Source organism: Phymastichus coffea, unplaced genomic scaffold (genome assembly GCF_024137745.1).
Source record: "Phymastichus coffea isolate CEN01 unplaced genomic scaffold, Cenicafe_Pcof_1.1 PCOF00009, whole genome shotgun sequence".
NCBI classification, from domain to species: domain Eukaryota; kingdom Metazoa; phylum Arthropoda; class Insecta; order Hymenoptera; family Eulophidae; genus Phymastichus; species Phymastichus coffea.
The window spans coordinates 2,116,983-2,189,071 of NW_026706820.1; the positions used below are offsets into that span (position 1 = coordinate 2,116,983).

The following is a 72,089-nucleotide window of genomic DNA, read 5'->3' on the forward strand; positions in this document are numbered from 1 at the left end:
GAGCCACCGCACACTTTGAGCCCGACCGTTCTGCGCAGTCGTCTGCCGCGATCGGGATGAGTGTTCCCAACGTCTTGCAACAGCCGATGGCGCCGGCAGCTGAGGAGTTGAGCCAGACCGTGGGGCTCGCCGCTTTTCCTTCACAAGAAGAGCAGGCGGTCACTCTGGTCGAGGCTCCACCACAGCTTCCTGGCGCCTCGAACGAGACGTTTGATAGTGCCAGTCTCAGGTCGCGAGGAGTGCTGATTCCTCCACCGTTACCGGTGGGTCCGGTTCCCTTTGAAACGTCGGGTTTGGTGAGTCTTAAAAAAGACAAGGCTCCATCCACGACTTAGTGTTTGACCGCTCCAGTACGGTACTGGACAGAGGCCGTACGCAAGTGTGCGTCTTACTGCATGACGTCTCTCGCAATACGCGAAGCGGCGGAGAGATCGCATGTGGCTTCCGCCACGGAGGGCCTATATCAGCCCACGGTTGATACAGATACCTGCTTAGGATCGTCACCTAGATTCGTCAAGGCCGAATTTCGGGAGAGTCACTAGGACGCGCACGAATTCACGAGGACTAGGAGTCGGTCGCGAAAGTACGGTATTGTGTTCCGCGGGTACCAACGGAGTGTTGGAGATCCTCGACGAAGACGGCGATGTAGCGAAGGAGATTTTACGAGTTCCTGAAGTGCCTCGAGTGGTGCCTCAGAGGCACGTGCATGAACCTTTGCCGTGGAAGCCTCTTCGGCTCCAGAGGTTCGATCCCGCCTATCAATTCGTAAGGACTGGTGGAACGGGAGGCGACGGCGGGCGCGGCTTGACTTGTCCTCCTGCAACATAGAATCGCCGTTGAACTCTAGGGACACGGAGCCGCCGGTATCGATTCGGATGGTTGCGGACGCTGCATTGATGGAAGCCGACCAGCGTTCCGTGGCCACTACGGGTCGACCGGCGAGTCAATCATTGACTCGAAGGCCTGGGCCCCGTGAGCACGTCGATGGACCTATGGAGGTGGAGGAGCCGCTGCTACATCCGTCGTCTCCTCTGGCCTCGTTGCCCGTTCTCCCCGTGCCGACAATTTGGCATGCCTCGACATCATCTGAGGCAACCCAGTTTATAAGGCGCGGGGAAAGGTCATCGATTGGGTCGGCCCCGGCGAGTGTGCCAGTTAGGGCTGGCGCTTTAAATGCAGGGTTCGGGCTCATGAGGGGGGCTTTTCTCCGAGGATTGGCGTCTGTGCCGTGGAATGATCAGTTAGACTTCTCGTAATTCAGGTGCTTTAATTGCCGGACGGGCTCCCACCGCAGGGCCGACTGCTCGGAGCCGGTCTTGAGTGAGCTGCTGCCAGCGTGCCGCCTGTCCCACAAGACAGACCGGCGCTACAGCAGGCTCCTCAAGGTCAGGGACCTGTGACAACGGGACAGACGGTTCCCCTGATCACCACTCCAGAGGTTACCCGAAAACCACGCCATCGATCGGGTAAGGCCTATCGAAAGAGGCTGGCACGCAAAAGCGCTCGTCAGCAGACGATCGACGCGGAGTGGCAGTCGCGAGAGGAATCCAGTTCGCTCTCCACGGGGGTCGCCCCGATGGATACGTCGGAGGCGCCCCCGGCGTTAGTGACTGCTACGGTTGGTCATCGGTTTAATGGTGCTGGCGCCCATACACCTGTAGACGAGGAGCTTAGGGCCCTCAAGCTCAAGTTCCTGGAGGTTAACCGTTAGTCGTCGAGCCTTAAAGTATGGTATTCTCATTAATAATCTAGCTGACTTTACAGGTGAATACGCGCGCAGGGCGTCTTGACGCGTTGTCGACCCGATGGTTGAGTTTATTTTCTTTTACGGTGCATGGACCACGCGTTTGCCCTTGTAATTAGCCCTTGTAAAATTTAGTCGTCGTCACTAAGCTAAGCTTCAGTTTTGTTCTTATGTTAACTTAGAATTAAGTTAATCATAAGCCTATTAAGTTATTGAATAAGTGATCTATTGTTGCGTCAGGCCAAGTCGTGAGTCTATGCCGAAAGAGTGAGAGAGACTTGAGGTTGGAGTAAGGCCTTGTTGTCCTGGGGAGAACTTCGGCCTTCGGAGGGGATATAATAGTGTAGGTTGGTCATGACCTACACCGTGCGTCCCTTCTCTCTCTCCGACATCGGCAAGGGCTCATGGCGGGCATCTGGTGCACGTATGATTCGTGCCTGATGCCAGTCTTTTGTTTCAGCATCGGTTTCTCTCTTCATCAAGAAATAAAGAGAGAGTAGCAGCAGTATTAGTGGGTAGGAGCGCGCAACAACTCTCGTCAGTCACCGAGAGAGAGAGAGAGAGAGAGAGAGAGAGAGAGAGAGAGAGAGAGAGTGCAGCTATAGTGCGGCTAGACGCGCGACACTGGCCACGCTTGGCGGTGCCGCGTGCCGCCGATCAGATAAGTGAGTGGGGAGGGCGTGAGAAGCAGTCTCTCACGCACTATTGCATCGTTTCTCGTGAGCATTAAGGAAGTGACCCCACGAATGAGAGCATACCAGCCTAATGTACCGGCACAGTATTCTCGAGAGCGGCCTTTGTCCACCAGTCACGCCATATCAGAGGAGGTCAACAGCCGGCAGAAAGAAGATCGACGTGCCAGCCCAGCGGACTTCGCCAATTACACAGGTCATATTCTCTCCTCTCATTTCTCTTCCTTAATCGGTTTAACCCTTTTTGGCTATTCGCGACTTGTGCGCTGTGCCAGGCTCTTGCGGGCCGGCACGGCTGAACTAGTAGTTAAGTTTTCTTTCTTTATTGTGTATCGAGTTGGTTATGAGATGGCAAGGCGCTCACGTGCCGGTCATCCCATTTAGTTGATATGAATTTATTGTGTATTAAGTTAAGGTTTGATAGATTGTTTTGTTCGTCATCGCTTAAGGTAGCGATTTTATAATAAATATATTTGGTTGGTAAAAGGTGAGAATATTTATTGCGATCGCCTTTCCTCTTTTGCCTTGCTAGGAGCAATATACCGCATCCCTTACTTCCCTCTCAAAGAATTAGGTAACAGCGGGAAAGGATTATCGGCCAAGGACGGCAGACGCTATTACAATTTTCGTCCGCAGAATTTTAGCGGACGATTGTTCGGTTTTTCACAACGTACATTAGAGGCAAACGTTTCTCACAACTCTGATCTGCCCGTCAGTATTTTCAAGGTGAACGCTATGAGAGTCCAGTATAACATAACCGCTAAAGCTTACTGGAACGGAAACACCGTTCACGATATTCACGAATTTTTTCCAGCAGTACCGCCTGAATATAAAATTATAGAAATTCCCTCTCACATGATTTATCTTCCAGTTATGAAAAAGTCTGTAGATTATTTACAATTACGCATTGTTGATCAAGATGGAAATTGAATTAATTTTCGTGGTGAAGTCATAACCATCAGATTACACCTCAAAAGCGTATGATGGGAATTGTTTACGATTCAAAGAGTGGTAGGAGCTATATAAGCACTGAAAAATGCAAACCCACCATCAGTCGTCGACTAAAATTAAAAACGTCAACACGGCGAACCCCAGTCGTCAATCGTCATCGGAAAGCGAAAGCTTTCGGTCACACATCGGGAAAAGCTTCGGGAATACGTCAAAGCATAAAGTTCCTAAAAAGTCTTGGGTTAAGAGTAGTTCCTGGTGGAAAATCAATTGCCTAACTTTTTTCTGCTGCTTTCAACGAAACAATGGAGAACATTCTGAAAATACAGTCACCTGTCGTCTTCGATGAACCTTTGTCTCATTATGAGATCCACGCTCATCAACCTTACACCAATTAATCGTTCAAAAATAGTGACGAGATTCGTATATCAATTCAACATTAAGACTTGATCCTTTTACCATCTCGCAACTCGTTAGTAGATAAGCAATGTATGTTCTGGGACACAAAGGAGCCGCCTGATGAATGTGTCACGGTAGTGACACCTTTAAATTTATGGTCAGACCCCATGCTGAGTGTTTAAAAGGCATTTGATATACCTTTGACACCTCCCGTGTGCCAGTAGGCCCCATGCTGAGTGTTCAAAGGGCATTTGATGTTCGTTTGACATCTCCCGCGTGCCGCCAATGTATAAGGGATATGTGTATGTTCTGGGACACAAAGAGGCCGCCCGATGAAGGTGTCGCGGTAGTGATACCTTTTAATTTAAGGTCAAATCCCATGTTGAGTGTTTAAAGGTCATTTGATGTTCGTTTGACACCTCCCGCGTGCCGCTAATGTATAAGGGATATGTGTATGTTCTGGGACACAAAGAGGCTGCCCGATGAAGGTGTCGCGGTAGTGATACCTTTTATTTTAAAGTGAGACCCCATGCTGAATGTTTAAAGGGCATTTGATGTTCGTTTGACATCTCCCGCGTGCCGCCAATGTATAAGGGATATGTGTATGTTCTGGGACACAAAGAGGCCGCCCGATGAAGGTGTCGCGGTAGTGATACCTTTTAATTTAAGGTCAAACCCCATGTTGAGTGTTTAAAGGTCATTTGATGTTCGTTTGACACCTCCCGCGTGCCGCTAATGTATAAGGGATATGTGTATGTTCTGGGACACAAAGAGGCTGCCCGATGAAGGTGTCGCGGTAGTGATACCTTTTATTTTAAAGTGAGACCCCATGCTGAGTGTTTAAAGGGCATTTGATGTTCGTTTGACAACTCCCGCGTGCCAGTGGGCCCCTTCGACAGAGTGCCTCCCCCCCCCCCTCACCCACCCACCCACCTTCAGAGGTTGTTAAGGTAGGATGCTGTAGAAGTCGGTAGGGTGTTTGGTAAACTATATGATGGTCTCTCACTCTCTCTATCCCTCTCTCTCGCTCTTCTTCGATAGTAGGGCGTTTATGCTGACTGACCGAGGACCCTCGTAGAGGGGGTAGTGTCTCTAGCTCGCTAGGCGCGTACACCGTATAGTGTGGATGCTGTTCTTTCTCTCTCTCTCTCTCTCTCTCTCTCTCTGGTGAGCGCCGCACGCACTTTACATCGGCTCCAGGTTTTTATAGTTTTACTAATATAATTTTGTTGCACCTCCGCGAGCAACTTGTTCCAGGTGATGTGTAGTCCAAGGGGCAGCTAGGCTTGAGATAGTTAGTGCATAATTTGCCCTGGAATTACACATTACCTCAATCTACAGTTGTCACATAACCTGTTCCATCTCAATCTGAATGTACGTGAGACTTCAGCAGCCACTGGTATCATCTGGCATCATTTCGCACTACATAGATTTTTCCTGCACATCGGATTTCTGCAACATCGGCTACTAAAGAACACATTGTCATCGCCTACGCACCGCTTTAGTGAGAGAGAAACATCAAAAATTTAATTTAATAATTATCGCCCCGTTATCCGGCTGTGCCCCTTATCAATTTCTCCTGTATCCGTCATCGTTGCCTCTTTGATTGAGTGATTTGTTTGTTGTTTCTGTTAGCTATCTGCTAATTTATTGTTAAGCGACCTATTTTAAATACTCATAATTCCGAGCGTCATTTATGTTCAGTTCCTCCGCTAATTAATATTCCCGCTAAATTTTCCAATTTTCCCGCGAAATTCGAAATATCTTGCATTTCATGTAACTGCGGGTAGGAGTCACGAAACTCGTTTACTCTTGTTCGCGCCAAATTTTCTATGTATCACATTAATACTATCTTGACCATTTCGACTACGTTAATTCGCTCTTACCTCTACAGTTTATTTACTTGTTGAGTTTAACGTAGTTCGACTCCCTCTTAATCCTCTAATCCTTAAGCCTGTAATCCCTTACGTTTTCTTAATGTCAATAAGAGACTGTGCCAAGTGTCACCTTCCATTACGACGACTCGACAGATCTCTTTTATGCGGCTCCTGCAATTCACTTTACCACCTTAACTGTATATCCCCAAATTCTAGGCCGATATCTGAAACTACTGAATTCATATGTTGTGCTGACTCGTCACCTTCCAACCAATTACCGATCGCCAATACAGCCGCGCTATTCGCCACGCCTACCGGACACTCTCCATCTATACTCGTCCGGGCCAAGAAACGCCTAGCCTCGCCTACTCAGCCGTTATTGTCGTCGGTAACCAAACACCTCTGTACTTCGCCTCTTCATTCGTCATCTGAGTCCTCTGTTCCTGCAACCAACGTTTTCGCTGCGAATCAGTACCACCTTCAATCGTCGTCGCACTCAATCTCACATGAAGGCGTAGATCGCTCCACTACCATGGCGGATGCACCTGAGTGGTTCAAACAAGAGGCCCAACTAAATGCCAGCAGACATCAAGAGATGCGCGATTTGTGGTCTCAATTGCGCATGGAGCACCAGGTCAGGGACGCTCTCTTTGCAGTAACAGATGAGCCGGAACTTCTCGTCCACGGTCTTCCCTCTGACTATCAAGGCACACTCTTCCAAGCAGCAACTTCACTGCTTGTTGCGCTCGGTTTTGGCGGAATGCACAATTTGCCGCAAATCATACATACGCGTGATTGTAGCCATTTTCTGTCACTTCACAAAGCTCTTTATCACTTCCCGGCGCTGCTCATCGGTCTACTCGCTCATTCGCTTTTCTTGTGGACTCTCCATCAATCAGGGATAGGATTCTGCGTTTCTCGCCGAAGTTAAAGGAGCACACCGCCCAGTCCATCTTTGGTACCGGTGGACCGACGAGAGTCTACGTTCGTCCAATATGGCCGAAACCGGTCTTTGAACTTCTCACAAAGGCGAGAAACGTTAGTGCTGAGCTTGGTTATGCCTGGCCAGTGGTCCGTAATCTGAGAGTGTTTTGCAGGCAGGCTCAGCGCTCCGAGCTGATCCCCATTTTAACTGAGGCTGACTTACGCGGGCTCGTGCCTCTCCAACGCGTGACACCGTCTGCCGTGAGGCCACCCACTCAGCATACTCATACTCACAGACGATTGTCCCCCTTACCCTCTTCGCCCCATCAAATTAATACCAACCAAATCTGACATACACTGAAATCCAACAACTTAGATGAGTCAAACTTATCTTTCACTGCTGCACACGTCAATATTAACGGATTAAATGTACCCTCTCATTTCTCTCTCCTTGAGGCTGAAGTCCAGACTGTCCCCTATGACCTTATAGCTATTTCCGAAACCAAACTCAGCGAATTTGTATCAGATGCTCACCTTGCTCTTCCGGATTACAATTTTGTACGACATGATCGTGTGGGCAAGGAGGGTGGAGGTGTTGGTTTTTATGCGCGGAACTCATTGATGATCAAAATACTAGCCGAGTCTGACCCAGTCTATGATAATACTCCTGAATTTATAATTGCCGACATTCAACAGAATCGACGTAACAGGCTACTTTTTGCCGTAGTTTATCGTCGTCCCTCAGCCTCCATCCCCACTTTCTTCTTTGACTCCATCTCTACTTTTCTTCCTTATTACAACGATATCCTAATCACAGGTGATTTCAACTGTGATCTCACCTCTGATCTTCCATATGTTCGTACTTTTCGTGATCACCTAGACTCTCTTGCCTTAAGGGTTGTTTCTACTGCACCTACACATCATCCTATCTCAACCACTGGGGAAATCACACACACAACCCTTGATTTATTTATCACCAACTACTCAACTAACATCTTACAGTTTGCTCAATCTAATTCACCCTTTGTTCCTTATCATGACTTAATCGCTGTCTCAATCTCAGCTACATACATCAAAAATACCATGAAAACTTTTTCCTCCCAACACATTAATCCCTCAGCCCTTAATTTGATAATCGACACTAATCTCTCAGTTTTCTCCTCCGGACCTTTACCGGGCCTCTCACACTCACTTGATCAGCTTGAATCCATCTATACTCTCAATGTACTTGCTGCTTTTGATCAGCTTGCCCCACCTCGCAAGATCACTATCCCATCCATGAAAAAGCCCTGGGTCTCTGGGGAGCTACGATCCAAGATGCGCACACGTGATCATCTTTTCCTTCGCTACAAAAAGACAGGTTCTATTGAAGTACTTTCCCAATACCGGTTGCTTCGTAATCAAATCTCAAATTCCCTAGATACTGCAAAGAATTCCTTCATTCATGACACCATCCACAATGCAAAGTCTATCACACATAAATGGGGAGCCCTCCGGGACATGGGTGTAGCTTCCAACCCTCTTCCTTCCCCACTACTCCTCTTTTCCCCTGACATTCTAAACGTTTACTACGTTTCAGTTGCCTCTCGTCACCCTGCTCTAACTAAACAAGCTTTCGATGACATAATTAATGCTCCTATATTCGAACCGATTCCCGCTCATTTTCCACAATCCTTCACCTTCTCTACTGTCTCCCAGCGTGAAGTTGAGTTCGAGGTCCTTGCCCTCCGCTCCAAAGGCAAAGGAAACGATGGCCTCTCCTCCCGAATGCTAAAACTTGGTCTTAGTTCTCTAGCTCTCTTCCTCACACTTATAATAAACCAATCCATCCTCACTTCAGTCTTTCCCTCAGCCTGGAAACGCACTATCATCTGCCCTCTCTCAAAAACTAAATCACCCCAGTCTCCCTCTGATATACGGCCGATAGCTCAGCTTTGCGAGTCCTCTAAGGTCCTGAAGCGCTTACTTCACAAGCAACTCTTGAACTATCTGGAGGCCAGCAATTTCTTTGACCCAAGACAGGCTGGATTTCGCGGGGGCACTCACTGAGACCGCTCTGATTGGTCTGTTGGAGGATGTCAGACGTGCTGTTGAGATGCGTCAGCTCACGATCCTTGTCTTGTTTGATTTCTCCAAAGCGTTTGACAGTATTCCCCATGACCTGCTTGTCCGGAAGCTGCGGGCCTGTAACCTGGCTGACTCAGCTCTTCGCTGGTTTTTCAGTTATCTGTCGGGTCGGTCGCAGGCTGTGGTTGATCGGGCGGGCTCATTGTCTGACTGGCTGCGTGTCTGTTCAGGAGTGCCCCAGGGCAGCGTTCTTGGACCTCTTCTATTTTCCATTTTCATTAATGATCTTCCCAAGGTACTGCATTTCTGTCAGCATATGATATATGCTGACGACACCCAAATTTATCACCATTGCTCTTCCTCTGAAATTATTCCAGCCCTCACCAAAGTTCAACTTGACGCCCAGGCAGTCGCGGACTGGGCTACCTCAAATGGTCTGCAACTAAATGTTTCCAAGACCCGTGTCATTGTTATCGGCAGTGAGCTTTATTTATCCTCCTTACATCTTGACTCCCTCCCCCAAATCTCCATCAATAATATCATCATTCCATTTTCCTCATCCGTAAAAAGCCTTGGACTCACGATATCCTCATCATTACAGTGGAAAACTCACATCAACAATACGCTCAAAAAGATCTACAGGAATCTAAATTCACTTAAGTTTTACATGAAGTCCCTTTCGATTTCCACCCGATCCTACCTAATCAAATCCCTCATCTTCCCTCACTTCACTTATGCTTCTATTGCTTTCCACAACCTGGATAAAACCAGACGGCTTGCTCTACAAGTTGCTCACAATGCTTGCGTCCGTTTTGCTACTGGTTACATCCCTTTCATCCCATCTTCTGACATTGAATCCCACGTCACCTTTCATAGACTACGTCTTGGATGGCTCTCCCTTGAATCTCACAGAAATATTTCACTAATCCTTCTTGCATACAAAACAGTTTGTCTTTCTCATCCCTCATACCTTACTACCTATTTCCAATCTCCAAACTATCTTTATATAAAACGTTCCTCTCGTAATCCACCTTCAGCTTTCTCATATCCAGCTCCACGTACTTCGACTTGGAACCTCTCTTTTACAGTTCGTTCCATGTACCTGCTAAATCAATTATCCATAACTGACTTTGACATTTCTAGATATAAGGGGCTTAAGTCATGGCTGTTCTCCCTCTTTACGGTCCTGGAACATCAGCACTTCATCCAGAGGGTCACGTCCGAATCTTTAACAAACCTCTCATCCCTTCGAAAATTACCCACAGTATCCCTTCCTTTCAACGTCTCAGCCTTCACTGACAGTCCAAATTACTTGCAGACACCTGGTTCCTACCTCTCCTATAATTTCCGTCCCTTTAACTCATAAATTCTGGAATATTGAATCTTCCTCCGTCTTCTGTCTAGATCTTATTTCTTCTTATCCCTCTTCTCCTCCCTCTATCCTTCCAACGTAGTTGTCACATGACTCGCATTAATTGTCGTTACCAACTAGATTTATCTGCCTCCTTGAGGTCATTTCTTTTTTGAGGCCCACCTATTCTTTTTGCTCACACGACTCTCTTCCCTCTTTCTTTTATGCGACTTATTTTCTTTTTCCTGTACTCTGCGACCTGTGTATCTCCAGTTTTGTATTGTTATTTATATTATTCTATCAGTGTGATATTATTGTCTCACACTCCGTCATTTCTTATTGCCTTTCTTATTGCGTTTTATCCTGTTATGTTTCTTGTTATAATGCCAATGTATAGCGTATGTTATCTAATGTGTTTTATTGTTTTATTATTATTGCGTATTTTCGGTTTATTAATGTTTGTTATTGCTTATTATTATTGTTATTTTATTGTTTTATTGTTTTATTACTGTAATAGCACTTTATTTTTTTTGAAGCCTACGGGGTTATACCCCATGGCTAAATAAAAATGATTTAATCTAATTTAATCTCTTTAATTTAAGGTGAGACCCCATGCTGAGTGTTTCAAGGGTATTTGATGTTCGTTTGGCACCTCCAGCGTGCCAGTGGGTCCCTTCCACAGAGCCCCCCCCCCACCTTTTTTGTTTTTTGTTTTTTTTATTTTTCAGAGTCGCATGCTTAAGTGTTTTCTCAGAATGCACTCTCTGACGGCGTTTTACCTCATGCTAAGGATTTAAGACGTAATTCTTGTACCTTTTTCTTTTGAAGTTACCTTGTATCTTAATTACAAATCGCATACTGAACAACTAAAACTAAATTTATTACCTCTTCCATTAAAAAACAATACCTTCGCTATTTTTGAATGGAGTTTCGAGAGTAGGAAACTTTCGGGAGGAACGAAATAAAAACATCTTCATTTTCAGAAAATCTTTCATTAGTAGACTAGGTCTACAAGAGAAGACTTCTTAAAAAGTGTGTAAAGTGATTAAAAAAAAAGTGTATCATGAATCCAATCGAAATTATAAGAACAATAAATGCCATGATTGTTTTCATGGCGAATGCAAGTAAAAGAAGCAACCTTTATATTAATATTATAATTTAATTTATATATCTTTTTTTAGACTCCTCCAAACCTGCTGGCGGGCATTCCGACAGCATCATTTTACCATCTACTACTAGCAATTTTATCAGTCGTGAGTAATTTTATTATATATTTATTTTTAATTATTATAGTCTTATATATTTTATTTTTCAGCTTCATTCAATCATGGTCGATCCTGCTCAAAAACTGAGGATTGGCCAGCTGCTGCAGGGAGTGATCAAGGTAAGAAATTTTACTTTTTATAATTTGCTTCATATAAATATATAAATATTTGTTTGTTTTTTAGTTGCAGCAGATATTGGAGTTTGCTGAGAGCTCAGCAAGACAGCGGGTTGATACCCAAAGAGCCGCTTTTCAAAGGGCTGCAGTCGAAAGGGCTGCAGCCGAAAAAGCTGCAGCTGAAAGGGCTGCAACCAAAAAAGTTGCAGCTGAAAGGGCTACAGTCAAGAAAGCTGCAGCCGAACAGGCTGCAATCGAAAAGGCTGCCGGCGAAAAGCCTGCAGCCGAAAAGCCTGCAGCCGAAAAACCTGCATCCGAAAAGGTGTTGGTGGAAACAGCGAGGAAAAGGAGGAATCCCTTTGCGTCGTTACCACCAAAAAAAAAATTTTTTAAGGTATTGTTATGTCGCGACTACGTAGCCGTGACGTATAGTTTTAGAATATGTATGATCATTCATTTATTAGAAATTATTATAGTGACAGGAACTTACCTGGGTTATTATTTCGAGTTAAATTGGCTGCTTAGCTCTATCTCGATGAAGTATATGTGAGATCGGTCGGTAATGATGCACGAACACTCGATTCAAGTAATTATTTATTTATTCAAAGACAGAAATGATTTCTCAAAAATAACAATAGGTAAATTGTACGTTATTCGGCCGTCGCGCGTCGTGAATCAGCTCGTACGAACTTTAACAAATTTTAATGCTATTGAGTAGTCGCGCGTCGCGAATCCGCTGCCGAAAAGTCGAGTCTCTGTTTTTATATTGACTCTTCGGCCCGTATTAATGTGTTGAGTAATCAGAAAATCAAAATGTCGGGCGCCCCAAATTTTCGGACTACTTATCTTTTAATTTCGCTGAGTTTGTATTTCGTAAAAATGCCGTTCGTCTTTTATACATTATTTCGTTTTCAATCGATTGCTGATGAAATCAAAATGAAGAAATATTTACGTCTCAGGACGTAACAGTATAATTTTTTAATAATCATATCATTAATTATAAACCTAAAATTTAAAAAATTATTATTTTTTTTTTCAGATATACGATGTTGCTCGAGAGCCCTTATGCAGTATTGAAAATGCCCTTCTAAGAGCAAAGTCTACAGCCGCTGACACCATCACCACCACTACTACCACCACCACTACCACCAATGCCATCGCTACCACTAACATCACCATCACCACCACCACCACTGCTGCCACCGTCACCACCACCACCACCAACAAGCGGAATATAAAACTTAAGAAAATAGAAACGGTGAATATGATGTATCCCGGAATGGTTCGAAGGCCAACACAACCTTCCAAACCATACGGTGTAAAAAAAAATTAAAAAAAAAACATTATGTAAATAAATAAATAAATAATTGTAATAATTAATATTATATAAATAAATAAAAAATAAATAAAATTACATAATAAAAAGTGTCTCTCTCTCTCTCTCGCTCTCCTCCGATAGTAGAGCGCTTCGTTAGTAAGCTTATGCTGGCTGAGTCTAGGCTCACGGAGAGGGGGTAGCGTCTCTAGCTGCTTGCTAGGAGCGTGCATAGTATAGCCCTTGGAGAAGGGGTAACGTCTCTTGCTACTTGCTAGGAGCGTGCGCCGTATAGCCCTTGGAGAGGGGGTAGCGTCTCTAGCTTGCTAGACGTATAAGCTGTATAGTGAGGATGCTGCTCTCTCTCTCTCTCGCTCTCCTTCGATAGTAGGGCATGTGGGCCCTTGGAGAGAGGGTAGCATATAGCTTGGTAAGCTATATGCTGCTCTCTCTCTCTCTCTCTCTTTCTCTAAGCAAGCGCTATAGTATTTTCATTAGATTTCGGGAACCTTTCAACCTCACAGTTAATTTTATTCGAATATTAATTAATAAAACTTATAGAATTTTCGTTTAATTATTAATTTATTGTTCATTCAACTATACATTGAATATAATACAGTCTATCTATAATCTTTATTTTCAGTAGTTGACATCGCTATATTGAAATATTGATTAAAATTTTTATATGTAATATTGTCAACTTCATCAATACCTTCCATTTCAGATTGCTTCCGTCTAGCTTTTATGCATAAAAACAATCTTTGTTTGTGCATCTGTAACGGCACATACAAAGTTAGCTGGTTTATTGTAATGATATGTACATGTTGTTTCTAATGGGTAAGGTAATGCGCTCATTGGTGGACATCTCATCTCGCTTTTAAGTTCTAAAATTTTTCTAAAAAAGGAAAAAAATTTTTAATTAATAATGATTTTAATTTCTAACAAAAAAAAATAAAAATACTTACTTTTCAGGTAAAATTTTTTGTAACCATTGTTTCTTTTTTAATGCTTTTACATAAATATTTCTAGAATTATTTAAATGATTGTTTAGTACACGTGCTAAATTTTTATATGAAATAAGACCGGATCTCCATCATAAATCATGACACGTTTCTAAGAAATGATTCACTTTTCGACACTTGAAAAGAAGTTGAAACCAATGGTTCGAAGAAAAACACAGTTGGAACAGTATCTACATATAATGGTAGATATGCGAGTTCCTTACAAATAAAAGTCTTATTTAAAATTTGAAAGCCTTGAAAATCTATTACGAAATCCATTTAAAAAGATGCTGAAGTTAATGTGAACTCTACTAGTTCCCAAAACCGCTATGAGAGTAGAGGCACGTGTTTGTTCTATATAGGGTGTCAAAAAAGTTCCGGGACACCCCAGTAAGTCCTGAGATATAACTATTTCCGAGGAGATTAAGGTAATTCCTGTAGTAACTTTGAACGAGGAATCCAGTGGTGACCTTGGTTTTGACCTTGAGCTTGACCTTCAAGGTCATTTCAAGGTCAACTTTTTTTTCAAATGGGAACCCCTATTTTTGATAACGGTAATCGAAAGAGCTAAACGTCCAAAACGGTATTTTTAAATTTTTTTTCATGACCTTGAGAAGGTCGATGTAAGGTCAAATACTTGAAAAACTGCATAAAAGCGTTTTTTTAATTTTTAAGATATCGAAATATAACCTCTGCAAAATTTGTTCAGAACAGAGTGGGCCACTCAATGCACTTAAAATCTTTGACCTTTAACCTCATTTTGAAGGTCATTTCAAGGTCGAAGTGTTTTTTGTAATGGAAACCCCTCTTTTTGACCCCGGATTCGTACATAGCGCGAAATACGACGTTTGGATAAGGTATTATGTTGAATTTCGATTGATCAACGACGTTCATCGCTAAGGTCATGTGAAATTTAGATCCAATATTATTCGCGAAACATTTACAAAATGTTTTGGGCTAAATTTATTAAATTCTACTGGGAGCATGTTACAGTGACCTTATCTTTGACCTTCAAGATCATTTTAAGGTTATTTCAAAATGAGGTTAAAGGTCAAAGGTTTTTGGTGCATTGGGTGGCCCACTCTGTTCTGAACAAATTTTGTAGAGGTCATTTTTCGATATCTTAAAAATTAAAATAAACGCTTTTAGGCAGTTTTTCAAGCATTTGACCTTGAATCGACCTTCTCAAGGCCATGAAAAAAAATTTTAAAATATCGTTTTGGACGTAAAATTTCCCGCTCTTTCGATTTTTGTTGTCAAAAATAGGGGTTCCCATATGAAAAAAAAAGTTGACCTTGAAATGACTTTGAAGGTCAAGCTCAAGGTCAAAACCGAGGTCACTACTGGATTCCTCGTTCAAAGTTACTACAAGAATGACCTTAATCTCCTCGGAAATAGTTATATTTCAGGACTTACTGGGGTGTCCCGGAACTTTTTTGACACCCTGTATAAAGCCTATACCTTACTATTCGAAAGTAGAGGGCGCCATAGTCACCATACCTCACCAATCGAAAGTATAGGGCGTCATAGTTACTATATAGTATGATTATAGGTAGTTTTCATTAAATTCCAACAATATATATATTTTATTTTCTTTTTTATTGAAAAGCATTGTGTACATTGATTACATAATGCCTTGTTAATTTCAAACTAATTTTTTAACATCATCACTAATTGGATTATATTGTACAATACGGTCGTGTAATATTAAGCAGTAGGCTGCAGTATCTTCAGTCCGTGTTTCAAATTCTAGGCGAACATCGACTGGTGCGCTTTTTAATGTTTCATTTTGTTTGGAGCAGTCTATAACTATTAGCGGCACTTTATTAATGAAATCTTTTTTATTGAGTAACGGGTCGTTTTCTTCACCATAATAAGCGTTTTGAAAATTAGTATACATATCGTAGAGAACAGCATACTGATTTTGATTGATATTGAAATTGAGATTTCCATAAGGATAGTATTGTGAATTGAGGAATAGCTTCACCTTACTAATATTACAATGATCAAAATTACTAGAATTAACACTCGCCGAACTTTTACGTTTAGTTTGAAAAGCTAAAATAACAAAGCGAGGCTATTCCAATTGATTGGAAGTCTTAACACTCCAAACATGCTTTGATGTACGTGGTAATTTTGGATACTCATACATTTCCCAAGTACGATAACTCATTGTAATTGCACGATCTCGTCCAATCTATTGAGTAATTTGATTTTTTCTTTGTCTGCAACCATCACATATGGCATCAACCATTCAACCTTAGTTAAAGTAATTTTTTATTTTTCTGAAGCAGCAGGATTCCCTATTAGAGCACACAAAATAGCATTCAAATCATCTCTTGATCTTGTGAGAATAAATTCATGCTTAACATTGACTACAATTTTCCGATAATCTTCAGCAAAGCTCATCAACATACTGAGAGGTATAGTAACATCAAAAAAACCTAGAGCATTACATATTAAAACTTCATTGTTATCACCATTCCATCCGGCATTTTCAGTGATAGAGCTCTGACATGGATTGAGTGGAAGCCAATTTTTCATGAAAGTTGTTAAGCCTACATTTTTCACTTTATCAATTTCAATAGCATTTATTTCATATCGTATTTCCTCGAACAAATGACAGAGGACGTTGTTGACTAATAAAGTGTTCTCCACTGGCGTAGTACCGTCCGGCTTGGTCAACCTACCACAAATAGGAATCATATTGCGCGATGGAAGCAGAGATAAATCTTGATGTTGAATTGCTATATGAATTTCATCGCTATTATTGAAATATGATAATGAATAAGGCTGATGCGCATGAACTTCATAATGAACTATAGACTCATCGAAAGCGACAGCTGAATGAATGTCTAGAATTTCCTCCATATTGTTGTTGTTATTGTTTTATACAAAACACTAATATGCACAATATTTTCTTCGACGATTTTCGACGACTTTTAGTCTCAAGCTTTTCAGGAATTGAATGTTCTGAGGTGTGAGCGGTCTGATAGCTCGCTGTTGACTGGCTGCTGTTTGACATTTTTGCTTTTCATATAGCCTCGGCCGCTCTTTATATTGTAAATGATACCCATTAGTAAGATATGGTCTTTATATATACTCGCACCGTGATGACTTCTCTTCGAAAGTTACTAGGTTTCCGTCTTGATCAACTATACGAATTTGAAAATGATCAATGCTCCTCACAGCGACTGGAAGGTAAATGACGTGAGAGGGAACTTGTATAATCTTATATCCAGGTGGGACTGCTGGGAAAAATTCATATATAGTATGTACTTTGCGATCGTTTATGTAAGAGCCTGTAGTAATGTTACACTCTACACGTAAAGCATTGACTTTGAGTATAGTGACGGGTAAGTCAGAACTATGTGTTTCGTTTTCAACGAGCGTGCGTTTAGTGAAGCCTAAAATTGATCCAATAGAATCTTCTGGTTCAAAATGTATTTTTTGCCTGCACTGAATGACACTACGTAAAGTATTATTATTTGGTTTTAGGCTAAACGATATATCTTTAGGTGCTAATGCGTCTATGAGAAAGCTTTCAATACCTTCTATTTCGTAGCTACCAGTCGGTAAAGTGATAGCTTCTTGACCTTCAATGTAAAATTTATTATAACCAACGTCAATGTTTGGTATTGAATTAAATGTCAATAGCTCAACTAGACCAAGAACGTATTTTTTGTTTGCTATCAATTCGATCGGTGGAAAATAATATGATTCGAGTACGGATGATGTTCCCGAGAGACTCAATGTCAGTATTCTCCATGAAAGATTCATATCAAATGATAGTCATTCGTTGAATGAGTATTTTTTATACTAGTTGTCTTTTCTATAGTTTGTTTAAAAGAAATTTGAGACAAAGATGGCCGCAATTATATGTATTCAAATCTTGATATCTAATATTATTATACATAATTCTATTAACTTTGAGATAAAGCAATAGATTTATAGGCTGCTGTAGATTACCAAAACTATCAAAATACATAACCTCATCACCTTTCTTTTTATATGCTACCCAATAAGTACCTGGTCCCCGTTTATTATCTAAATTTACAATAGCTGTCTCTTGATATCGAGGTCCATCGGTCGGTAGAGCATCATGATCTGTCAGTGCTCAATTAGGTAAAGTTACTTCGTGCTTTTTTTTTTAAACCTTTTCCACTTGAATATGGATTTATAGTTATTGATAGAGATAGACCAATCAATCATGGACGGTATAGAAAAGGATTCGATTCTTTTGCTATAAATACGAATGAAGATTAGAAATTACAAGCGTCAACATGGCTAATTTTGAAAAAGAAAAGAAGATGCTCGAGCAATTATCTGAGGCTCGTGATACCATCAGACGTAAGTATCAACTAATAAAACGTGACAAAGCTGATTTAGAAAATACATTGATGAAACGTTTACACCTATGGTTGATCCATTGAAGAAACTTGTGGAGGTAACTATTGATAAAACTAACGATAATATTGAACGGGAAACGAAAAAGGAGAAGAAAATTACGGTCGATAAAGTTTTCAAGTCAAAAACAACAGCTGACACTCCCTATAAATCTCGATATTTCAATACTATTGAAATATCGAGAAAAATACTGTTAATGACTTAAATTCTACATTACGTCCGCTTGATTCTACATTTGAATCCGCTATGTCTATTGCTGATGCTACTGATGATGGTGATGAAGACGAATTTAGTAAAACTAGTGAATCAACACTTGATAGAACTGCAATAAATTTAGACAATGTTAGTTCAAATGTAACTACAAAACAACAAAAACAGCTATTGGATGACTCGATTGTAGGAAACTATATTCGACTATTGCATGAACCGCAACAGAAAAGTAATTTAGACAAGACATTTGGCGTTCGCTTGCATGAAAATACATATGTCATAGGCAATTCTCCAATTTCTTTTCAAACCGATAATGTGGCTGTGAATGATAAAGCATTCAGCAAGACGCCTGGATTAATGGAAATTCTCTTTCGTAAAGAACCTAATTCTAAATTAATCAGTTCATCGGATATTGAAAATTATATAAAAATTCTTGAAATCACTAACGCTCATCGTAAGAGATATGAAACAAATGGAGAATATCGTAATAAGCGTGTAAATAAATTAAAAAAGTATATTGGTCCAAATTTATCTTTAAGTGGTAGTGCTAAGAAGCGAAAATTGACTATTGATGGAAGAGGTCTTTTTCCTAACTATAAAATAGCAAGAAAAGGAACATTATTTGATTATGTATATTGGGATGATCCAAATGAGCTCGTTGATCGATTGAGATTGCTTATCGCCGAACAAACCGCTGGTAATCATAGTCATATTAATGAAATTCACTTACTCATTGAAGAATTACGTGAAGCTGGCTATACATATTAAGAGAATCCTAAATATTCCTCAGTAATAAAATAAGTGTTGATGTGTTTGGACGTATATTGAATAAAAAAAAGGAGGGAAATCGAGATCCTCCTGGTGTAGGGTATAATATCACTAAAGACGGACAATACGATGCGAATGACAAAAGAATTTGTTATATAGCCGATCCTCAGGATAGTAACGATGCTGTAAACTTACGAACGTTGCGAAAAACTAGTGAAGTTAACGTTACTACGCTGACGAGTATGATAAATGATCTTATAAAATCATTGGATACAATAAGATTAGAATTAGTAAAGCATCGAGTAGTTATTAATTAGTTAGAAGAAGATAATATTAATAATAATAAGGAGAAAGAAATAACTATTGGAACGTTTGACTTTTCAAAACAATTAAAAAAATAGATTAAAATTAAACATCAAAGAGTGGTGGATGAGTTACATAAACCAGCACGTCGAAACTATCCTTGTCGAAAAGTCGATATACGCGGAATAGATGAGACGTGGCAAGCTGATCTTGTTGAGATGCAAAGCTATTCTAGAGAGAATAAAGGTTTTCGCTATCTGTTAACTATATAACGGGGTTTCTGCTCAGCTTCGCCTGGGCAGGAACAGTTATATAATATCAAGTCGCGGGAAATAAATTAGGTTGCTCTCCAGAGCAGATCGGCACTCCTGCACCGAACGTCCTGGGTCCAGCAGCTCAGTTGCCTCCTTCTCGAGTCGAAAACTTGGCCCGCGGAGAGTGTCGTAAGCTTTCGTGTGACAAGGCGCGACAGCCAAAGAGAAGCTAAAGCGCGTAATCGCATGTACGACTAGGGATCGAAGAAAATGATAGACAGCAAAGGGATGAGTTCAATTCATTTATTTAACAAACAAACGGTAGCGTAATTCGCACGCAGTATAAGCGGCAGCGTGGACGGTCTCGCGTCGAATTTCGGTGCAGCCGACGAGCTGCGCACACGCTACGCAGCGAGGACTTGCGCGCGCACGCCATGTTAAGAGCGGTTAGGCACCATGGCGACGGCTAACCGGCGCACACCGTTCGAACGAGAAAGTAACGTCGCTTGCTCGTGTCGGCTCTTTAGCCGGTCGAAATGTCTCGGTAACTTGACTGAGATGAAAACGGCAACCGCACTTGCTCGTTGTAAGCCGGGCGAAGCGACAGTACGCGTGTAACGGAATACTATTCGTAGGCCGAACGAAAACAGGCAAGAAATAATCAACTATGCGGAAAAGTATCGATGAGGATACACAGTTTAAGCAACGCAGGAGGAGAGAGCCATAGAGAGAGAGAAGCCAAGTTAACAAACTGGTACTTACAGTGCAGAAACGGACGAGTCGCTCTATGGTTAATTCGTGAGTAACTCACGGCGCGCTCGCTTATAAAGGATTGGGTATTCGCGTTATCGCTTCTTGCGTTCACGCTTTTTCAGACTGGTGCTACCACCGGGTGCTCACAAGACTCTTCAGGAACAGCGTTGGCGGTTGTCACGTGTATGGCTGCTTAACTTAATTGCTCTCTCCAGTAATTCGCGAGCTCGCGTTGCCGGTTGCTTCCACGTTGCCGGTCGGAAGCAGACTTACTTTTTGTTACCCTCTCTCTCCCTCCTCGAAGGGGGCCGCCTTTCAGCGAGGTCCGCGCCGCGAGTCGATATCGATGATCGGTCGATAGTCGCGTCACTTACCCGTTCGCTGACGTCCACGCTGTAATTACTTAAACATGTTTACATGATACTTAATTATTATAGATAATTATTATTTGATGGCCTCCTGGAGAGAGAGAGACATAACGAACTTACATGCCGTTCGTTATAACTATTATAGATACGATCTCTAAACATGCTCGGGGAGTTCCAGTAAAACAGAAAACTGCTACAGATGTCACTAACGCAATGGAGTCTGTATTAAAAAAGGGACGCATTCCTAAAAATCTCCAAGTGGATGGAGGCAAAGAGTTCTACAATAAAAATTTTCAAAGTTTAATGGAAAAATATAAAATAAACCTTTATTCTACTTATAGCAATCTTAAAGCATCAATTTGTGAACGTTTCAATCGAACACTAAAAAATATTATGTGGAAAAAATTCAGTTTAATAGGAAATTATAAGTGAATTGACTTTCTCCCCAGTTTAATAGAATCTTATAATAATCGAAAATATCGTAGAATAAATATGAAGACTAAAGACGTGACTAAAGAAAATGAAATGCAGGTCTTGACATGATTCTCTTACGATCATCGTCTTTTCACAAAACCAAAATTCCAGGTAGGAGATAAAGTGCGAGTAAGCAAGTCTAAACATGTTTTTGAAAAAGGATATACGCCTAATTGGTCTACAGAAATTTTTACTATTAATCGTATTTCGAGAACTAAACCTATAACATATCACCTACTAGATTATCAAGAAAATCCCATTGTTGGTGGTTTTTATGAGCAAGAACTACAGAAAGCTATGTATCCTGATATTTATCTTGTAGAAAAAATTCTTAGAAGACGGGGTAATGAAGTCTTTGTAAAATGGCTTGGCTTTGATAATACTCACAGTTCTTGGATAAATAAGGAGACTATACAACAATGAATTACAAATATAAATTTATATGTATCTAGCTTGTATTTAAATAAATAATTGTTTTCATTTATAAAAATTACATTGTTTTTTTTTATTTTAAGGATAAGAGCCCCAACCTTCGCTCTTACCTGTAAGGTGCTTCCATTTTTTATATTCAACACTAGTGAGTCCATTAAGACAAGTCGAAATCTGCTTTAATAGAAACACTAATGACTCATTTACCTCTCCAGAAAATAAATTTATATAATACAATCTTTATTGAGATATAGTAAGATATACAAATACATTTACTTAATATTAAATTGAAATCGATCACATCCATGATATTGAATAAATAATGCATATTTTTGTACTCTATCAGAAAGATAAATAAAAAGATCCAAATGATGAATTATCACTCTTGACATTCGGTCCGGTAGAACAATTTCGAACTCACAATCGAGTTCAAGAATAACTCGAGATTCATCTTGTCTCATAAATGTTATTAGATAATTCTCATCTTCATGCAATTCATAATGACTTTTTTCAGGAAGTATATCGAAAAGCTTCATTCCAATGTTATTCAACATTTCAAAATTCATCTTGCTGTAGGTAAAGAGATCTAGAATGTTACGTATTCTTCTTGTAATACTACTTCTACTACTACTTCTACTACTGCTCTCACTGCTGTTTGTACTGATGCTGCTGCTGCTGCTGCTGCTGCTACTACTACTACTCGATTCTCCAGGCAGAATGAAGCTCTTCGAGGCTCACAGCTCTTTTAAAACCTTTCCCCACTACTTTGGTTTTCGAGTCGCCGCAACTGCCTCCCTCTACTTTAAATTAGATTTCCATTTTATTTAACATATACAGGGTGGACCATTTTAAGTGAGTCAGTACGTTTTCTCGGAAACTAGTGGGGATAGCGAAAAATGTTTCAAACAAAAGTTGTCCAACTTGGAGGGGGACATACCCTCATGACCTTGCCTCTGTCCTTGGATATAAGGTTCAAGGTCATTTCAAGGTCTACTTTGTTTTCTTAAACGGGACCCCCTATTTTTGACCCTGGATTTGGAAAGAACGGGAAATTCTACGTTCAGATGACCTATTATACGTGGGGTCTGGGGTGACCCTCAAGGTTATTTGAAGGTCATTTTTATTTTTTTACGAGTGTAAGATTTACGAAAAATAGTTTCATACAAAAGTTGCTCAACTTGAGGACATACCCTTATGACCTTGCCTGTGACCTTGGAGGTCAGGATCAAGATTATTTCAAGGTCAACTTTGTTTTTTTAAACGAGGCCCTTCATTTTGACCCCGGATTCGGAAAGCGTTGATTCGCCCCTTTTATCATATGCTAGCGCAAGACCGTATGCTTTTCTAGCTTAACCATCCATTTTACCCTATAAAAGTAACATTTACCGTGAATTGAAGAGAATTTTTTGTTACAAATTTTTATTAAAAATTAAATCAAAAGCTTTTTGTTTCGGAGTATGCCGGATTATACTGCGCGTGAATGTGTTGACATGATTATTATTCTTGGTCTAGCCGGAGGGAATTATCGTAGAGCTGCAAGACTTTATCAAGAACGTTTCCCGTATCGAAGACACCCTAATCGTAACACCATTCGAAGGGTTCATGTGAAAGCTCAACAAGGACATTTATTTCGTACGCGAAGACATCATACTTACGATGAGAATGATGTTCTCGTGCTTGTGATATTGGCAATTATTCATGACAATCCTCATATTAGTACATTACAAATTCAAAGACAAACTGGCATACCAAAACAAACTGTCTTGAGAATTTTGAGAAGCCAATAATTCCGACCATATCACATCACTCTCACTCAAGCCATCACACCAGATGACATGGAAAGACGACTGGAGTTTTGTCGTTGGGGAAGAGAAATGATTCAAAACGACAGAACTTTTTTCCGTAATGTCATGTTCTCTGACGAAGCTACATTCAAAAATAATGGGGAGCTCAACAGGCACAACTGTCATTATTGGTCAGCTGAAAATCCTCATTGGCATCGACACATAGATCATCAGCATCGTTGGAGCGTCAACGTGTGGTGTGGCATTATCAATGGACATGTGATTGGACCTTACTTTTTTGAGGGAAATGTCAATGGGGAAAACTTTTCTCGATTTTTACAAAATGAAGTAGATGCACTACTGGAAGAAGTTGACCTCCAAACAAGACTGAGAATGTGGATGCAGTTAGATGGAGCTCCTGCGCATTTCCACAGAAATGTTAGAGCTTACCTGGACAACAGATTCAATGGTAGATGGATCGGTCGCGGTGGACCAGTTGCATGGCCACCACGATCTCCCAACTTGACATATCCTGACTTTTACTTATGGGGATACTTGAAGAATGTCGTTTATCAAGAATAACAAACTACCCGAGAAGACATGATGGATAGGATAAGGATCGCATGTCAGAACATACCGCAGGATGTACTACTAAGGACAGTAGATAATTTTCATCGGAGAATTGAATTATGCATTCAAGGAGAAGGAAATGTCTTTGAACACTTACTGTAACATATTTCACATGTAATTAACATTTGATTAATTTGGTAAATAAATAGTAAATTCAAAATACTTTAATCACTTATCTTCTTCATCACATTACGACCATGAATAAACAGGGCAACATACTATGTGGGCAAAAAGTAAGGTGAATTTGTTTGTAAAATGAAAAATCTTTATTTATTCTTCTACATCAATGTCATCCCCTTCGAAGTAATCCCCTCCCGATAAAATACACTTATGCCAACGTTTTTTCCAATCCTCGAAACATGCCAAATAGTCCCTTTCCGGTATAGCCATCAGCGCCTTCTTCGATTCAGCTCTTATCTCCTCAATCGACTCGAAACGCGTTCCCCGGAGTGGTCTCTTGAGTTTTGGGAATAGCCAGAAGTCACACGGAGCCAAATCAGGCGAATACGGTGGTTGCGGAACGATATGCGTCGAATTTTTGGCGAAATGGTCACGAAGAACGAGTGAACGAATTGAGCGTTTTCGGTACCAAACGAGATTTGACTTTTCGTAGGCCCAAATGGTCTTTCAAAATTGTTTTCACAGATCCTTCTGATATTCCGATCATATCAGTAAGGTCTCTAACAGTCAACCGACGATTTTCGAGCACTAATTCCTTCACTTTATTGACGTGTTGGTCATCTGTTGACGTCGATGGTCGTCCGGAGCGCTCCAAGTCATCAACACGTTCTCGACCCTCTTTGAAGTCTTTGTACCACTTATAAACATTTTTCTGCGACATGGTAGAATCACCAAAGGCCTTCCGCAACATCCTCAACGTTTCCGCAGCCGAAATTTCATTCCGCAAACAAAATTTGATGGCACTTCTTTGCTCAATTAAATCAGACATTGTAAAAATCGAAACATGCACTCTTGGTCGTTTGGTAAACACAAGCGTAAATATATTACTGATGATGACATTGACATGAAATTTGTCCCAGATGACATTCGCAGTCCTACCAACTCAAGAAAAAAAGAGCTAGCCCGAAATGTTAAGCCCGCGAAGTTTAAATTGAAAATTCACCTTACTTTTTGCCCACAGTAGTAGACCGCACACGTGACGGCTAAACAAGACGTTGAGTAGAATTTCCGGTCTTTCCGAATCCGGGGTCAAAATAAGGGGCCCCGTTTAAAAAAACAAAGTTAACCTTGAAAAAATCTTGAACCTGACCTCCAAGGTCACAGGCAAGGTCATAAGGGTATGTCCTCAAGTTGAGCAACTTTTGTATGAAACTATTTTTCGTAAATCTTACACTCGTAAAAAAATAAAAATGACCTTCAAATAACCTTGAGGCTCACCCCAGACCCCATGTATAATACGTCATCTGAACGTAGAATTTCCCGTTCTTTCCAAATCCAGGGTCAAAAATAGGGGGTCCCGTTTAAGAAAACAAAGTAGACCTTGAAATGACCTTGAACCTTATATCCAAGGACAGAGTCAAGGTCATGAGGGTATGTCCCCCTCCAAGTTGGACAACTTTTGTTTGAAACATTTTTCGCTATCCCCACTAGTTTCCGAGAAAACGTACTGGCTCACTTAAAATGGTCCACCCTGTATATAGTGTGATGATTTTCTAATATAGGACCAAGCATTCTATTCATCATCAATATACGTTTCTTGAGTAATACTCGTGATACAACTTTATTCAATTAAGCAATACGTCTTTGGAAACGTTCGTAATCTCGTGCTATCTGCTCCCAAATACCTTTTCTAGAGTCTTTTTCTTCGTATGGAAGATGATGTATTTTAACTTTCTTTGCAAACCATACATGCAAATTTATTTAGAATTCAGAAGAGGAGTGAGATCTCCTGTTGTCTCTTATAGCTGGCATGGCTAAGCTTCTACTACTACTTCTTCTTCTTACCACTGCTTCGAACAGAATAGTATTCCTATTAACATCTTATCGCTATTTTAGAATATAACCCCACTACTTCGCTTTTCGAGCCACCGAAATCGCCCCCTTCTCTATTTTTTATTTTTTTGTTAGGGAATGGTGAGGGCCCCAACCATCGCTCTCACCTGTGAGGTGCTTCCACTACTATTGCTTATGACACCTTTACGTCGAAACTCGGCAGAAAGAACGCATAAGTAATTACTTCAACCTCTTCAAAAAAAAAAAAGGATTTGAAGGAATAATTAAATTAGGATTAAAGACATAATTAAAATTTTAAATATAAATTTATTTACTATGTATACATTTACACATTATACTAGATTAATTTTTAAATTCAAAATTTGAGCCTTCTCGATGGTAAATAAACAACTCCTTTTTCTCCATAGTCTCGAATAATTTCTTCAACATATCTTCGTATTTTTCTAACGCTAAGCTTACTCCCTTAGGTAGAAAAATTTCAACTTTGTCATCTATGGTTATAACAACACTGAATCCATAACGAGTATTCAGCCATTTTAATTTCGTTATTATATAGGTGCAGTTATTTTCTAATTACGACATTGTTTTTCTAGGTAAGAATGCCAATTTGGCTATTTTGTTAGTTGATGAAGAATCCATTCTACAATAAAAAAAAATCAATCAATAATTAATACTACTAGGATATAGTTAGAGAGCTACTCGTACACAAGAAACTTACTTTTAAGAGAAAATCTAGAAGTCGAATAGGAGAACTAGGAAGAGAGACTACTGCTGTTGCTTCAACCTACTGCTGAATAACTGCGACGGACTGAGGTGTGTTCTCCGTTTTGTACCATGCGTCTTCTCTCTGAGAACTCGAACCGCCGTAATTTTCCTCTCTTTTTGCCTTATCCCCACTTGAGTAATTTCTCATATGATTCCATTGCCCATACTCCTCTGACTTCAGTCGCCATGTCTACCGTTGTCCCCCACTCTACCGTTATCCCCACTCTCTCACTATTCTATCCTTAGTCTTTTCCTAACTAAGCCTTCTTCCTCCCCACTATTACTACTCTGTTCTGAGCGACTTCTATCGGAGATTGGAGAAAGCTTACAACTTTCTTGAGGATTATCTTCCATTTCTATGATCTTTCTTTTCCTTCGTTGTTCCGCACTCTTGATTTTAAGCTTTGACGATTCAATAGTTTTGTAATGATCCCATGGAAGTGTATCAGGATTTTTATCGAATATACATTGTTTATCATCATATGGACTCAGTGCTGCTTTCTGCACTCTTTCTGTTCTTACTTGGTGCAACACACTTCGTATATTGCATGGCTCACGCCTAATAATTTCTAAATCCAATAAACAGTTTCGAAAATCTTCATGATCTATTGTTTTTATGACAGTATGTTTTTACGCCTTTTACTTTCTTTATTGCTTGATAGTTTTCTATTAGTGACGGTAAACGTCTAATTAGCGCTAACGGCCCAACCATGCGGCTGCCCGCGAGAGCAGCACCTACCGGTTGGTGAAAATGTGACGAGGGAATTCGGCACGCGACGGGACGGAATGCGCGCGTATGAAAATGAGCCAGTCGAGGATCAGCTATCGATATCGCCTGAGAAGAGTCGAGGATTAGAATTCGATCGCCGAGCCGTGCAGCGAATATCTTGAATATTTTCCCGAGTTTTCCGAGTGCCGAGACGAGCTGATCCAAGCCTGCAGGAGCCGTGCCTGATACTGAACACTACGAGTGTGCGTGTAAGCGTGCGTGAGTGGAGAGTTTCGCCATCAAGGGTGAAACCGTGAACGAGAGGCAGTATCACTTGCATATAAACGTTTGCCGAAAGAATAGTGTGTGCTGCAAGAGTCTCCTTCTTCGTATCACTAGCTTCCCTTGCGAGAGTTAATAAGGTAAGCTGGCCAGCTTAATTTCGCGATCGCGATGGAACTGCTAAATAACTAATCTCTCGTACTCGCTAGAAAACGTGCATATATTATCTCGGCAAACAATGAGCGGCAAGCCATCCGACTCCGTATGTTATTGTCGCGCGAGCATTTTGTAAACATAAACACGCGGGCCGAATACAGTGTATAGTTTAGAGGAAATAAACGATCTCGCACGTGATATTGATTAGAATTTCATCGTATTTATTTCAATAGTAGATAGTTGGTTGACTGATACCCGTTCCCTCCTGCTCTCCGGTTTTCATGTTTGACCGTATAAGTAATCACGCGCGCTCTTCAATACGATCGTGCGCATTAAATTGAATAAACGTTATTAGCCCCGTTACATGGCGCCCAACGTAAAAGAACCTAATGCGTTTATGATTGTTCAAAACGCCGGTTCTAAACATTGACCTTGCGCTCATTCAACCAGCGACTTAGGTGGCAATCAAAGTGTTGTTGTGCGCGCTTTGTATTAAAAGCCACATAGTAAACATAGCCTTTCTGTTAGTTAGTTTGTGAAGGCCCGGCGCGACGATAAACTGTAAACAGTCGCTGTAAGCGCGTGCGAGTGCGACCGAACGACTCTTAACTAAGCGTAAACACCAATAAGTTTTGAAAGATGCCGCAAATAAATATTGTACCCGTTGGCCCGGGGAAAACTAACACCGGCAACATTCAAACAAAAGAAATTCAAATCGATCATTTTATTCGATATCGTGTTGCCTTAACGTAAACGTAATTTTTAAATATTGTTAACTGCGGTTATTGGTGATTACGCACGCAGACGCTCGTTATAATATTTTAAATACTAACCAACACAGCCGCGCTAACAAACAGTTAGTTAGTTAGCCTGATAGGCAGGATCATTATATTGCGCAATAACGAGCAAAGAGCCTTTCGGTAAATACAGTAGTGAATACCCTTGGTTGAGCCTATCGTCGGCTAATAAAGTCCAAATTTTCATTTGCTTACTGATTTTTAATATAGCACTCCCACTCGCATCACGCGTGAAACAAGCGTGTATTTTCGTTAAAATTAGCCGCAACACAACTAACAGATGACAATGGACCGCACTCAAAAAGAGGTAGAAGACTGGGTGTTGACGCTCCAAAACGAGGAAATTAACGAGTACCTTGAACACCTGGAGCTCAAGATAAGCGGGAATAAGCACTCGAGAGCTGGACGACTGCAAAACTAGTTGTTAGGCGACTACTCTGCGGCGGATTTCGCAGAAGTCGACAACCAGCACAGCAACCTGGCAAGAAGGGCAGCCCTACGCTCGGAGCTAATCGTATCCTTATGCGCGGAACACACAGCATCCGAGCAAGAAGGAGAACACCCGCTAGCCCAGCTAATGCAGAGTGCGGAAGTAATATCGCGAATTCAAGAAACAGCGATAAACATCACAAACGTACTGGGCGACGGCGAGAGCACGAGCAGTAACAAAAACATCACGATAACGGCTAATGATGGTAGCCAATTCCAATTCCCGCCGGCATTCGCTGTGATAATTCAAGACCTCATTTTCCGGCCCAGAGAGAATGAGATGAAGTTAGAGCTGCTAGACTCATTAAGAGTGATTTTGTCGAGTCTAACGAAGGTATTAAACCAAATATACAACAACTGCAGCAATGTGAAAAGCCTACTGGACGACCTATCCGCCAGCATGAGCGCATTAGAAAATGCCGAAAACAGAAACGTACGGCAAGATAATACGAATAATTCCAGCGAAATGCGACACCAAGAGAACACGCGTAGGAGCGTAGCATTCCAGGATACCTTCACCTACCATTAAGATACCAGGTTACCTCAAAGTACTCCAGCTGGACCCGGACAGAGGCCCACGGGGGCCACCGGCAGGACCCCCCGCCGGACGCTCCCTTTCGGAGAGGGTGGACAGCATCAACTCAGTGGAGTTAATGCTGAAGTAAATAACCACCCACCGAGCACATGGTCATCTCAGCCGACAACAAACCCTTGGTTGAGTACAAGGGATGTTGGTCGCATTGTCCGAGGATGGAAACTCAAGTTTTCAGGAGAGGGCAATGCAAGTATCGACACCTTCCTGTCTAGGCTGGATAACTTGAGGAATGGCGCAGGACTCACGGAAGACGAGATGCTCCTAAGCGTATCAGAGCTACTCGTCTGCCCCGCCCTCACCTGGTACGAGGCGATGAGGGAGGTATGTCTTTCTTACGCTGAGTTCGAGATGGACGCAAGAGAGTGGTTTGGGACCAGCGTGCAGCAGCAACAGCGTCTAATGAAGGAGATCCAGAGCCGATATCAGGGCCCCGACGAACCAGTGAATGTTTATGTCGCTAAGATGATGAGCCTGATGAAGCGACTAAACCCCTAGATGACGCCTGATAGTCCATTGGACCTGCTACACGCCAACCTTCTCCCGGACATTCAAGGTCAAGTGCGGAGGTCCGAAGTGAACTCCATACGGACACTGAACGCGCTAGCCATGGCGGCCCAGAACAGCTTACACCAGCGAAGGGTAAAACGGGTGGTACCGGACCCTCAGTCAACTCTGTACCCAGAGTTAGCGTACCACCCTCGCACCGATGGAAACAAGGGTCGTAAGGGCAAGGTGGCAGCCATGTCCAGTGACAAACTGGAGGTCACCCACAGGTTAGACCGTATGGAGAAAGTGCTCGAGAAGGTGACGCACCAGGCTGTCTACACGCCGACGCCCTCGGGGACGACACCTAATCTGAGCCTACAGGCAATGAATGGCGAGAAGAAGGCTCCACTCACCGATATACTCAGCCAAGTACTACTGTCTCTCAAGGAGATATCGGAAGGGATGAAGAATAACTTCGCCGGGAAAAACCTGACCTCAGAGGACCGAACTAAGAAGTCGGAAGCTCCTCGAAGACGGAAGAGAGACTTCTCCAAGCCGCTCAAATGCATCGAGTGTGGATTACTGGAATACAGCAGAAAATACTGCCCCTAATGCAACAAGGGAAACGAGGGAAGGAGTGGTTAGGTGGGGTTAACCTCACTCCTTCAACCTCCCAAATAAACCCCGTTAACGAGATCTCGCGGCCTTCGCCAAGACAGTCAGCACCGATAGTAGCGAGTATGTTGAGCGACGAGAGCGACAACTCCCCTGGTGGCGCCAATGATGAACGTGGCGGTAAAGTGAACGCGGAGAGAAAGGGTAATGACGTTAGTAAAGCCCAAGACCCTAGACCGGCCGAGGTGGTGGCGAATGGATCGCACACGCCCTCGGGGGCGCGGGTAACAGCAGATAAACCGTCAAAGGGTAACCCCGCGAGAGCACAATGGCTAGCGTTATGATGTGCAAAGAGCAAGGCTGTGGAGCCGCCGAATCTGTTTCGCTATATTCCCCGGAACAGGAAACGCGCTGGTGGCTACCGGTGAAAATAGGAGACTTCCAGATACGGGCTCTTTATGATCCGGGAGCTTCCACCACAGCAATGGGTAGTAATGCTCTGCAGATAGCGTCTGTGCTAGGCGTCAGGTTAGATACCATCCACGCGGGTACGGCAGGACTACCAGATGGTCGTAAGTTGACGATCGTTGGTCACGCCATGTTACCGTTAACCGTGAGGAATATGACGATGCCGACAAGAGTAGCTATCCTCCCTACCCTCGTCGATGAATATTTTCTAGAGTAAACTTTATTAGGTTATTTAGAGCGGTACTTGATCATACGATGATACATTACTGCTCAAGAAATCACAAACCAAGATGAAACTAGAGGTAGCTAGTTTGGAGGCTGGTCCGAGATTAGATACTATCGGACTAGCCGAGGTAACAGCCTCTCAACAGGCGATATTGCAGAGGACCATCGGCGAGGCCTTATCGCAGGCCCCCGTGGGACTGGGATGTGCAACAGGCATTGAACACGAGATTTGAGACGGTGATACGATACCACTCAAGACCGAATCTCGACCTATCACTGCCTTTACCGTGCCCGGACTGGGACATTTCCAGTTTGTACGAATGCCATTCGGTCCCTCGTACGCCGACGCCACCTTCCAACGGTTAATAGATAGCGTGATCGGACCTGAGCTTGGCGATTTCGCCTTCGCCTATTTGGATGATATAGTAGTATTTCCAAATTCGAAGATCACCTACAACATCTTAAAAACGTATTGGATAGGTTATGTCGAGCCGGACTCTCGATTAAGGGAGAGAAGAGCGTCTCCTACAAGCCCGAGGCCACATACCTTGGTTTGTTGATTATTCACGAGGGAACCGAGGTGACGAGCATTCCGCCTACTGCGAGCGATGCGACTACACGCGGAAGCGGGCACGCCGTTATTACAGATAACGCAATCCGGAATGATAGCGCGACGACTTCGAGCTAACCTCGTCACGTCCCTTCCGATCCTTCCGATAAGATCCTGATAACCGCCCCTCCAACTAACAAAGCAAAGCGCCCGCGAGGGAACCCTCGCAAGAACGCGCTAACCACCCAGACTACACCGTATCGACAGAATCCACGTGTTCCCCCTCCCATCGTGGGGAAAAGGAGCCCTGGGCAGCCGAACAGGCGCCCATCTTCGATACCCGAGGAAAGGGTTATAGATTCTGACACGCGTGACTGTTACAGGATGAAGATCACCTTCGAGCAATTCGAAGAAGCGGCAGCCGCCCTCATTAGGCTGGACCTAGGTCTCGCCGTCAAGGGAGTCGTGCACGCCGCCCTAGACCTCCTCGGAGAGAAGAAGGAGGAAGAAGAGCAAACACGGACGCGAGCTCGTCATCCGTAATCATCGAGGAGGTCGCGGGTGAAGAATCACTGCGCCTCTCGACAGTGCAAGGCGTCGTGCGCGAAGAGTCGACCACGCTACCCACAGCACCAGCGGGAGCAATCCCCATGAGGCCCCCACCAACCTTCGTAGGCACGCAGACAGAGGGAGCCTTCGACCACCCGACCTGGCGCCCCAGGTTTACTAGCCAGGCATCCTCGCCTGGCGAATGAACCTGGGAGGAGATAGTGGAGGGTTAGAAGGAGGTCGAACAAGGCTGGATCAACCTCAATACCCTCCAACGAGCCGTATACGCGGAATATGATGCGTATATGGTTGCGGGACACCGCCACAGTGATATGGATTACTGGAGCGAGGTGGTGTCCCGCCGGTGCCAGTTCGCACAAGCGGTGAAAGAGGTTTAGCGCCGTCACCGCCAGGCCCTCGACAGCCCGGTCGGCGACGTACCTAATGGCCTCACCCAGCCTCCAGCCGTCGGAGCCAGACTAGCGGCTCCAGAGGTGAGGTCGGAAGCCATGACGCAGCGGGGTTCGCGGACGTGCGGGGTAAACCTCGTGGTAAACGTGGACAGCAGTAACGGAGGCAATGGGGTCAAGCAACTGGACCCATCCACATAAACCTTGTGGTGGGGTCCGCGGGTGAGGACCACACGGCCGAAAGACCGTTGTGGTCCGCCCCGAACAGACGTGACGGGTTGCCGCTGATCCCCAGGGAGCGAGGCCTCCTTCGTGGTACCCTCTCCCGCGCACAGTGGGAAGGGTGCAACGTGTGCCACTACCCCGGGGTGACCCGCACGGATCGTTGTCCCCGAGATACCCCAGTGACCGGCCAGGTTAAAGATCCCTGTCCCCATGGGCAGGGCCACACCCACTGATAGGTGACAACTCGCGCGAGGCGAGTTTGTCCCGTACGAAGGCCTTTTTAACAGCCGAGCGGCTTTAGACTCGGGCGGCAGTCAGGCTTTCGGGCACCCCGGCCCGTTCGCGCGTCAATAATGAAATCCCTGTTAATTATAATACGACACTCGATATCGCGATTGTAAAGTAAATAAGTGAACGTTTATAAGGTTTCTCGCTTGTTTATTAAAAAGAAAAATGTAATAGCGATTTTCTTTAATATAATGGGGAAGCATATGGATACACTTATAGGCGTTTATATTTATAATATTTATTCTAGTCTCTTTCACAACATAAATAAGAACAATTATATTCTCAAATTCTTATTATGGATTTAACTTCAGTAGGAAAAATGCAGGCTTCTTAGTTGAGCGCTCACTCCTAACTGACTAATTCTTCTCTCTCTTGTCGTTGTTTTCGCCGGTTCATTATATATCTTTTGTCCCTTCCATTCCGTCTCTCTCTCTCGCACATATGCTTTAGACGTTTACGCTTCTCGTATCGGCTCGTCTTACCTAGCTAAGCACGCTGACCGAAGCATGCTGTCGCAGCATGCTGCCTCAACGTGAATCAGCCTCTGCCGCTCATTCCTACCAAGTCGCGCACACGAATACTGCTAGCTAATAATACTATGTCCAAACGGAAATCTCGAGAGTGAAATATTATTCGACAAAATACAATTATAACACAATGAAGCGTCACGTAACATCCCTCCCCCCTTAGAATCGTTGCCGTCCCTAGCCACAGGGTCTACAATTAATAATGAATAATGGATCGGTAAAGAATAAATTAGTGACTAAATTAGTAAATATATTTCTTTATTTCTGGTCCATTATCATAATTGATGATAGCGTATAAAGAAAGGGCTGTGTACATATATTTAATAAGGGAATAACCCGGTCCTATATTGTTATCCGCGCTAAATCATCCGAGATGGCCTGCGCCGTGTCGTTGATCCTTGCCGCTGATTCTGTAGGTCCAACAAGGTCGATTAGTGTCTGTTCTGGTTCCACTTTACTAACATAATCAAAGTTTCTAATATACTACAGTCCTCCAGGTGCTGGTCCCATTCTCTTAATTCTATAGACCTGCCGCAGAAGTAATGTTTTCTCAAATTACCTCCGATTAAACCGTTCCCATTCCGCATTGGCACGTAATTTATGTAGTCCATAGGGCCAAATTTCAATAAGGCCTTATTTGCCATTACTTCGGTCCAATTATAGGGTAGTAAGAAGTGAAGCCTATTTAAGCGATCGTGCTTAGGGCCAAGATTTTTTGTTTGGGGGACCAGAGCGGCACTACTCAGGCCGGTGTTTTGCCCATCCTCTTCATCAGATGAGTCTGGTTCATTGGCGGCTTCCGAGAGGTCGTTGCTGTCAAATATTGCCTTCTCAAATTGATAATAAGTCGGCAATTCCTCTTCCAGTCCCAGAACTTCCTTAGAAAACGGTTTTTGATCGTTGAATAACTACTCGATTGCCTCCAGGGCATGAATGGGGTCCACAAAGTAGAAACCGTGCATCCTAGGCTTTCCCTGAATTTCTCGGGAATCGCTACGTCGATCATCTTCTCTAACGGTCCATATTGGCAAGCGAGCCACATTGCTTCCTCTTTCCTGTTTGGATCCATGTATACTATTGTAAGCCCGTAGTTTTCATTAAGCATTGGCTCAACGTCATATCTGAGCCGTGGGTCTATGTTAAAGATCTCTGTAAATTTTAAGTATGGTCCTTTAGAAGGGTGAATAATAAGATAGAGATAAATCAAAAGTGAAATGTACAACGAGAAGCGTTAGACGGGGTATCATAAGTTTCTAAATATTTTCGCTCTTGGTCAATGTTTGTGCTTATTTCATCTTCAGGTGGAGTATCAGCTTGGTCCATGGACTTCGCGTTTTTCGCGGGCTGCTGAATCAAGGTGGTTAATTGTTTGGTCCTGGTTGAAGAGATCGATTGTGTATTTACCTTGGGTTCAGGGTCAATTGTGGTTTTAGTTGTGCTTACGACTATAAGGTATGACGATGGTCTTCTAACTTCTGATTTTGGATAACGTTTGTTAGCCTTTTTCTCCCTTATCCTTTTCTGATGCTGCCACATGCAAGTCCTGTCATGGTCTTCCTAAATCGTAAGCTCTATTTGTTCATCACATAACCAGTGGTGTTTGGTTTCATGATCCCGATTCCAACGTCGTTTCCGTACCTGTGCGAATTCTGCGCCATATATTGGATCACACCTTTCTACTGCCCTGTTAGCGTCAGCCGCATCGTAGTATTGGACGTATCCCAAGGCCAATGATCCTCTCGAATCTTTCAATACTTTGTGATATAGCAAGGGTCTGAATTCTACGAAATGCTCGAGAAAGGCCACTTCTCTTTGATTTTCTTTGATAATCCACGGTAGTCTGCAGTATAAGCGTGTGTTATCAGTTGGTCTTGGCGAAGATTTCTTAAAGACTCTGGTCCTTTCTATACGCGATGAATGTTTAGTTATTGGGTCAGGGGTCCATGATTTAGTGCTCCTAGCTATTTTAGCATGTTCGATTTGATCGAATTTACATAACACAACTTTTACGCTGCTATTGGCCATTTTTTCCAGTGCATGAAACTCCTGAACTGGTCCGATCTGTTCCAGTCTGCGTAGAAGTTTATTTAATAGCAGGTGGTTAGGGTAAAGAATTTTTATACTTTTAGGATCCTGTACCGTAGTACTGGTTATTTCACTCATGTCGTGTTTTTTTCTTTTTTTTCTGAAACAGATCGTGAGTTGGTTATATAAGTATGTTAGTAGCCATTAAGTTAGTTCTGCGATTTGGGTTTGCAGTGCAAGGGTATTGTCGTGTCGCTTTTGGGGATTAGGTTTCGGTGTCGATGATGCTTTTGATTTTGTTTCATTTTGGTCCAATGAAGCGTCATTTAATCTATGACCAACAGGTTTTCTTGGTTCATCCGTCCGTTTAGAATCCTTCCTACTCTTAGTCATTTTTAGACTTTGGAAAATCGATGTGGTTCTTGCAATAGGGTCTCGATTAGGTCTACGAACGTCGGGTGATTTGTGAGTTGTAGTCCTATGTGAGATCCATGTGCAGTTAGTGCACCATTTATACGCAAGTGCAATTAGTAACATTATCATAATGATATTGATGCTTAGTCCGCCGTAGATCAGTCCGGATTGATAGGTAGTAATTTTATTATGTTGACTTATAGTTTCTGCCTTCTCCATAATGTCATTTAAAGCCTTTTCCTGGCTAGTCCACATTCCAAATTACGGGACCCATTTTTCTAATTTTATATCTGAATCGAATAAGAGATGTACGGTAGGATATAGATTCGTTAAGTTGAGGTTCAAATTTGGTTTATATAGATAAATGTTTGTGTCATTTTTTTTGCTTCTGTTAACAGAGTCGCATCGCTCGTGTATCCAATACAGCCTGGGGCGATTTTGAGTATCCCTAGCCCTTGTATGTAAATCATCTGGTCCATTCGGTCCGGACAAGCGATTCGTATAGTGTCCAGTTGATGAGCAGAGAAAATCCACGACCCGTCCATCGAAATATAATTCCAGTGCGTCGTTTCCTGACTTTTCAGTACTATATCACAATGATACAACTCATGCTTGGATGGTTGTAATTAGCATTCTTAATTCACAATTCTTATTCAGATTACCATCTAGAAGGGGTCCTTTTACTGAGCATACAAAGGTGTAGTGAGTTCAAATGCAATCTGATAGAGATTGATGGTCCATTTGCATATACAGTTTTTGATCCGAGCTCAAGGCTAAGTAAGGGTAATTATATTTTATATATGCCGACCTTCTTTTAGAGATCGATAATTGTGGTACTAATATAGAATGCAATCTATATAAATTGTAGTAATTTCTGTCCACAAGGGGTAAGTGCACCACTATATATGTCCTTCCTTCGCGATGCGATGCATCAATTTTTGAAATTCTAACAACTTCTTCCGCTCTGAGATGCTCCGTTGGAATGGGAAAATCAAGGACCATTACAGTATGTTTGATATCATTAACTATTTGATGCAGCACATCAGTGTCTATTAAATCTGGGTGCACTTTTCCTTCTTTTAATGCGCGGAGAATTTCTCGAAATCTTTCTGAACCTTTAATGAAATAATCTAATCTAGATTCCAACATTCTTCCAAAAGATTGTACAGAAATCATATATTCTAAGCGTGCGTTTTCATTTTCTAATTTTTTGGATTTCTGCTACATCTGGGTTCCAAGCTGAAAGATTTTGTAACCATGTATGTCTATCATTTTGAATAATTTGTTTATTCCCGTGGTAATAATGTGTGTCCTTTTATTAAAGAGGTTGATTAACGATTTCTGGTCTTGGTATAATTGATCGATGTTTGCGTCTATTTTATTCGTTTCGTCCACAGTTACCAATCCAAATAAACTGTGGCTTAAGCTTCGTATCCCTCCAAATGATATTAGTCTTTTGTTTCTGATGCTTCCGGGCCCTCAAACCCTGGGTGGTTGGATGTTTCCCATGTTTCCGATTGATTTAGTAATTTCCGTTTGTAGTTGTTGAAGCGTGAGCTCTTTCACATCCAAAATATTGTAACGAGGGCAGCGCCTTATTCGGCACTGACGTCACTAATTTATTAAGGGGAGAGTAAGAGAGGCACTTTAACAATCGGGGAACGAGAGGATAGGTCGAACGAATAAATAATTTTCCTTAATTAGAACACACAACTTAAATCTATTCAGACAAACAAATACAAGATCGGTCATAATAAAAGTTTACATCACGCGCACATGAACAGAACGACTTGAACTAACGCGGGAGGATGAATTGCCCGGCGACTAAATCGCCTTGACCATTTGCCTCCTTACAAGTAAAAGAATACATCGAAACCTCACTACCGCATTACGATGAGCGTAGCCGGCAAGTGATTGCCTGGCTGCCTATCGTTCCTACGCGGCCGCGCATCACCATGAGAGAGAGAAATACTGGGAGAGAGAGATAACTTGACCTTTGTCCTTGGCGATGAGCCGGCAACGGGGAGTTGACCTGGCCGCTGGCTGGACGTCTTCTTCGGCGTAGCCCGTGGTGAACCCACTGGAAGTCGTGCCGTGCACGGTGGCGAGGGCGGCACTGAATGCCCTGCTGCAGGTGTTGTCGCCACACGTAGCCTTGTCTCGCCCTGGTCTGGTCACTGCTGCACGTGTACTTCTTTCTCTCTTTGCGCTGCTTCTTTCTCTCCGCTACTTCTAACTTCTCCCTGATACTTTCTTCCGACCGCTGTCTAAGTCTGACATCTCTCTTTAACTATTTTCCGGAAACTGTTGCACGCGCCTTGACGCATGTTCAGCGTCCGCACTCTCGCCGGGCTCTCCCCACCAAGCCTACTCATTAGGCGGCGTGCGACAAAAGCGCTAATTGGTCGCGCGTTACACGCCGGCCCAAACCTGCATAGTGCGTGCATAGGCGCGCACTCTAGCATGCTCGCTAACTCTCTCTCTCTCTCTCTCTCTGTCTGTCTCTGTCTCTCTCTATCTCATAGTCGCTGCGCTCTTGCTTCTTCGGGCGCTCTCAATCTTGCTCAGCAATCTTCGGCGGCTGGAAAAACATAAAGGCCAGTGGTTAGGCGCAATAAATATATGCGCCCAACGCTGACCACGTCGCCATGCCGAGCGATAAGAGGGAGAGAGAGAAGGAGGGCAGACGAGGAGCAAGCGTACTGCTTGCTCTCGTCACACCCCCTCCCAAGGCCAAAGCTCACTGCGGCCTGACTCTCTTCCCCCTTTCTCCTCTCTCGACCGGCAACTTGCAGCCAGCGCTAAACGCTAAACAAAATAATAACCTTAATTAATTTCTTAATCATAACTTATTCTATAACTTAAATTTATTCTGATAACACCCAGATAGAACCAAGGGCAAACTCTTCATCCCCAAAATCTAAACTTAAAACTCTTACAACAAAATAAACAAACTTCTCTCACCGAAGAATCGACCAACCCCGCACGCCATCATAGCAATTCCAACTCTAAAATAATAAATAAATCAACAATCCAAAGAAACACTTTACCATTACTGCTGTCGCTCCAATGACTCTCAATACCGGAGTCGGAGCATCCTGAGTTCTTCAGCCGATGGTGAAGAGGCATTGGCCCAGAGAGCCGATGGCCAGCGACCTCCGTCGCCTCAAGTCCAATAACCCCGACCGTCTCATCAACCACGACGGTCTCAACAACAGGCACGCCCGCTGAAATTGGTATGTTTACCTCTCGCGGCGTATCTTCCAAACGCGACGCGTCGCTTGAACAAACCGCGGCGTAGGCTTCCCCAATGGCACGGGCTCGACGCGCGAGCTTTTCGCGAACGCGCCTACCGCAACGGTGCCTAGGCTTCTTTGCCTTCGGCTCCCCGACAGAGGATTCAGGGCTTGCCACCATGGGCACTGCCCTAGGAACTCCAGGCTCCGGCTGTACCACCTCTGGTGTAGCCTGGAACCTGACCGGCTCCCTAGGACGGTCCTGAATCCTTGCTCCTTCTATCAACCGCCCGCGCGCCTGCTCCGCTTCATAAGCATCGCGGCAGCGCGGACAGTTAAAGACCGAAACATCTAGTCGTCCACAATTCCGACAAACTGGACGGGTGAGGGACGGCTCCTCGCAAACTGACCGTTGGTGCGCCCCCGTTTTGTAGTTAAAACAGCGGAACAAGGGCAAATCAACCTCCGGATCCCAAGGAACCGGTGCCAGTCCTCTCAGGAACATTCTCCTCGTCAATCGTTGACCCGATCCGTCCGCCCAAGTTCACTGTTCAGAAACCGAGGCTGAACTCACCGCCTGAGGAGGCAGAACAGGCGATGACCGAGGAGGGATCGGCAGCTCGGGCGTGACCGGCCTCGCTCCCTGATCGGAAAGCCTAGCCCTTGCCGCCACCCTCCAGTCTTCCACCACCGCCTTCTCGGCAGGAGCGCTTGTCCCAACTCCCGAGGCCCCAAACGTAGCATGCCCCGCCGATGCCGTCGATGAAGGGCTGCTCGCTGCTTCCACAGCGGCCACCCTTGCAACTTTAGGCAACGACGCGACCTGCACGGAGGATGGCCTCTCGAAGTTACACGCGGAGAGATTGAAACGCAACCTCCTCTCTTCGCTCGTCTTCGACATAATCCGCCGGCGGGTAACGCGCTGGCCCACCCCTACGGACGAACTGATAAGCCGGGTCCGACCTCTGCTGCTCGAGCGGCTTAAACGGGAGAGGAGCATGAATGTGCGGCTGGGGAGCCACGCGGGGCGGCTCCGCAGCCTGCATCGACTCCTCTTCCGAATCGCTAGAGCTGATCGCCATCTGCAGAATGCCGTTAGTAGCTGACTGCAGAGGGCAAGAGGGTCCTCCCCGCTCTATCGTTGGCCGAAACTTACGTCATCGGTTCGCAGTCCTACTAATGGAACATCTTGCCACGGCATGGAACATCTTGACGGCAAAGCGTGGGCTCGGCGAGGTATCGCCAGAGCTGCTGGCCTCCGCCACTGGGAAGACAATCCCTCGAGCTGCCTCTAAAACTCGCGACCGGTCCGCCGCCTCACGAATACATAACGTCGTGAGACGAAAAGCTGCACTTCGGCGGACAGCCTCATCCCAAGTGCGTGTAGGTGCCGCTAAACGAATGGTATCGGCGGGGCAGGTAAGGGTGGCGGTAAAGGTTGGCCCTTTGCCTGGCCACCCTCATCATCAGCCACCGATTTCCTGATAACCTGCGCGGTACCGGAGTCAGTCGCGACGCCTGAAAGAAGTTCGGCCAAAGCAATCTCGGTCACGCGGCCCGACTCTCTGGCCTGCTCAGCCATCATCACCTGGCGTCGTACAACCTCTGGAACCTTAAAGAAAAACCACAACACACATACGTTATTACACCTATATTAGTTGAAAGATTACGCGTTTACTTTCCGTGGCGGTATGTAACGCTTAATCTCCGAATCATGTACTCTAGTGGTGCAATGTTTGCTATTCGTGGCCAATTCATAAATCTCGGGCGAGATTACCAGAACGATTTTAAACGGACCGTCATATTTCGGATCAAATTTCGCGTTTTTGCCCGCCGCTGCATTCGAAAGCGTATGCACTTTTCGCCAAACCAAATCGCCTACTTGGAAAAGAGCTCGTCACCTACCTTTATCGTAGTATTTCTTTTGCTTTTCCTGTGCTTCGTCAATATGCTTGGCTACTAAATCGCGCAACGCATTCAAACGTAATAGCCTATCTTCCCATGCCTTTGTATCCAACTTAACTATCGGCCCTTTAACTTCAGTTTCACGCCTTAAACTCTTTACCGGATGCGGATTCCTACCATAATTTAAAAATGCCGGCGATACTTTTGTAGACGCCTGGGTCGCAGTATTTATAGCATGACGGAATTCATGCAAATGCTTATCCCAGCTTCTATGGTCGGCATCTATAAACATCGCAATCATTGTCTTCAACGTCCTGTGAACGCGTTCAACCGGATCACTCTGCTGGTGATAAGCGGGGCAAGGCAAGTGCTCAATGCCGTATTTCCGCAGTCTTTCCTGAAATACCTTGCCTTTATACGCCTTCGCGTTATCACTAACAATATATTCTGGCGTCTCCCATCGAAACAGAATTAACTCTTCTAGCGCAGCAGCGAGAGCAGGACGGTCTGCCGACCGTACTACCATATATTTATATTGGTTCTTGCTACGGAGCAGCTCTACCACATCAGTCGCTACTACTGCCCACGGCCTTTCCACAACGCGTTTTCCCATGAAGCCTAAAGGCGCTTGCTGCACTACCTTATACCGTTGACATTGAGCGCACTTATCTACAAGCGTCTTCACGTCATACCAAATTCCCGGCCAGTAATACTCACGAGCTACTCGATCGTAAGTTTTCTCCCGGCCTAGGTGTCCGGAAAATGCTTCACAATGCGCGTCCCTCAATACCCTTTCTCTAAACTCGAGCGGCACTACCATGCGCCAACATTCCTCGCGATTAGTCACTGGGTCAAGCAAGTGATCGCGCATGAAACGATACAGGACGTTATTTTCTACTCTCCAATTTTCGAATTTTTTTGGTCTCTGGAGAACGTCGTTAACACGTTGCAAATACCAAACATCCTGTACTCCATTAAATGCACAAATCACTAGCCCGTCCTCAAACTCTCGCGAAAGTGCGTCCGGCACATGATGCAGCGCTCCCTTTCGATGCACGATTTCACAATCTAACTGCTGAAATTCGAGTACCCACCACTCTAAGCGCCCTGTCAATTCTCGTTTGTTCAATATCCTCGTGAGCGCGCTATGATCCGTGATGATGACAAAATGCGAACCTTCAATATAAGGTCTAAACTTTTTTACCGCAAAAAGTACTGCCAAAAATTCGATTTCGCTTACCGAGTAATTTCGCTCATGCACGTTTAGCATCCGACTGGCGTAACAGATTGGATGTTCGCCATCGTCGAATACCTGAACCAAACACGCGCCTAACGCGAAGGAAGAGCCGTCGCAGTGCAGATAGAAAGGGCGCGCAAGTACTGGAGCCTCTGTTAATGCGCGCTTCAACCTTTCAAATGCAATCTGCTGTTCGTCTTTCTATTCCCACGGTTGATCCTGACGAATGAGTTTAGTGAACGGGGCTTTTACCTCACTCTCGTGTTCGATAAAACGCGCGTACCATCCTACCATGCCTAGGAGACGGCGCAATTGAGCTACATTACTAGGTGCAGGATAATTTATTATCGGCTTTACCTTATCACCATCCGGACGCAAGCCCTTACCATCTAACCTGTACCCTAAGTAGGTTACCTCAGTGCAAAAGAAATCAGACTTTTCTAAATTGATTTCTAGTCCTACACTTACCAATCGCTTCAAAACCTTTTCTAACCATAACATATGGCTCTCAAAATCTGCACTAACCACCAACAAATCATCAAGATACCAGAAAACATGCGCCTCATACTCTGGACCGAAAAGTGCATCCATAAGGCGCGTAAAAGTAGCCGGCGCGTTAACCAATCCAAACGGCAGTCGCTCGAATTCCCATAATCTTGAACCTGGAACCGCAAACGCTGTATATTGTTTGCTATTTTCAGATAACGGAATTTGCCAAAACGCCGCTCGCAAATCTATTTTCGACAGGTAAACCGCTCCGCGTAACCTATCTAAAATAGCGTCAATGCTAGGCATCGGATACGCGTCTACTTTCGTCACCTTATTTACTGGTCTAAAATCGAGGCAAAACCTATAATCACCGTCTTGTTTACGCACGATCACTGGCGCGTTACACTATTGACTATTCGACGGCCTAATTATTCTCGCTTTCCATAGCCACATGGTTACTTCCTGCGTAAATGCTAATATTGGAGGCGACATTCGGCGCATCGGCGTCTTTATCGGGCGCGCATCGCCTACGTCGATAATGTGCTCGATAACCTTGGTGACCGCTGGTGATTCACCAGGTTCCGGGACAATCCGGCGAACAAGCGCCATGATTGTCTCTTTCTGAGCCTTCTCGTATTTACTCAAACCCGCGTATTCGGCGTAAACGTCTACTTCTCTACTATCCTGCTCTGCTAACTGAAACCAATCGCCTTGGTCACCTGCCCGCCAAGCGCGATTACCGTAGTTGATATTAATATCCCATTTATTCCAAAAATCTGCACCTAAAATCAAGTCGTGCCTAAGTGTAGATACTACCGTCGCAATCAACCAATCAGTCTTGCCACCAATTTCCATACTTAGCTTTAAGTCCCCCCACGTTCGCGGTTTCTCACCTGAAATACCCTGTACGAATATCGTAGGCGGCCTTAACCGATCCTTAAACCGTAAGCCAAGATTCGGCCCTACCACTGATACCTGTGCACCTGAATCTAGCAGCGCTGTATAGACTTGCCCGCCTATGTCGACCTTAATAAAGAACCTATTCTCTACTACCGCGACTGTTGCTGCATCCGATTCATTTACTGTTTGGCTAGAAAGCCCTGAGTTACACTCAGACCCTCCCCTCGCCGAAACGGACGGTGCGTCGGTACCAACGACCGTACGTCCATTAAACAAAACCAAATCATCAGCAAGCTCACCTGGACCGCGTATAGCCGCGACCTTTGTCGAAGCTCGCTCCGACGGGAGCGCAGCGCTTGAGCTCGCTTTCTCGAAAAACAATTCTAACCCTGGTTCCTCATTATTTCTTAAGGCAACGGCCTTTTCCGAAGCCTGCCCAACCGTGGGCGAAATACTTGAACCTGTCTCTCTCGCGTTCATGCGCAGCAACGGCAACTCAACTTTACCTCGCTAGGCACTTCTCGAGCGAACTACCCGCCAAAGAATTTCTACCATGATCGATCGCATCTCGCGCATTTGTGTCTGGTAAAACTTTCTGTATTTTAGCATTTTGACTATTGCAGAAACCTTCTGCGCCTTCCTGTACCGAGTCGCGAGAATTTACCTACAGGCTAGATACGCTACAGGCCTTTCATGGCCATCCACTTCCTGCGATAGGACCGCTCCTATCGCATAATCCTAAGCATCTGTGGTTAAGGTAAAAGTCTTCCCGAAATCAGGAAAGGCTAGGATCGGAGCCTTACAAAGCATCTGCTTCAGCTTTTCGAAAGCCTCTTTCTGCTCTGGTCCCCAGTTATAGGCTTGGTCCTTTTTCGTTAAATCACTGAGGGGCTTGGCTATCTTCGAGTAGTCTTGGATGAACCGTCGGTAATATTCGGAGAGTCCAAGAAAAGACCTAATGCTTTTTACTCCATTGGGCTTTGGAAATTTCTTTACGGCCTCGACTAATTTAGGGTCTGGCTCAACTCCTCGAGCACTAACAATGTATCCCAGGAACTTTACTTCCCGGCATAGGAAATTTACCTTATTCGGTTGTAAAACTAGTCCTGCGTTGCTAAGTTTTCCAAATAATTTCCCTACTTTTACTTCATATTCATGTAGGTTCTTAGCGTAAACTATGACTTCATCTAAGTACACTAACATTTCTACATTCAATAGTCCTCGCAACAACGCATTAATCATTCGTTGGAAGGTCGCTGGCGCATTCATTAGTCCTTCTGGCATTCTGATGTAATGAAAATGTCCATCAAAGGTCGAAAATGCCGTCTTCTCCCTGTCCTCAACCCTTAAGGGAATTAGTTGAAATCCACTGATTAAGTCGAACGTTGAAAAATACATCGAACCTCCCAACTGATCTAGAATATCAGCGATGTTAGGTAAAGGGTAGGCATCACCAATGGTTTTTTTATTTAGTTCTCTAAAGTCAATGACCAACCTCCACCTTGGTGTACCATCACTCGCCGGGCTTTTAGGAACAATCCAGAGCGGCGAGTTATAAGGTGAATTTGATTCTTCGATTATTCCTTCCCTTAATCGTTTTTTAATTTGGTCCGATATAAATTTTCGGTATATAGGGGGATGCCTATACTGTTTGGTATTAACCGGTATTCTATTCTCTAAGTGTATTTCATGTTCTATTAAATTAGTACACGGTAAAGGTTTCCAGGAAGTAGAAACACATTCGGATATTTCTTCAATAAGCGTTTAATACTCTTGAGTTCATGCGAGTTAAGGTGTCCTGTTCTAATCAGTTGCAATAATTGCCTATATCGGTTCTCGGATTGATCCATAGTCTGTGGTCCTTGAAGCTATCTTTTCGATCCGAATTCGTGTCACTAGAGAATTCCGATTTGTAATATTCAAATGGAATAATTTTCTTCGGGTCCACTTTTATTGTTACTTCCCTCTCATGGGTATTGATGGCCATAATCTTACAGGTCTCATGATCGTTAATGACTATGCCTTCCCCAAGAAACACTTTATCATCCGCCACATTTATTCTAGGTAAATACCCTTCTGCGAGCGTACTCTTCAGCAAATTAATCTGTATAACTTGACGAGTCCTTGGTGCTAATGTATATCGTACCGTGCCAACCGGCAGTCCCTCTTCGCCATTTGTAATCTTATTATTCATGTTTTCTTTACAACCCAGTTGTTCTATTCCTCGATCTAGGTCCGCTGAAGTTTCAATATCCGATACCTCATCTTCACGAGCTCTAATGGTCATAGCTTGTATCAGATCATCTTGTAATCGGTCAATGGGAACATCATTCGGTAAAAACGATATCGGGTTCATTACGTCGCTATTTACCATTAGGCTGTTATGATAATACGAAATCACTGCATTGGTATCGATCAAGTAATCTCTGCCTAACATCCCGTCCTCTTCAATAGTAAAATTGTTCCATACTATGTGGAAATTCCCGGTTTTTCGGACGTCGATACTTCCGGAATTTCGGTCAACATCGACTTCGCATTCGGTTGAACTTTCTCTTGGTTCTGGCGGCACATTCATCCCACTCATCCTCTAATTGTTCCTCTTGGTCGTTTTCTATATGTGTGACGTAAGTTTTGTATCTAGGGTCACCTTCAGGTACTTAACCGTCCCTCTGGTCTCTGTCTGAAAACCACCAACCGACGCTGGAATAAGTGTGTTAATTCTGTTTCCCATTAGAAGGATCAGTTGCCTCTTAGCCAGGGCCAGCCTCAGCCCATATCTAGACATTTGCTAACTCCGTGGTGCGTGCTGTCATCACTGCTGCGATATCACCAGCGTAGGCGACCATCTTCACTCCCTACGGTATCTTCAGTCTCAGTAATGCGTCATATACTATATTCCAGAATTTCAGATCCAAGATAGATCCCTACGTACACATGAGGTATATGGAGAGTCGAGGCTTTCAAGGGCCTCAAGTATATCACTCCATTTGGCTAAGTGAAGGCATCTTGATGACCAGTGTTTCTATTGGTCTCGCCCTATAGCAAATGCGCTTCGTCTACGAAAAACTATCCGTGATCTGTCGTATTACCCTTATTGTCGAGCATTGCCTTCGAAAACCATGCCGGTTGTCCACGGTTCTCCGTTGATGTTACCACATCCGTTAGTTTCGGTTTTATTAGCGCTTCGTACAGTTTACCCGCTGTCTCTAGCAGACTCAAGAGTCTATAGGAAGACGAGGCATTCGGCTTTCTTTTTTCATATAAGGTCGCAGTAAATTTTCCCGCAGTGGTTTACGGATTATACTATATATGGCCCAGGGTCCTTTTTATATATATATTTTTTTTTAATATTATAGATAATAAATGAATAAAGCCGATAATACAATGATAATAATTCCTAACAAGATAATAATTTATTCAAATAATTATTTTCAACAAAATACCAATTATTATTATTATCAATTATAATTAACAATTAATAATTTATTCAAATAATAATTACCAATAAAATACTAATTATTATTATCAATCAATAACAATTTATTATATATATATATATATAATTAAAAATTTTTATTTTAATAATTAATTTGTATTATTCCATTAATCAATAAATAAATTATATTAATAAAATAAATTATTAATTAATAAATTAATTTATTAACCAATAAAATATATATTTTATTAACTAATATATATCTATCGTTTAGTAATAAAAGTAAAAGTAAAAATAATTAAGGGAAATTTTAATAACAGAATGGTACGGGACAATGCTAAGTGTGAATCCCCTATTACAACAAAATAAAAAAAAATAAATTCGTCTATTTCACAGAAGAAAATATTGCGCAAATGCGCACATCAAATTTTAAACGATCGTTCATAAATAATACCCCAAGGGAATTCTGCTAAACCGCGTTTCGACTTTCAAATATTTTTAAGCAAAAGAATCACGTTGCCAATGCTATTCCGTCAACTAAGCATGAAATTTAGGAACGGAAAAAGGACGCACCCGGTTTCAGACGCGAAGACTCTAATTACGCTTACGCGACCAAAAACCGAAACTCCAATGAATTCCTGAGCGCCCGATCGTGTGAAAAACAATTTTCCACTTCCTCGGCGTGGCTTTAGCCTGCTCAAAAACGAGCGTCCTATTCACCCGCATCGCGTTTCGTACAGCACGGGAAAGAAATTATATTTTTCTAATCGCAATTATAATTAAATATAACGTAAATATTACACAAGACTAAGGTAAAATAATATATGAGTTATGAGAGGAAAAAAAAATATTAATAATGATGATAAAGACGGCGGATTAATTAATATGTATTAATATTAATTAATACGCATCAACATATATTAACACTATGTAATACTATATATTACACACCAATCAATAATATATTGTGACGGTAAGCGCCAAATTAGCGCTAATTATTTAGCTTAATTGCTGCCTGTGAGGGCAGCACCTGCCGGGAGGACGAAATTCGTAACTAAGGAATTCGGCACGCGAGCAGACGGAACGCGCGCGATTGAATTCGCGTGAAGCATTGACCACTGTTGTGTCCGCCCGCTTTTCGCTATCGCCACCGCCGATTCACGTGCCCTTGACAACTACAACGCATCAGAACAGCAGCAGCCAGTTATCCAGGATTGTAGCCGCCAAGGTGCCATCCAGCTATCAGTTTGAGGCCAGGACGAGTGTGTGTGTGAGGTTTCGCCATCGAGGGCGAAACCATAACGTGCGCGAACTCGCGACTCGCGAAATAGACAATAGAAACTGATCCGCTCTGTGCGAGTTATTTGTGTTTTTCTCCGATCGCCTGCAAATATAAGGTAAGCTGGTCAGCTTAATTTCGCGATCGCGACTGCATGATTGATAACTAATTTCCGATATCCGAACCGTACGTGTAACGGCTCTAACAACAAAGAGCAGCGAGCGTCCCGGCAATACGTGTTGCCGACGAGTGAGCGTCAATGTAAACAAACGCGCGGGCCGACCTTCTGTAGATTATGAGGAATAATAAAAGATCTAGTTCGTATTACTAACAAGTGCTTTTCGATTCACTTATATCTCATAGCTTCCACTCACTTTCCTAAGATAAGAGGACTTACTGGTTGACTGACGCACGTTTCCACATGCTCCCCGATTTACGTACTGAGCATAATTAACTACGCGCGTCCTTTTAGTGTAAACGCGCGAAATAAAATAATTAAACGGTTTTACCCCGTTACAATATATATACTAATAATATAGTGTATTCATACTTATTACATTAATACTCGTGCCAATCAATATATATTAATCAATGTGTATTAATTTTGTGAAGTTATTCACTTAATTATTAAGATTTTATCAACGCCAGAAAAGCGAAAAGATAAAGCCTGAGAAACCACGCTCTGCTACCAATTGATAGGTGACAACTCGCGCGAGGCGAGTTTGTCCCGTACGAAGGCCTTTTTAACAGTCGAGCGGCCTTAGACTCGGGCGGCAGTCAGGCTTTCGGGCACCCCGGCCCGTTCGCGCGTCAATAATGAAATCCCTGTTAATTATAATCCGACACTCAATATCGCGATTGTAAAGTAAATAATTGAACGTTTATAAGGTTTCTCGCTTGTTTATTAAAAAGAAAAATGTAATAGCGATTTTCTTTAATATAATGGGGAAGCATATGGATACACTTATAGGCGTTTATATTTATAATATTTATTCTAGTCTCTTTCACAACATTAATAAGTTAAGCAGAATAGATATATATATATATATAAATTCTCAGACGCGTAATTTTCGCCTCGCGATGTCTATTATTTTTTGGTTACATAAAAAGTATTACTCACTTTGTATTAATATTGTAAATATAAATTGGTCCAAAATATTATTTGCTTCGTGATGTGGCCAATCACTTTTTCTTTGAATCTGATCAGATCAACTGGTCCAATATATTTTTTATCCAATAGTGTAGCAACACACAAGAAAATGATAATTCCTATGATTTTCGTTTACACAAAATTATTAAAACAATTGTACTCGACACTTCTAATACTTAATTGCAACTCGAACAATTATATTCTCAAATTCTTATTATGGATTTAACTTCAGTAGGAAAAATGCAGGCTTCTTAGTTGAGCGCTCACTCCTAACTGACTAATTCTTCTCGCTCTTGTCGTTGTTTTCGCCGGTTCATTATATATCTTTTGTCCCTCGCATTCCGTCTCTCTCTCTCGCACATATGCTTTAGACGTTTACGCTTCTCGTATCGGCTCGTCTTACCTAGCTAAGCACGCTGACCGAAGCATGCTGTCGCAGCATGATGACTCAACGTGAATCAGCCTCTGCCGCTCATTCCTACCGAGTCGCGCACACAAATACTGCTAGCTATACTATGTCCGAACGGAAATCTCGAGAGCGAAATATTATTCGACAAAATACAATTATAACACAATGAAGCGTCACGTAACACCCACACCAACGTCCAATAAAAACGAAATATCACGGAGAACGTGACCTGTTATTATCCTTTAGCATCTTAACCTCCTAAAGAATAGCGCTTGAATCTATAGTCGAGAACCCCATAGGTCCAGACTAGAAGGGGGCTGTGACGGTAAACGTCTAATTAGCGCTAACGGCCCAACCATGCGGCTGCCCGCGAGAGCAGCACCTACCGGTTGGGGAAAATGTGACGAGGGAATTCGGCACGCGACGGGACGGAACGCGCACGTATGAAAATGAGCCAGTCGAGGATCAGCTATCGATATCGCCTGAGAAGAGTCGAGGATTAGAATTCGATCGCCGAGCCGTGCAGCGAATATCTTGAATATTTTCCCGAGTTTTCTGAGTGCCGAGACGAGCTAATCCAAGCCTGCAGGAGCCGTGCCTGATACTGAACACTACGAGTGTGCGTGTAAGCGTGCGTGAGTGAAGAGTTTCGCCATCGAGGGTGAAACCGTGAACGAGAGGCAGTATCACTTGCATATAAACGTTTGCCGAAAGACTATTGTGTGCTGCAAGAGCCTCCTTCTTCGTATCACTTGCTTCCCTTGCGAGAGTTAATGAGGTAAGCTGGCCAGCTTAATTTCGCGATTGCGACGGAATTGCTAAATAACTAATCTCTCGTACTCGCTAGAAAACGTGCATATATTATCTCGGCAAACAATGAGCGGCGAGTCATCCGACTCCGTTTGTTATTGTCGCGCGAGCGTTTTGTAAACATAAACACGCGGGCCGAATACAGTGTATAGTTTAAAGGAAATAAACGATCTCGCATGTGATATTGATTAGAATTTCATCGTATTTATTTCAATAGTAGATAGTTGGTTGACTGATACCCGTTCCCTCCTGCTCTCCGGTTTTCATGTTTGACCGTATAAGTAATCACGCGCGCTCTTCAATACGATCGTGCGCATTAAATTGAATAAACGGTATTAACCCCGTTACATAGTATACTATACATTTTACTTCGAAGTCCAATGAATTCTCTCATAATATTACCATTACATTCACCTTTCATAATACCGAAAACTTTTTTATTAACTAACGGCATATTAAACTGATTATTTTCTGAGCAATCTGATGTATTAAATTTATTGATATCTTCTTTCATTATTATCAACATCTTGAAATTCATATACGAGGCTATGTGTATCAGTATAAAGTAATTTTGCTTTATGAGGTAGTCTTTCTTTTATGTAGCCATAATGGAAGTCATATACTAATGTTTTTGAGAGATCTAGCACACAAAGTCCAATATATATATTGGTTTTTCAATGTTAATAGACGACCATAATAACTGTATTGCTACTAAATTTTCATCAAAGATTGAACTACTATGAAAGTTGGGTTGGGCGATCCGTGCTTCTGCTCCATATCTGCCACTGCATGCACTGATTAATTTAACGTCTTTTCGTTTCCTTTCATCCTCCATAGTCTTTCCGTATACTGCATTAATCATGAGTTTATAGAATAACTTTTTAAATTCATTTTTAGCTTGTTTTCTTTTTTCTGTATTCAAATCTACATAAGTTTTAAGCCACGGCTTTCGATTAAACTGAAGTGCTCTGTGTATTTGTTTTATTTTGAGTCCGTATTTAATAGCCTGCTTTAGCGCTCTATAATGAATGACATACTGTTCTTTATTATACAGTGTTGTTAAAAGTTTTTTTTGTCTTGATCCAGGTGGTGTGTTATGTTCAGGCCAAAGTGGAAGGTCCTTATGTTCGTGGTGTAGTTCTTTTGGATACTCTAGATCAACTTCTAAAATATATCCAACCTCATTATTATCGGAAAGATTGAAAAAATGAGGCTCATCGATGTTAGAGACCCACTTAAAATTTTTATATGGTAATGATTGCATCATCGCCCATCCATATAAATTGTTAACATCAAAGTACATCAAAGTCTTGCTAGGTTCTTTATCATTATATTCTGAGCCCATATATCGATTATAGCTTTTGAGTATCTATTACAGCATTGACTAATACCTCCTCAATTTTTGTACACTTTAACATAGCATCCCATGTTAATCCAGGAGTAGTATAATAGTGTGCTGGGTCGAGTTGATACGCATCCATACAAGTTTTACGAAAATTTTCAAAAATATCGGCCAAGAGTAATACGTCAGTCTTTAAATATAAATCAGAATACTGTCCTAAATCAATGATGTCAAATGCATTCCACACTTTTTGAGCATGCTCATAGTCAGCTTCAGAGATGTTGCTATCTATCAATTAACTATGAAAATCTTCGATAGGTGGTAATTGAGTCTGTTATAATTTTTCAAAACTGTTAACATACTCATATGGAAAAACGCCTTTTCTCTTCAATAATTCTATTTATGTTTTTGTATATTTATCTATCTTGAATTCATGCTCTACGATATTTAGTTTGGTTAAGTATGAAGCCAATTTTTCGAGAGATGATGGCATAAAACGAAACGAATCAATAAATCGAAAATTTATAGTACTACCGTCCACGTGTTTTGTGAAAGCTATATATCTTTCCTTGTTTTGAGCTAAAACAGTCACATTTCCCTCAAAATCAGAGCTAGTAGCTATTTCTTTTGTTATAAAATGAGAATCATATCGAGTAAGGTTATGGAAGACGACTGGTATAAAATAAGGATTCTTATAATTTAAATTACAGAATGCGTGAGAAGCACATCTAAATCGGCCCGTCAAATGACAATGATCTCTAACTATTGTTTCATCACATTGAAAATATTTTCTACAAATATGACACACTTTTCTCATCTTGAAATCCATTTGATTACGCCATGAAAGATTCATTTCTATTGCATTCTTATATATTTGATCCATTTCATCTAACAAAATCTGAAATTATTTGATAATCCATTGTGCGGGTGATTGTTCTTCATTCAGTTTTTTTCTATACATCTTAAAGATTGATATGAAATCATCATAACTACATTTTATATAAAGTCCAACACTAAAGGCTTCGTGATCTTGGAAGGATCGTCCATTATTTACTGGTTTCAATAAGAACTCTAAATTAGCATAGATAATTAAATTTCAGAAGAGGAAAATTAGGTAGATTAACTCTATATTTATTTAATTTTAAACAATCTGTCTCATGAATATTCAATTTTTCTTTATTATTAAAATAGTGGAGACAGCGTTCACAGAGATAAATTTGTGCAGTATATTTCGTTACTTGACTTCTAACAAGAGCAGATAAGTTTTTAATCCATACATAGTGGAATTTTTATTTGAAATTATCTTTGTTATTTGATCTAATAGATTTTTCTGTTTCATTCTCATCAATATAATCGCTTTGTAGTAACAAAAGATTTACATGCTTATCTTGTTTTAAAGTTGATATATAATATGGTGAGACTTCGAATTTAAAACCGTATTTTTTTAGTATGTATAGATTTATTGAAATACTATTTTATTTTTCAAGTTTATAAATATTCTTTACCTCAACAGGAAAGTTTATATCATCGAATTTCAATTCATTCGCAAAGGGCATATAATTTTGAACTCTTTCGCTAGGAAATCTAGCTGGATGAAGACAGGCAAGCACAGCCCATTTAAAACATTCATTATCTGTATTTTGAACGTTGATAATTGCTTTTTTATCTGCTATTTGTTTTGGTAGTTGAATATATGAGCCAGGTTTGGAAGGATTAAATTTATTTATATTAACAGTAATACCGATGATAGTTTTTAATGTCCAACCGGAATCTTTTTCTTGAAATTCTTCTAAATTTTTAAGTATAACATCTTCAATATTTTCTGTAAACCATAATTTAAGATCTGTCGTTCTAAAAATAGAAATATTTTCGGTGTTGAAATACTTTACTTGAATGTCCTCTATATTATTTTTTCTTACGGGAAATTGAGCTGACATTTCTTTTTTCTAATGCTGAATTTATTTCACGCCAAATAACTCCATCCCCTTCAATTTGGTTTGGAATGACTCGTAATGATTTCCTCCGACTTTTATGGAATTATTTAAATTAATTTCGATTGAATTCAAATGAGTAGCGCATGTTTGACATCTCTGTCATATTGCTCTACTTAAGTTAGGCCGTAACATATATTCTTCAAGAGAATTCAAAGCGGTAATTATTATATTGTTCCATCTAATAAAATCATCCTTATTAGCGTCTGAGTTGTAATAGACTTTCCATAAATCGCGTACTGTATTTTCAAAATAAGAAATAGAAGCCATTGTAATGAAAATGCGCGTAGGATAACTACTACTACTACTACTACTACTACTACTACTACTGCTACTGCTACTGCTACTGCTACTGCTACTGCTACTGCTACTGCTACTGCTACTGCTACTGCTACTGCTACTGCTACTGCTACTGCTTGTCACTGCTAAGAAAGCTAGGGAAGCGGGCTGTCTCGAAAGACTGCGCTCTTAAGCACTATGGTGGCGCTGAAAGCAGCGGTTTCGGCGCTGTAGGTTGAAGAGGGGGTAGTCAGACGAAAGGTAGGAGGTGGGTAGGTGGGTGGTGGCTACGCCTAGCAAGCTAGAGACGCTACGCCCTCTCCGAGGGCTCACACTCAGCTAGCATAAGCTTACTAAGCGCCCTACTATTAAAGGAGAGCGAGAGAAAGGGATAGAGAGAGAGAGAGAGAGAGGGATAGAGAGAGAGAGATAGAGAGAGAGAGAGAGAGGGATAGAGAGAGAGAGAGAGAGAGGGATAGAGAGAGAGAGATAGAGAGAGAGAGAGAAAACAGCATCCGCACTATACGGTGTACGCGCCTAGCAAACTAGAGACGCTACCCCCTCTCCAGGGATCCACACTCAGCCAGCATAAGCGCCCTACTATCGAAGGAGAGCGAGAGAGAGAAATAGAGAGAGAGAGAGAGAGAGAGTGAGACCATCATATAGTTTACCAAACACCCTACCGACTTCTACAGCATCCTACCTTAACAACCTCTTAGGTTGTGACAAACATCACCCTATTGCAAAAAATGACGTCATTAATGACGTTATTTAATTACGTCATTAATGACGTTATTTATAACGTTATTGGACGTGTTAGGTTTTGGAACGTAAAATAACGTTATTTTTCAAAAATTTGGAGTGCTGTTGAAACCAAATAACGTTATTTCTCGTCGGAAATAACGTCATTTACAGAAAATAACGTTATTTCTCAAAGAAGTGATTTAGGTCTGGAAATGGAATAACGTTATTTCTCACAGATGATAACGTCATTTGCAGAAAATAACGTTATTTTTTCAAAAATTTGGAGTGCTGTCGAAACCAAATAACGTTATTTCCCGTTAACAATAACGTCATTTACCGAAAATCACGTTAGTTCCATGGAAATTTAGTAAAATGAAATGATGTAATTTTGTTGTTATTGTATTGTAATCTTATTCAAATATATTATCATAGACGTACATATTTGTTTTACATATAATATCACGTAGCCCTTAAACTTATAGAAAAAAGTTAAATAGCATTATATATATGTGTGAAAAATATGTAATATTTGCATTATACGTACATAATACAAGATTTTTTTATATTCTAAAATAAATAAGACGTTATGGAACTTTTTGAACATTAAGAAAAAAAGCTAATTAAAGATGACAAGTTGATTGTACTTCGGATCAATCATATTCCAGATCATCTTCATTAATCTCAGAATCATCATTATCGTTATTCTCTTCGTCGTCCTCATTCTGATCTTCATCATGATTCTCATCCTCATCCTCATCCTCATTATCATCAGATTCATTTACATTTTTATTATATTTTTCTTCGCGAAGCTCGTCAGAGCAAGTAGAATAAGTTTGCCTTTCTTGAGCAATTATAGTACCAAGTTTTCTTCCAAATTGCTGTATAATAGCGCGTTTTTTCTGAGAAGACATCTCATTATGAATTATTTTGTTTTCTATTAAGTATTGGACATATCCACCTACAAATGAAATAAAAATTCAGTATAAGGTATTTTTTAAAGAGATCATTTAGATAATATACAGTACGTTTTAATGCCTCAAATTTTTTGGGATCAACAGGAGACCTGTTTGAAGCATCCTTTGTTCGGTTAATTTGTATAGCCAAGCATAGAAATTCATCAGTTTCCCATATGTAGGGAATTAGTTCCCTCAAGAATTTATAAGCTGACTTTACCCGCTTGGCTTTTTTCCAAGCTTTATAGGGCACCGAAACTCCAAAATGTAGATGGAACATAGTTCTCTGGAAATTATTATACATATAAGGTCGTTTACATAAAATAACGTTATTTCTTAAAGAATTGGTTTAGCTCTGAAAATGAAATAACGTTATTTCTTATAGGAAATAACGTCATGTACAGAAAATAACGTTATTTTCCTGGAAATTTATGACTGAAAAGTCAATATTTTATTTATTTATAATTTATCGGATAAATACTTACCGCTGGTTTGTCTTCCGTCGCTTCCTCTTCCCAGGTGGTGAGTCTCCGCCTCTTTATTTCGCAATCTGACTGAATATAGTCGTCTGAATCGTATAGGACACTTTTTAGTTTTTTTTTGTACTTTTTATTCTTTGGTTTCTTATCTGGCTCCTTCCTGATATTTCTTCTTTTCTCGGCAACTGCTCTCTTTTGTGAACTAATTTTTAATTTATTTTTAGGTACTGCATCTTTTCCAATATCTTTTTCCTTCAATGACTGTTTTTGTATTCCACTTGTGGATGGTCTGCTTTCCAATGCTTTGCTGGTTGATACTTTATTTGCTGGAGATAAACGAAAATTCACGTTTGAGCTATAGGAAGTATCCAGTACATCTGAAAAACGAATATTCCAGTATACTTAAAGCTGCTTCAACGATATAAACACTATTATATATTTTTGAATTACTTACCTTTAAGGATAATATTGCATGGTAATAGAGGATTTGTCCTTGAGTAACGTGCAGATTGTGGGGTATAAATATCATTCATGCTAGGGGAAGCTGAAATACTAGGGCTATAATTCGAAGAATTATTTGACTGTCCTTGCATTTTTTTTTGAAGTGCTTTTAATTGCTCTTCTAATTCCATTATACGTTTGTCTTTCTCAAATTCTTTAGTTGTGGTAGCTTCATTAAATTCTAAATTACTTTGCAGCATTTTTAATTTGCTGCCCATAGCTGTTTCTGCATCTGCTACTGAGAGTGGAGAGGGCAGCTTTTGGTCCTGAATAAGGAAACGAAGTGTGTGATCTTAGAGTTAAATAGTTATTTAAAATTTATACACTAAAAAATATAATATTCAAAGTATAGATTTCTTGTAAAATTTATAATGAAAGTTGAACAATAAATAGCAACAAAAAATAGAAACATCCAAAATTGTTAATATGTAGTATATACCACAGTAAAATCAACAAATCTGAAATATTTATACTCCACATATAGCTAGCAATATTTATTTTTTTAATCATAAAAATGTTCCACCGAGTGTACATATTGACTACTATGAAAGTATGTTGTATACATAGCATAAAAACCTTATTTGATGACGTCGTTGAGAATATCCCTTTTTTAGCTTTTCCTTTCCCTTTTGCCTTTTCCTTTCCATTAACTTCTTGATCCTGGTGCTTCTGAGCTAACTCGTGGAGAACAGTGCTGAGTCTCTTATTTGGCTTAGGCCATCTTCTTTTTTTAGCTTGTAACGTTTCCTTATCTGCAGCGATTTCCAGAATTACTGCTGGTTCAAACATATCTTGGCCTTCAGCACCCTTTCCACTTTTCACCTTAGCATCATAGGGAAACTTTTTTTCTTTTGGATCATAGTGTTGGATATGAGTCACCGGGAGAAAATTTACTTCTGCATTATCAGCATAAAACCTAACAGCAGCATGAGCTGTTGTCTCGCCAACATCTGACATGCCACTATCACCTTCCATTGTGTCTTAAAAAACAAATTTAAAAAATATATATAATATAATATTTGATACATTAACATGTTATATTAGATACATAAACATGAATTTTAACAGTTAACAACAGAGATTTGGCATCATATGTCCAATTATCAATGCTGACAGTGCACGATAAAACTTTTACTGGCAAAAAGAAATTAAATTATTTAATTTACAAGTACATTGTGTAATTTAATTTCTTTTTGCCAGTAAAAGTCTTATCGTGCACTATCATAGCTTTGATAATTGGACATATGATGCCAAATCTCTGTTGTTAACTGTAATTCATGATTGAAATATTTTAAGCAAATAATATGCTAGCATCAATTATATCTATACTGTGTGCACAATTTTAATTAACTTGCATATCAAGTGTCGCGGTAGCGACACGCAGGCGAGTAGGTTATGAAATAACTGCGAACTGCGGGCGCACCGTACACTATATACAATACATTGGCTAAAAGGGGCGTGGCCAAAAGCATTTTTCATCGTTTCATTATTTTCACGAGCGATATGGGCATGTATTATATGGTAGAATCGATCATTGAGATTACCATCTTTCATTTAAAAAATGTTTTAGTTCGATTGATACAATTTTCACAAAGTTATTCGTAAAACAAGATTTTTTGATAGTTCACTGTCTGAGCAGCTTTTTGTCCTACCAATTTTTTTGTCTCACGCGTATTATACGCATATCCCATGAGTATTATACGTACGCGTAATACTATGTTATACGCATATTCAGTGTCCCATCTATCTCATGTCTCATGTACATACGTTTATGTATGTATATGTATATGTGTTTGTATTTTTTTGTTTGATTTGTTTGTGTGATTTTATTTTATAATAAATACTTCAAAACAATACTACTCGAATGCAAAACTTTCCAGTACCAGTAAACAAATGTATACCTCCCTTCGGATTGACCTTTGACTAATGTATCATAAAGTGAATTTCAAAAAATGATTGAAAAAAATGGAATTGTTAGTATTTTGAACGGAGCATCATGAAAAATATTGTCAGCATAATCAAAGATCATAATAAAAGAGAGCATAATGAAAGATATCGTAGTTATTCATTTTTGTGTTGATTTTTTTATTATTATATTATATTATATTTATATTTATATATATTTATGAATTCCTTTATTTACAGATTAATACGAATCAATTATTATTATTATTATTATTATTCTCTTGATTGTCTGGGTCATCGTCATTTCTGTTAGGCACGTAAGTGCACTCCTTTGCCATATTCCATAGAAATGTAGCCATGCGACTGGCATTACGCCTCATCTGAGAGTTCACAGCTGCATAGGGAGTAGTACCTATAACGATGAACAATTTGTTATAGGTCAAATTTTATTGTATAAAATATAATATATATATTACAATTAAATTATATAGGAGGATGTCATATAAAATTGTGACGGGCGAATCGATCATTAGATTCGATCGCCCTGTTCGCCTCTCTCTCTCTTCCGCGTGCCTTCCCCTGAGCCGCTACCACATCGGTCTTGGTTGAGTAAAACCGAGTATCGACGCACGATGTGGCTTTGTTTCAGGTCTGATTCCTGATCGGCGGAGATGCCTGGCGCTGGAGGGATAGGCATAGGCATAGGCGGAGAGCAGAGGAGGAGAGAGAGGGATAGTGTCGCCGGCATGAGCCGCACATGTGTGCGTAGCCGGCGGCGCTCGGCCGTTTTGAGTACCTATAGGGAGGGGCGCGTAAGAAAGCGCGGAAGGCGCGAGATCGCGGGCAGTAGGGTTTCGACCAGTGACTAATTGCTAGCTATTCGAGCCTTGTGACTAGCCTCAGTGAGTGTTCGAAGAGTCGATTGCCATTGAATGACCATCAGTGAGTGTTCGAGTGGTTGATTGCCATTGAACGACCATCAATAAGAAGGAAGACCGGCTGCATCCAGAATCCCGCCTTTCGAAGATAACATCGTTTGCTCGGAGGACGCGGACTTCCGCAGCAGCGCTCCCTCTCAAGGTCAGGTACCCTTTTTAGTTTATCGGTGCGCGCCTCGATTTCTCTCTCTCCTGGCATCGTATAGGCCGGACGCGGACGAGCGGTTGTATGCGTGAACTCGCATCGCCCTCGCGGAATTCGTGAGATACGTTGTAAGGTGACGTTCTGTTTCCTGTGCGTTAATTCGCACGGAACGAACTTAACCCGGACTCGGCCGACGCACACGTCAACGCCAAATGTATATTATTGTAGCAATAAAGAGTAAAGTAGTTGAATTGATGAGTTTATTTTGTTAAAACCTGTCTCTCTGTAATTGATTAAATTGCGTTTATCGATATTACCGGACGACATAGCCCTCGTTCAATTTTCGCGACGAAGCGAATGCGCCTTCCGAGCCTTTCCCCTTAAATAATTTGTGACGCAACGTTGTTCGGGCTTAAATTATTAACGTACGTGTTACATGGCATCCCTTGTGGGGAAATCGCGGGAATCGGGTTTGAGATGATCGCGAGAAAGAGAGACAGGACGCGAAATTCTAAAACAGAAAAGTAATTCGCGTAGACAAAAGAATTTGAAAAGGTCGGTTGACGCCGAGAGGGGAGGTGATCGAACGATCGGCCGAGCTGCGTTGAGCCGCGGCTCGAGCGGTGTTTGTTTACATTCCTCATCTCGGGTTCACAGAGAGCGCCGATCGAGAGAGAGATACGAGGCCGAAAATTGTAGCATAGTTGTGTTGCCGTTGCTATACTCAGGCACGGGCGAGTGAGTCATCGACCTAACGTGTCGAAGGCCACTACTCATCATACCCACGGTATACGGCCAGTAAAAGGACGGATAGACAAGTCCATTTAAGAAGCGGGTGTTGTTAGCGTAGTTAGATACGTATGCGAGATGGCCATTGGGTACTAATCTGTTTAGATCAGCGGATTAGAAAGGTGCGCCCTTGCCTGGGAGCCGCGACGAGAGTGAGAGTAGTTAGTATTTGTGTTTTGATTTTGAGTTTTATTTTGAAATTAAGGACGCAGAGCAGTGCGTATAATTCGCACTGCCTGAAAGTTGATTTTATATTGTTGATTGAATAACGGCCGAACGAAAGAAAGCGAATGCGTAGAAGTCGCATCCGCCGTTGATGAAATTGGCCGGACGATAATTAAGGGCAAGTTAGTGTTGGTCGCTGGTGTTTTTTTTTAATTTCATTTTATTTGGACAGTTGCGCGACGCGGTCGTCGGTTGTGCCCACATCGCGAGCGTGATATTGGATCGAGCGTTCGGGCGGTGTGAGAAGCAGAGGGGCTTGTAAGGATGCCGCCAAGCGGGACGGCAGGCACGATTATGCGCGAAATATTAAAAGATAGGTCGGTACGGGCTCTTAAGCGGCGAATCAACGAAACGCCGCCCGCGGAGTTGCTGAGTCTTCTTAAGAGCTATGGCCTTAGCGTGACGGGTAGCTTTGGGGTACTTCAGGAGCGCATGCTGCGCTACATGATTTCGCGTGAAAGGCCGGAGCTTAATCCGCCCCTGAGTCCGGGTGACTTTGAGTCGGGCGTTGTGCCGGGCCCGCCGGAGGCTATTCTGCGGGAGGAGTCGCGCGAGGTCAACATGGACCTGCAGCCTGATAGAGGCGAGGTGAGCCGCGGACGTCTGGAGGGCCAGATCGAGCCTGCGTTAATTCGCAGGCGAGAAAGCTTGGCATCCTCCGACGAGCGGCCGCCGCCGGTAGCAGCGCAGAGAAGCGGGCCAGAGCATAGGAGCGAGGACGGGCAGGATAGCGCCCGGGTTGCATCACATGAGGGGGCGACGGCGCTCGCCGATGCCAGGAGAGAGTTGGCGTCTCGCGGAGAAGTGGCGTTCCAGGATGCCGCGGGAGGGCCGAACGTTTTTGGACAGGCGTGGAACATCGTCGCAAGCCTGCCTGGCTTGGTTATGCGGAGGGAAGTACGTGCAGCATTATCGGAAAGCGCGAATAACTTATATCGCGTAGAAGAGGCCGCGTTGGAGATGCAGGCGGGTAGGCGGGATGCGCCGCGCGCCGAGGACGTAACGACGACTCGGACACCACATAGACGGGCGCGAGAGGAGCGACGATCTCGCTCGGCGTCGCGCCGGCGGAGGGAAAGTAGCTCGCGGGAGCCGGTTTCGGAAGACGAATTTTTCTCCGAAGTGGAAAGCGACGCCACCGAGGAGAGAGTATTGGGGTCGTTCGACCGGAGAACGAGTACCCCGGCACTGCCACGCGAGGTTGGAGAGGCCATGAAGAATTGGGAGGATTTAGTTAGGAAACTGTTGAAGGACGGCGCGCGAGAAAATTACGCTGTGAAAACCGAGGGAACGTCGCCGCGGGCCAGGCCACGGTTTGCCAACCCAGGGGAATTTAGGGAGAGGTATAGGCCGAGGTGCCCATCGGCAAGCGAATGGGAAGATAGTTGGAGCGAGTCCCCGAGTTCGGATGAGGACGGGCCGGATGGGGCGGGGTTGGTCAGTCGCAGACCGAAGCGCCGGAGTACTTGCAGGCGCTCAGGTCTGCGTCAGCCCCGACGTTATAAACCGGTGGACGCGGTGAAGGCCTTTCGTTCTTGGTCGCTGAAGTTTTCGGGTGACGGGGGAGCGGATGTGGACGGTTTCGTAAGTGATATTGGGAAATGCCAGGATTTTTACAGGTTAAGAAATGAGGAAGTACTCCGGGCGGTAGGCATAATATTGACAGGGAAGGCGGCGCTCTGGTACCGTAACAATGAAAATACTTGGCGAACCCTCGGGGAGTTTCTTACCGATTTAAAGGAGGAATTCGGAAGGCATTATAAGCGGGAGGATTTATATCAGGAGTTACGATTAAGGACGCAGGCGGAGGGAGAGACGCTGGGTGACTACCTAACCGCCTTCCAATGTATCGTTCGCCGTTTTGATAGGCCTCCTTCGGAGAGAAGGCAGGTGGCGATTTGCAAAGAAGGTTTGCATCCCACCTTCGCGAGGTACTTGTACGGGAAGTCGTTTGCTACGCTCAAGGAACTGAAGAGGGTAGGCTGCGAATTCGAGCGTCAGCGGGCAAGGGAAAAGAGGTGGCGGCCACCTCCGGCGGCCGACAGCATGCTGGTTCAGGACGCGGCGTATCGGAGCTCGGCGGGACCAGCGAGAAAGGTGGCAAGGACCGCGGTGTTAGAGGCGGAAAAGGGCGCCGAGGTGACACCAGAGGACGGATCGGGTACGCGACGTTCTAAGAGGCGGTCAAAGGGAAAGAGTGGCGACGCGTCCAAGAGCGAGGTACTCACGGCTGCCGCGCAGCCCGGCGGGGGCGGGGGGCCGACCTCGGGTTCCGGAACCGGCGGGGGAATCAGTGCGAATAATTCCGCAACCTCGGCCGTTCCGACGGATCCAGGTGCGGCGCGGACACAGACCCCGGTTCCGCCAAGTTTAGTTCCCCAGCAGAGGGGCGCGCAGCGAGGAGGTGATGGCGCTGGCGCGAGTTCGCGCGCGTTCGGAGGTAATTGTTTTACGTGTGGAGGTAAGGGACATAGGAGTTCGCAGTGTCCGAATCGCGTTAATCGCGACGGAGGTAGGCCGCCCCCCACTTGTTATCGGTGTAGGCAGGCCGGACACTTTGCTAATGCGTGTCCGGGGGCCGTGGTTAGTTGCCAGGTTTGCGGGACCGCGGGGGCGGTCTTCCAGAACTGCCCCACGTGCGCGGCTGGTCTGGCGCAACAGGGAAACTCGCAGGCGGGGGCCGAAACTCGCTCGTCGACCCCTGCTTGAGTCTGCTCGGGCGAGCGCGGTTGGCGCTTGAGCTGCACCGGAACAGGGTGGCTCGCGCAACGAGAACCGGTAACGGGGAAATCAATGGGGGCGAGAAGGTCGGGCCTGGGGAGGCTGCGTTGTTATTCGCGGCCGAGGCGCCGGACCAGAATAAGAGTGCCGCGATTGAGGGAACGGCGCGCGGAGTTGGAGGCGCATATCCGAAAATGGCTAAGAGTAGCTCAGAGAAATTTTGGGATAGTCTGTCGCGCCGTTATGAGCGGTTGAACGTGTCGGATCTCGAAGATGTCCAGTTCGGGAAAGCGATAGGAAGCGAAAGAAAGGAAGATTGCACCGTCGGGAAAGGGAAGTTAGGAGTAGTGAGAGAGCGATCCGATCGAGCGCAGGATGAGCGCGTGGCTGAAGAGTCACCACGGCGCTCCCCGCTGCTCTCGGACGCGCGCAAAATGAGTGAGCGATCCGATCGAGCGCAGGTTGAGCCCGTGGCTGAGGAGTCACCACGACGCTCCCCGCTGCTCTCGGATGCGCTAAAGTGGAGTGAGCGATCCGAGCGAGCGCAGGTTGAGCGCGTGGCCGACGAGCCGCCGCGACGCTCCCTGGAGCCCTCGGGTGCGCCTCAGGTAGGAGAGGGGTCCGATGGAGCGCGAGGGGGGCGCGGAGAAGCGGAACCACCGCGAGCCTCGCCAAGGCTCTCGGACACCGGTGAGCGGTACAGTGGAGTGATGCGACAGGGATCGGTGGGCGAGGATCCGGCGAGCCGTGCGAGGGTGGCGGAGACGCCTTCCGTAGTAACGGAGGGAAGAGCCGAGCCAGGCTCGGATGATCGGTTAGCGAGCCCGCGCGAGGATGATGACGTGGCCCAGGTGGCCGTAGTAGAGAACAGATTTTTTCTAGCTATCAAAATAAATGGGAAAAATTATCTCGCGTTGTTGGATTCAGGTGCGCAGGTTACGGTGGTGGGCCCAGGATTGGCAAATAGGTTTAGGTCACGGTTGGGGCCGCCAACGATATTTGTAAGAGGAGTGTCGGGTGAGGAACCGGACCCGTTGGGCGATCTGAAATTGTACCTCGAGATAGGGGGAAAGAGCGGGACGCTGATCGCGTGTGCCGTGGCGCAGTGCGCGCACGACCTAATCTTGGGCGCGGATTTTTGGAATGCGTGGATGCAGGATATCAGCATCGAGAGACGGGAATGGCGACCGAGGGGCTCGCGAGAATGGATTCCTTTCGTGAATAATGAGGACGGGACGGCGCACGTATTCGCTGAGTGTGCGGGACTCGTGAGTTACGTGAGCGCGCAACGTGAGCGAGTGTTGGCGTTGGTGCACCGCATCGTACCGGAACCCGGAATTGCTCCGGCTGTGACGAATTTGATTAGGCACGTAATAGATGTGGGGGATGCGAGACCGATCAAAACGCCTATACGCCGGATGTCGCCGCCGATCTTAAAGTTTACCCAGGAGGAGACGACAAGAATGTGGCACGCAGGGGTAATCCGGCCGTCGGATAGTCAGTGGAGTAGCGCGCCGGTCGTGGTGAAAAAGGCAGACGGGACGTATCGATTTTGTCTGGACTTCCGTCCGGTAAACAAAGTGACAAAGATCGATGCGTACCCGATGCCCAGTCTCGACTCGATTCTGGATCGATTGCGTGGCGCCGTATTTTTGTCAAAGGTTGATCTTAGGTCGGCGTTTTGGCAGATCCCTTTGGACGAAAACAGTAAACAATTTACGGCATTTGCGGTTCCCGGGTTGGGGCTGTGGGAGTTCGAAAGAATGCCCTTCGGCCTGGTAAACGCGCCCGCGACGTTCATGCGCTTCATGGACGCTCTATTCGGACCGGAGTTCGCGCATAACGTTTTCTGGTATATGGATGACTTATTGGTGGTGAGCGCGAATTTCGAGGACCACATGCAGTGGTTAGAAAGAGTACTGCGGCGTTTAGTTGAGGTAGGGTTGGAGATCAACCTCGAAAAGTCGGACTTCTTTTGTACGCAGGTGACCTATCTTGGCTATAGGTTAGATGGCGAGGGCCTGCGCCCGGACCCGGATCGGATTCAGCCGATTATGGACTACCCGGCGCCTCGTTCGATAGAGCAGCTTCGTAGATTCCTGGGTATGGTGGGTTGGTACGCGCGATTTATCGAAAACGAGAGCGATATAAAGGTACCGCTCACGAAGTTATTGAGGAAAGATCAGTCGTGGGTTTGGGGCGAGGAGCAACAGGAAGCCTTTGAGCGACTGAAAAGGGCGCTCACTGAGGCTCCTGTGCTGGCGAGGCCGGACATCGAGCGGACGTTTTATCTGCATTGCGATGGTTCGTCATACGCGGTGGGAGCGTGTTTAGTGCAGATTTTTGAGGATGGGGAACACCCGATTTGCTATGCGAGTCGTATGTTAAACGCGCATGAGAAACGATATACGGTGAGTGAGATTGAATTTTTGGCGGTTCGATTCGCAGTTCAGAAGTTTAGGCCGTATATCGAGGGATTTCACTTCGTAGTAGTGACGGATCATAGCGCGTTGACGAGGCTTTTAAGCAAGCGAGATTTGACCGGCCGACTCGAGCGGTGGGTGCTGGATTTTCAACAGCTCGATTGCGAGATAGTGCATAGGAAGGGTGCCTTGCATCATGTCCCGGATGCACTCTCGCGCGAGTTTGAGGACGAGGCAGAGGTCGGCGAATTTACGGCAATCAAGGACTCTTGGTACCAGCGAAGGCGCCAAGAAGTCCAGGAGCGGCCGGAGAAATATAAAAACTGGAAGGTAGAGGACGGTCTGTTGTATCGCTACATGACAGACTATCTGCTTGATCCAGTTACCAATCGTGAGGAGTGCTGGCGAATGGTTGTTCCGCTCGAGTATCGGGAAAGGGTTTTGCAGGACGCCCATTGTGCGCCTTCGGCCGGACATTTTGGACAGGACAAGACGTGCGATCGGGTCATAAGGGAATATTATTGGCCAGGGGTGCGATATGACGTACGGACGTTCGTAAATCAGTGTCAGGTTTGCCAAAAATATAAAGTCGAGCAGAAAGTACCGAAGGGGTTGATGGGAAGGCGGATGATAGAGCGCCCGTGGGTGGTGGTTGCGACGGACGTGATAGAGTTGCCGCGAAGCAAAAATCGATTTCGGTACATGGTAGTATTCCAGGATCTCTTTACTAAATGGGTCGAGCTCAAACCGTTGAGCTCCGCGGACGGGAAGTCGCTCTCGCACGCGTTTGAGGAAATGATCCTGTTCCGATGGGAAACACCCGAGTATTTGGTTAGTGACAACGCGAAAGCTTATCAGAGCAAGGCGTTTCAGGATACGCTCCGAGAATACGGCGTTGAGCATGTGTTCTGTCCCCCGTACCATCAGCAGGGTGACCCAGTAGAGAGAGTTAACCGGACGCTGAAGACGATGATAGCAATGTTCGTGGACAACGATCATCGGACTTGGGACCGCTACCTGCACGAATTCAGGCACGCGATTAACACCGCGACTCAGTCTTCTACGAGGGTTACGCCGGCGTTCCTGAACTTCGGTCGGAATCCTCGGCCGGTGAAAAGTTTAAGGAGGGAAATGGAGCGGCGTTCTCCCGTGATCAGGATCAAACCCGAAATTTGGCAGGACCGATTAGAAAGACTTAATGCTTTGCGAGACTTGGTGGGACGTCATATCGAGAAGGCGCAGGAGAGACAGAAGAAAGAGTATGACAAGAGGCGAAGGGAGGTAGTCTTTAGCGTAGGCGATTTAGTTTGGCGGAGGAACTACTCGTTGTCGTGTGCCGCGACGGGCAGGAACGCGAAACTGGACCCCGAATACACCGGACCGTATAAAATAGTGAAGAAAGTCTCGAACCTAATATACGAGTTGGAGACTGACAATAACTATCGGATCCCGATGGTCCACGTGAAGGACTTGAAGCGTTACGTTCCGCCGCGCGGTGTGGGCAACGGACGGCGACCGACCGCCGTCGGGTAACGAAGTAGACGGGTTGGATCGTGTTTTCGTTTTTTTTTCTTCTTTTAATTGTTTTTTTTTTTACTGATTTTGACCGAAGAAAGACCAAATGACTAATACGCCTTAAATTTATAGATGGAAGATGAGATTACGACGTTGGCCGCTCTGACAGCCGAAATAGGCGTCAGGAGCGAGCCTTCCCCAGGACGAGACCGGACGGTGGACCCAGAACCCGAGAAAATGGAGGCAAGCGTGGCCGAGCCCTCGTCATCTTTGGCTCGGCCCGAGCAGTCGCTTGCCGGCTCCACGGAGGGCGATGGAGAGGAAGAGCTCCCGGATCCGTGCGGCCTGGAAGGTACGACCGAAGAGGCGGCTCCCGGGACTCTTGAAACCCGGGGTACGCGAGTGCTGAGGCGAGCCGTGGCTATGGTCGCGGAGCTTTCGGCCTATCGCGTCCTGAGCGTCGGCCCGGGGTTTCCTGAAGAGAAACCGGGCGCCGAGGGAGGAGAAGCGGCTGGCCTGATAGTGGACAGCAACGCCGCAGAAATGGAGCTGGAGGAGCTCTTGCTAAGGAGTCCTCCGGCGCAGCCGCAGGAGCTAAGGGGCGAGACGCCTGTGCGTGAATTCGCACGTCCGTCGAACCCTGAGGGCTCTGCGGACCTGCCCGGCCTACCATCATCAGCGGCAGCGGACCGACCCCAGGAGTTGGGCTTTACCAACGGGAGGCTGCAGTTAGAGGGGGAGCCGGTTCCGGGAATTGCGGCGGGCTCGGCGGCGACGACGGCGGTGGTGCGGCCGGAGAGGCACATCCACGAGCCAATGGAGTGGGTGCCTATGCACCAGCAGCAACTGGACCCAAGATACAGTTTCCGCCGACAGGGACCGCCGTCGAGCATCCCGCCTGCCGGGTACCTAGAGGACGAGCGGAGGAGGACCGCGGAGGAGCAGCGGAGCGGCGGCAAGAAGAAGAAGAAGAAGAACAAGGGCCCGGATTTCTCGGCGAGCAACTGGGTCTCGCCCCTGACCGAGGCCAGAGCGGAGGAACCGGAGCAGCCGTCCAGGAGCCACCGCCGCACCGAGGACGCTGGGCCGGGAAATGAGTGCGTAAATTCGCACCGTTTCCATGGCGAGGCGTCCGCGGAGGCAATAGCATTGGGGAGGCGTCCGCGGAGGCTAGAGATAGGACGAGCCCGTGGGCTGCACTGCCCCCGTCGCTCCAGGGAGCCGCGTGTTTCGCCTCCGCGTTCCGGTGAGACGCCGATGGCGGGTGGCCCTGATGACCGTGATGGGGGAGTCTCCGCGAGGCCTGCCCTGAAGCCTCGCGACTCGGCCGGTCAGGTGTCGGAGGCCGAGCCGCCCCGGCTGGTGCTCCGGGCTGGGCGGTGGATCCGGGAGACGGACGGGGCCCGGCCGGTTTTAGGCTTCTTTCCCCATCACCGCCAACTGGAGTGGGAGATTCCTGACGAGAGGCCGCCTCCGCCGGAGACCCCGCGCTTGTCGGCTGTGGTCCGACCCGAGCCGCGACGAGGCGAAGAGGACGGGCCGATTGCCTCAAGTGAGGGCTCGCGGCCCCCGTTGCAGGACGCCATTCCCGCCGAGACTCCAGTAGTAGGAGCCAGGGAGGAGGGCGTCATGATGGGCCGATTGACGGGCACCTTTCTGGCCGGCCTGAACTCGGTGCCGTTCGACCGGGAGTTGGACGTGCGGCCGTTTATCTGTTTTAATTGCCGGACTGGAGAACATCGCCGCTCGAGATGCCCGGAGCCGCCGAACCCGCGGGAATGCTGCAGGAATTGTGGGCGCCTGGACGCGACGGTTGCTCATTGCGTGCGATGTGCGGCCGCTTACGCAAAGTATTTGCGGACTCGAGCGGGGGCCGACGCTGTAGCCAGGACGCCTGAGGAGCAACAGCACAAGGAGGTGGACGGACCTCAACCACCGAGTGAAAGTAGTGGGGGGGCTCGTAGCGAGGAGGCCGGGGAAGAAATAGCAGCCGAGCCGCGTAAGAAGAAGCAGCGGCGTGGTGGCCGTCTCCGAAGAGAAAGAATGGAGAGGAGACGAGCTCTCGAAGCTGAGCGGGCCGGTCCAGACGAGGCAGTTTTAAGGCTGCGAGAGGACGCGCGGCTGGAACACCAGGCTGCAAGTTCTCTTCAGCGAGACGCCGAGGTTGCCTTGCGGCGCACTCCGCCAGGATCCGGCGACGACGCGGAGAGGGCTGATCCTGCCCCTGGTCCCTCTGGGGAGCCTCTTCAGCCCCGAGCGGAGATGGTGGGGTCGACACCTGAAGAGCCATGGACGGACGAACAGGCCCAGGAGTTAGGTAGATTGGCTGGGGCGGTTAATCCTAGCCACCCCACCACGGCCGAATACATCAGGATGGTGCGGCTGCGACGCTTCGCGTTGCAAGCCAGCACACCTGATGCCCGGAGTGCCGATTAAGGCAAATGGGTGAGTAATGGTGAAGGTTATTTAATTGGAATGAATGTTGAGTATGATTGTTGGCGTGTGCGAGTGTTGCCCTTATATTATTTCCGTTTTTGTCCCTCTGAGTTTCCGAGGCCGGTGGCGGCGGTGCTAGGGAGGTCGAGGTGGTCGTCCACCGATGATCGGGGGTATCGTTGGACTTGGGAGGGGGTGTGACGGGCGAATCGATCATTAGATTCGATCGCCCTGTTCGCCTCTCTCTCTCTTCCGCGTGCCTTCCCCTGAGCCGCTGCCACATCGGTCTTGGTTGAGTAAAACCGAGTATCGACGCACGATGTGGCTTTGTTTCAGGTCTGATTCCTGATCGGCGGAGATGCCTGGCGCTGGAGGGATAGGCATAGGCATAGGCGGAGAGCAGAGGAGGAGAGAGAGGGATAGTGTCGCCGGCATGAGCCGCACATGTGTGCGTAGCCGGCGGCGCTCGGCCGTTTTGAGTACCTATAGGGAGGGGCGCGTAAGAAAGCGCGGAAGGCGCGAGATCGCGGGCAGTAGGGTTTCGACCAGTGACTAATTGCTAGCTATTCGAGCCTTGTGACTAGCCTCAGTGAGTGTTCGAAGAGTCGATTGCCATTGAATGACCATCAGTGAGTGTTCGAGTGGTTGATTGCCATTGAACGACCATCAATAAGAAGGAAGACCGGCTGCATCCAGAATCCCGCCTTTCGAAGATAACATCGTTTGCTCGGAGGACGCGGACTTCCGCAGCAGCGCTCCCTCTCAAGGTCAGGTACCCTTTTTAGTTTATCGGTGCGCGCCTCGATTTCTCTCTCTCCTGGCATCGTATAGGCCGGACGCGGACGAGCGGTTGTATGCGTGAACTCGCATCGCCCTCGCGGAATTCGTGAGATACGTTGTAAGGTGACGTTCTGTTTCCTGTGCGTTAATTCGCACGGAACGAACTTAACCCGGACTCGGCCGACGCACACGTCAACGCCAAATGTATATTATTGTAGCAATAAAGAGTAAAGTAGTTGAATTGATGAGTTTATTTTGTTAAAACCTGTCTCTCTGTAATTGATTAAATTGCGTTTATCGATATTACCGGACGACATAGCCCTCGTTCAATTTTCGCGACGAAGCGAATGCGCCTTCCGAGCCTTTCCCCTTAAATAATTTGTGACGCAACGTTGTTCGGGCTTAAATTATTAACGTACGTGTTACAAAATAATATCAAAACTT

At 44.2% G+C, this 72,089-nt stretch overlaps 2 protein-coding genes across 2 annotated transcripts; both read right to left on the reverse strand.

The window, feature by feature from the left end:
- Window positions 1–41,257: 41,257 nt before the first annotated feature.
- LOC131671184 (uncharacterized) lies at window positions 41,258–46,682 on the reverse strand. The gene is made up of 7 exons (XM_058947430.1): window positions 46,484–46,682; window positions 45,792–46,146; window positions 45,199–45,680; window positions 44,027–44,214; window positions 41,770–42,166; window positions 41,543–41,700; window positions 41,258–41,476 (listed from the first exon to the last, which is right to left on the reverse strand). The coding sequence occupies exons 1-7, from the start codon at window positions 46,680–46,682 to the stop codon at window positions 41,258–41,260; spliced, it is 1,998 nt and encodes a 665-aa protein (XP_058803413.1).
- A 9,803-nt stretch (window positions 46,683–56,485) lies between these two features.
- LOC131671191 (glutamic acid-rich protein-like) lies at window positions 56,486–58,743 on the reverse strand. The gene is made up of 5 exons (XM_058947444.1): window positions 58,345–58,743; window positions 57,722–58,034; window positions 57,274–57,644; window positions 56,861–57,074; window positions 56,486–56,793 (listed from the first exon to the last, which is right to left on the reverse strand). Exons 1-5 carry the CDS (start codon window positions 58,741–58,743, stop codon window positions 56,486–56,488), a joined length of 1,605 nt encoding a protein of 534 aa, XP_058803427.1.
- Window positions 58,744–72,089: the final 13,346 nt, after the last annotated feature.

Bases quoted from the DNA above. Each gene is read 5' to 3' on its own strand.
- LOC131671191 (XM_058947444.1), bottom strand. From the start codon at position 58,743: ATGGAAGGTGATAGTGGCATGTCAGATGTTGGCGAGACAACAGCTCAT. The intron at 57,645-57,721 runs GTAAGTAATTCA...TTCGTTTTTCAG, and splicing joins ATGCAATATTATCCTTAAAG to ATGTACTGGATACTTCCTAT. The intron at 56,794-56,860 runs GTACTGTATATT...TTTCATTTGTAG, and splicing joins AAAATTTGAGGCATTAAAAC to GTGGATATGTCCAATACTTA.
- LOC131671184 (XM_058947430.1), bottom strand. From the start codon at position 46,682: ATGACCATTAGAGCTCGTGAAGATGAGGTATCGGATATTGAAACTTCA. The intron at 46,147-46,483 runs GTACGCTCGCAG...CGCTTATTGAAG, and splicing joins ACAGATTAATTTGCTGAAGA to AAATATCCGAATGTGTTTCT. The intron at 44,215-45,198 runs GTAAGGCTCCGA...CTTGGCGGGCAG, and splicing joins AAAGCTGAAGCAGATGCTTT to GTGACCAAGGCGATTGGTTT.